Below are 70,114 nucleotides of genomic sequence, written 5' to 3' on the forward strand. Positions count from 1 at the left end.
GGGGAGGTGAAGGATGGGTTCCAGGAAGTTATACATAGCCTTAGGCCCTATGTGGAGAGAGCAGTGTATGTCGGTCAATATACGCACTGCCTGAGTCTGAGGGAGCGCTACTCGGCTGTCAATGAACACCCACTCATCCTTGCTGTGGGTAGCACTGGGATGGGCCGTCAGGGTTTGAAGCTCCTGGGGAGAGTAGTCGGGGGAATATGTGGGGGAAAGAAAGAGTAAAGGTGCTGGGGTACGGAAGGAAGTGAGGGCAGTGGCCCGTGTGGTGGAGTCAGCTAGATTGTTACCCTGCGACACAGGGTCCTTAGAATGCTGGTGGCTTTTACAGTGGATGATGGCTACCTCCTTGGGGGCCTGGAGAGCATCAAGCAGCCTCTTTATAAGTGGTCCATTGACTACTGGCGTCCCTTTGGTGGTAAGAAACCCACGCTCTTGCCAGAGAAGGGAGTGGGTGTGTGCAATAAGGTAGGCGTATTTGGAGTCTGTGTAGATATTAACCCTTTGCCCTTCGGAGAGAAGTAAGGCACGAGGAAGGGCAGTGAGTTCAGCCTCCTGGGAGGTGGTGCCTAAAGGCAAAGGCCTGGTTTTGACCGTCTGGGTTGCTGTTATGCCAGCGTATGCTGCCTGCCGGTGGCCATCGGGGGTTAAGACAGAACTCCCGTCCACGAACAGGGTACGATCTGGGTGTTCTAATGGCTGTTCGGAAAGACCGAGGTGGGCGGGCGGCAAGGTGGTGAGAACCTCCGGGCAGGAATGTGCGGGGGCGGAATCGCACCCTGGAGTGGGCAAGAGGGTAGCAGGGTTTAGAGGGGGTGAGGTGGTGAGGGTGATGTGAGGATTTTCAATGAATAGCAGGTGGAACTGTTGAAGCTGGGACAGGGTGAGGTGGCTGCGACACTTGTGTGTGATGAGATCTGACAGTCGGTGAGAAGAGTAGACAGTAAGAGAATGTCCTAGGGTGAGCTTGAGGGCCTCCTTGGCAAGTTCTGTGGCAGCCGCCAGGGCTTGCAGACAAGGTTGCCAGCCCTGGACCGTGGGGTCTAACTGCTTGGAGAGATAGGCCACAGCCTGGTATGTGGATCCAACCGGCTGGGCTAGGAGGCCAGTAGCTACCTTTTGGCGCTCCTTGGTGAATAGATGAAAAGGCCGAAGAGGGTTGGGGAGAGAGAGAGCTGGGGCAGAAAGAAGACAGTCCTGAAGCTTCTTCAAAGAGTTGGCAACCAATGAGGGGTCGGACAGCGGCCCAGTGGGCGCTTCCTTGGCAGCCTGGTAAAGGGGCTTGGCTAGGACCCTGAAGTTGGGAATCCAATGCCTGAAATACCCTACCAGTTCCAGGAAGGACAAGATCTCTTCTGCATCCTGAGGAGGCTGGAGAGTTTCAATGAAGCTTATTCTATCCGCCATGAGGCTTTTTGTAGTGGGTGTCAGGAGTATGTCTAGGTAGGTGACAGAAGGGGTGCAAAGCTGAGGCTTGGCCGGGGTAACCCGATAACCTCGGCTGGCAAGAAAATTTAAAAGTGTAGCAGTATCTGCAAGGGTGCTCTCCCAGGAGGGACTACATAGTCATAAGTCATCTACATATTGCAATAGTGTGCTGTGGGTAAGGGGACAGAGGCTAACACCCTGTGCCAGTGCCTGTCTGAAAAAATGGGGGCTATCTCGGAACCCTTGAGGCAAAACAGTCCAAGTCACCTGGGAAGAAATATGAGTGTCTGGATCTTCCCATGTAAAGGCAAACAGAAAGTGACAGTCAGGATGTAGGGGAATGGTGAAGAAGGCATCCTTTAGGTCAAGGACAGTAAAATGGGTGGTATCAGGGGGAATGCGTCAGAGAAGTATATATAGGTTAGGAACAACTGGAAAGGTGGGGACTACTGCCTCGTTGATGAGGCGTAGATCCTGCACGAGGCGGTAGGCCCTGGAGCTTTTCCGTACAGGCAGGATAGGAGTATTGCATGGTGAGTTGGCAGGGACTAGAATGTGCTGCTGGAGCAGGTGCATGATGATGGGTTTTAGTCCCTGTCAGTGCTCAAGGGAGACAGGGAACTGGGGTCTAGAGGGAAACTTGGAGGGGTCCTTCAGCCGTATGCGGACTGGAGTATGGTGCTGGGCAATGATCTGGATGGAGGTGTCCCACACCTTAGGGTTAATGGGGACCGGAAACGGGAGTAGGGTGTCAGCCTGGCGGGGTTTATCAGGCGAGAGGAGGGGAAAGAAGAACGTGAAGTGCGGGGAGGGGTTGGGCCGGAAGTGAACTGAGGTCCCTAGCTTGGAGAGGAGGTCTCGTCTTACACAAGGGGCCTGGGCACGAAGGAATGATAAGAAATGAGTGCGAGAAGAGGGAGCCATCCAGGTGGCAAAACAGAGGAGGAGTCTGGCGGTAGGTGGAGGGAGTGCCGTTAATTCCCATGACCGTGACAGTGGAGGGGTGGCTGGGGCCACTGAAGGAAGGCAAAACAGAGTAGGTAGCCCCCATGTCCGTAAGGAAGGATATGGACTTACCCGCTACCTGGAGCATAACCCTGGGCTCGGTGAGAGTAAGAGGGGTTCCCGAGTCTGGGCCTCTTCAATCTTCGTCGGTGTCGAGGAGCTGGAAGACGCCTCCAGTACCTGGAGGAGGGTCGTCACGTGGAGGGGTAGCGACTGTCTTCAGGTTGGGGCAGTCTGACTTCCAATGGCCTATCTGCCGACAGCTCAGACAGGGGCGAGTTGGCTCCTTAGGGTTGGGGCACCGCTTGGCCCAGTGGCCTTTGTTGCTGGACTTGAAGCAGGCACCAGGTGGCGCTCGGGGAGTACCTCCTCTCTGAGAGCTCCTGGAGCCAGCGGGCCTCAGGGCTGCTACCAAGGCCCGGGTTTGGAGTTGTACCTTCTGTTTTAGCCTGGCCTGTCGCTGGGCCTCAGCTGCTTCCTCCCTGGAGCTGTAGACCTTGAAGGCCAGTTTGACTAAATCCTGGATGGGAGTTTGAGGGCCGTCCTCCACCTTTTTAAATTTTTTCCGGATATCCGGAGCCAACTGAGAAATAAAGTACGTAGCCAAGACGTTCCTCCTGCGGGGAAGGCAGGGTCAAGGCGGGTTTACTGAATGAGTGCCTCAGTCACTCAGTTAAGAAAAACGGCCGGATTCTCATCTGAGCCTTGGACTACCTCCTTTAATTTGTCAAAGTTGACTGACTTAATGGAGGCTGCCTGCATGCCAGCAAGAAGGCACTGGACCATCATGTCTCGGCGGCGGCGGCCTGCCTGCCCAACCTGGTAGTCCCAGTCGGGCTTGGCTGAGGGCACCGCCTCGGTGCCGACTGGCATGGCGGGGTCAGTTAAGTGAACCTGGTCAGCATGCTGCCTGGCTGCCGCTAGGATACGCTCCCCTTTCTCAGAGGACAGGGTTGAGGTCATAAGGACATGAAGATCATGCCAGGTGAGGTCATACGCCCGGCATAGGTATCTGAACTCTTTGATATACAGAGTGGGGTTGGCTGAGAAAAAGCCTACACACTCTTCAATCTGAGACAGGTCTGCCTGCGAAAACAACACATGGACCCGGACCACTCCTTCGGCACCTGCCACTTCCCGCAAGGGGCACAGGAGGTGGGTCCTGGACCGGGTATGGGCTGAGACAGGCGAGGAGGAGGAGGAGGTAGGAGAGACAGGGTCCGTCAGGTTTGGTGGGGACACAGGAGGAGTGGAGGGAAGGGGTGGCGCCGACGAGGACGGAGAAGCTGAGGGGTCAGAGTAAGGGGGAGGTTGAGTGGGGGACCGAAGCGGGGTCAGGGAAAGAGTATCAGGGGGCTCAGAGAAAGAGGAGGAATCGTCCTTCTCCTTGCTTGAGGGAGTAGATTTCGCGAGCAAGACCTGGGCCAACGAATATCGGACACAGAGGTCCGGGCGGGAGCGCAAATCCCAAAAGGCCTGAAGGTAGGCTACCTCGGACCATTTGCCTAGTCTCTTGCAGAAGTTGGTCAGGTGTGTGAGGATGTTCAGGTCTAGAGTGCCTTCTGCAGGCCACTGAGACTGATTATCTAATTTATACTGCGGCCATGCCACTGTGCAGAAGAAAATAAGCTGCTTTCCTTTTAGGTCTTGGCTGAGACCTAAAGTCTGGAAATTAGCCAAGAGGCACCCCAGAGGGGATTTTGGGTCTGGTTTGGACTGGGCAGCCCCCATGATCCTGAGGCGGGCAGTCCGGAGGCAATGGGAGCGTCCTCCCACTGCCAGGAGGAGTGTGGGGTATGACGGCTTCCGGGGAGGTCGGATGTCTCCTAGTCCCTGGTGCCGAGGTCACAAGTGAAGGAGGAGGGAAGCCCTGACAGGGCGGCGTTTTCGGGCAGGGACTCCTGGAGCCTGCAGGCCGGGGGAAAACTTACCCAGGAGTGATGGAACTGAGTCTTGGATTTGGAGAAACCACTCTCAGCTCAGAGAGGAGGTCCTGGCTCCCGGAGAGGAGAGCCTGCCCCGACAGGCAGGGGTCCGGGGAGGGGTCTCCTCCCGGTTTGGGCACCAATGTAATGTAATGGGGAGCAGAGCAAGAGGACATGAGGCAGATGAGAACAGAGGTAGCCTTTATTGGGCTGGCGGTGGAGGTTCACCGGTCCCCTAGGGCGAGGGCTGAGGAAGTTGCGGGCGGGGCCGGTATCAGGGGCCTTTTATAGGGTGAGGTAGGCGGGGTCTGTAGGTTTCGGTTTCCTGAGTTAGGTTTGGATCTCTGAGGAATGAGGTGTCCAGGAGTTTGCGCAGAGTGGGGAGTTTTGGCGGGCTCAGGGTGCTTTTGGCGCTGAAAAGTCCTGGCAGGAAATCCCAGCCGGTAAAGTCCTCACAAGGGGTCTGCCATGTCAGGTGGTACCGCCATGTTGGGTCTAGGTCCCTGCCTAACATTACTCCTTCGCAGAGCACATCTCCCCATCTACACAAGCATTGTACCTAGGATGGGGGCTTTACTCCTGTTACTTTTGGGAACGTCCCACTCTATGGAGTAGCTGTACTTTAACCACTTTACTTTCTTTTCTTTTCTTTTTTTTTTTTGAGACGGAGTCTCGCTTTGTCGCCCAGGCTGGAGTGCAGTGGCCGGATCTCAGCTCACTGCAAGCTCCGCCTCCCGGGTTTACGCCATTCTCCTGCCTCAGCCTCCCGAGTAGCTGGGACTACAGGCGCCCACCACCTCGCCCGGCTAGTTTTTTGTATTTTTTAGTAGAGACGGGGTTTCACCATATTAGCCAGGATGGTCTCGATCTCCTGACCTCGTGATCCGCCCGTCTCGGCCTCCCAAAGTGCTGGGATTACAGGCTTGAGCCACCGCGCCCGGCCACCACTTTACTTTCTTAATAAACTTGCTTTTGTCCCCGGAGGAAAGCAGGAGCCAGGCAGCGCTGGGCTGCTGTGTGTGCTCAGGGCCCTGACCAGAGAACGCCCTGGCCAGGGCATGGTGTGACCTGGAATGAGATCCCCCATCTGAGGTGCTGTGGGAGAGGCATTGGGGATGAAGCCTGGAGGTGGGTGAGACTCAAATCTGATGTTGACCCTGGGAATGATCCTAGAGTAAGCGGAAGGCTGTGAGTCTGTAGGCAAGGGAGAGACGGACATGAGGGGAAGCCAGACTCATGTCATTTTCCACCTTGAGGGACTTCGATCTGGCCCTTGTTCTGTTGGGGTTCTGGAGGACATCCTGTGCCCTGGCCTCTCTGACCTTACTCCATATGGTGCTGATGCAGCAACAGCAGTGACCCTCGCGGGTCCTGGGTGGAATGAAAGGTGCCCAGATAGTTCCTCATTTTCTCTCCACCTTTTCTTTCTTTTTACTATTATTATGTCTCCCCTTCCTTTTTTCATCTTCCCTCTCTTTCTCATCATTATGTATTTGTCTTCTCCTTTGCTCTCTCCTCCTCCTCCTCATTCTTCTTACTCAGATCTGGATGTTAGCATTGGAGTGTGAAGCTGGGTGGGGTACCTAAACCAGCAGTTGGCAGTGACCAAATCCACGATGGTCTCTAAAAGCTGGGGTGCTGCCCTGAGTTTATCAGGATGACATTTGGCAGGTTGAAGATAAATTCACTTGGATCAAGACCTCATGTGGTTGTTGTGAAAATTAAATAAAATAAGCTGTAGGAGCATCTGTCATGTAGACACTTACGTAGTCAATAAATGATAAGTCTTAATCTTATACCATGAAGCATCCTGACAGCAAATGTTCTGTCCTGCTGTGACACCTTGTGTCCCCATTTTTAGTGCTGAGAAGAGGGTTGTCACATCCTAACTCAGGGCATGCTGGACAGTTCTCCTGTTCAGGGCGGCATGGCTGTGGTTGGCAAACTTTGTCTCAGCCATGAAGACAGCCCAGCGGGGCGCCTGCGGAGGTGGTGCCGGGTGCAGCAGAACCAGAAGGATGACACAGGCAGGCTGCTGTACCTAGGAACAATACTAGCTATACTGGGGAGATGTGTGTGCGTGTGTGTGTCTGTGTGTGTGTGTGAAAAAGAGTAAGCATGAGTTTGCAAGCCCGTGTAAGGGAGTGCATGTGTGTATTTGAGTATGTGTGATTGCATGTGTGTGTGAATGTATATGCATGTGTGTAAATTTGTGTGTGTGCAGGTGAGTTTATGTGTCTCTGAGTATATGTATACATGTGTGTATGTGTGAGTGCATGTGTGTCACTGTGTGTGTGTCTGTATATGTGACGGTATGTGTGAGTGTATGTGTGTGAGTGTGTATGTCTCTCTGTGGGAGCTCATGGAAGCTCAGCAATGGGGCTTCAAGCAGACCAGTTTTTCTTGGAGAAAGGGGGAGAACTGGCTTCATCCAACTAGTCGTACATGTGTAGGTCTGGGATGGACTGGAGAGACAACTTAGCCCGAACCCATTTTACAGATGGAAAGCTGAGGCTCAGAGAGGTTGAGCGCTTTGCTCAGGGTCATTGAGAGGAGTGACGTTTCTGTATCTGCCTCTTTGGGAGACAGTGGCTGAAATTCATCTCTGATGTGAGGCACCCCCTCTGAGGAATCTGCTCAGAAAGGGCATGGGAGCTGCAGCACGTGGTTTGCATCCTCTCCATGCAACAAAGGGCCTGGACTTCCAGCAGTCACAGGGTAGTCTGCAGGGCAGGGTAGAGATGTTCCACAGAAGCTGGTCAAAAGCTGGAATATCATTAAAGATCACAATATACCACCACATCAGTTTCCATTATTTCTAAGGAGGCAAAGCAACTACATATTTTAGAAATTTACTGTTTATTTCTCATTTCCAGTCAGTCTCACCCAAAGGTTTCAAGTGCAAAGCCCTGGCCTTCCACCGTCTTCCCATAACCCAGGTCTGTATCCTGTCCCTTCCCTCCCCTGCACCTGGCATTGCACAGAAGGTGTGGGTGGCAATGTCCCCTAAAAGCTTCTGCAAGGCTTAGCTTCCTGCTGTGCTGTCTGTACCTCTGTGAGTAAAGGCAAAATGTCAAGAAAAGGATTCAATTGTCTTGTATCTAAAACCAGGTATTTTCTTTCAGGTGACCCTGAAAATTCAGAGATTCATAATTTGATCATCTATGTATTTTTTCCCAGGAAAGGCACTGAACGGGTTACATGTGCAGATCTTTGGATATAATCTATTGGAGAAAGGATCTGGGCTGACGACGCCAGCACCTAGCACAAGCCCTGGATGAGAATAATGAGGCCCTACAAGATGAACAGAGAGAGGGATTGGCGGTGGGTGGAGGGAAGGGATGCAAACAATTATGGCCAAGAAGTCACCTTAGGGGAAAAACCTAAGAAGAATTTTGGCTTGTAAAAGAGAAGGAAGCCTATAGAGAGAGTGGAAGAGGGCGTGAGGGGAGAGGCTGAAAGAGAGATAGAGGGAAAAAGGACAAAGGAGGACAGGAAAATAGCCAATAAGGCAGACACGAGAAAAAGGGAGAGATGAGAGAGAAACAGGAGAGGACAAGGAGACAAGAAACAGAGAGGCAAGGGACAGGGACAGCAATGGAACTCAGAGAGGACATGGGAGCGAGCTGGAGGAAGCTGACAGAGGGAAGGGAAGAACACGCCCCGCCGCCGTCAAAGGCAGGACTCAAGAACGCTGCCCTTCGTGGAAGTGAGATGGGCCCCGCTGCCTGCGCCCGCTTGCTCTCAGTCTTGGCCGACCTGAGCGCGCGTCTCTCCCGGGCTCTCAGGCGGCGCACAGGGAGGAGGTGCAGACGCGGCTGCCACCGCCCAGCCCAGAGCGCGGCTCTGAACTTGGCGCCAGCGCCCTGAGGACACCAAGCCCCGCCTTCCTGGCTGCACCCGCCTTCGGGGCGGGGCTTGCAGTTGGGCGGCCCCGGCGGGGAGGGCGCCGCGGGCCAGAGAAACCGCAATCCTGTAGAAGGCTCCCTGCTGATCCGCCGGGCGGCCCGGCTCTCCCCCGGCTCGGCTCCCCGGAGCCGCCCCCAGCTGGCTCGGACCAGGACCGGCCCTGCAGGAGGGCGAGGGCGTCCTTTGGCGGTGCCGGCTCTCGCTGCCGCCCTCTGACCCTGGGCGCCCGGACCTCTGGCTTCTGGGCCTGCAGTACCTCAGCGATAGGCGAGGGCTGCGCCCGGTGCCTGCGGCTCCCTCAGCGCCGTGGACCCCCGCGGCCTGCCGGCCCTCCTTACCTCACTGAGGCGGGAGAATCGCTTGAACCCGGGAGGCAGAGGTTGCGGTGAGCCGAGACGCGCCCTTGCACTCCAGCCTGGGCAACAAGAGCGGCCTGGCGGCCCCGCTAGCGGCACCTCCCCCGCATCCGAAACGCTCAGCTCCTCCCGGGAACGCCCGCGGCCTTCACTTCCCAGGCCCCAGCTGTGACCCGCAAGAAGGCGGGCTCGGCGACCCCAGAACGTAGAGGTGTCTGGGAAGTTAGCTGTTCCCGTAGTACGGTGGGAGGGGGCCAGGGTAGAAAATGACAGTTCAAGTGCCTTAAAATTAAGAACTTAGGCATTGTTTAAAAAACAATAAATGGAGTGAAAAAATCAAGCCACACCGTAAAAGAAGATATTTGCAGCAAGTGATAAAGAATTAATATCCAGAATATATAAAGACTGTTATTGAATCAATGTGAAAGAGAAAAACACCTAAAGCAAAGAATGGTGAACACCTAAAGCGAAGACATCTAAAGCCAAGACATCTAAAGCCGTCACTAGGCACTTCAAAGAGGAACCATGAACGACCAAAATGAAGTGAGTAGGTGACCAGTTCCCATTAGTAATTAGGAAGTCGCAAAGTAAGACCACAAAGAGGGTTGTGAGGGTGGCTCACACCTCTCATCTCAGCGTTTGGGAGTCCAAGGCCAGAGGATCACTTGAGGCCAGGAGTTGGAGACTAGTCTGGGAAATATAGCAAGACCCTGTGTCTACAAAAAATAAAAATAAATAAAAAAGTAAATCACAAGGAGATGACTAACCACCAGGCAAAAATGTTAGAGTATGCTAATATCAACTGTTAAGAGGAATATGAAGCAAGATAGCTCAAATACGCTTTTGAAGGAAACATACCAGGCTTCATTCATTCTGAAATACCCCTTATTTAAGATACTCCATTATATTAAATACAATTCCAAAACAAAAAAAATCAAATAACAACAAACCAGACTAACCCAATACTTTTTTTCACTTGTAATTTGTATGTTACACATATTGAAAGACATGTTTTAGACTTTAATTAGAGAAGGATTTTTAATCGTATATCACTCTTGTGCATACAAAATAAAATTGATTAAGATGTTTCTTATTTTATTTTATTTATTCATTTATTTTTTGAGACGGAGTTTCGCTCTGTCGCCCAGGCTGGAGTGCAGCAGCGCGATCTTGGCTCACCGCAAGCGCCGCCTCCCGGGGGGCCATTCTCCTGCTGCAGCCTCCTCAGTAGCTGGGACTACAGGCTCCGGCCACCACACTCGCTAATTTTTTTGTATTTTTAGTAGAGACAGGGTTTCCCCATGTTGGCCAGGCTGGTCTCGAATGCCCGACCTCAGGTGATCCGCCTGCCTTGGCCTCCCAAAGTGCTGGGATTACAGGTGTGAGGCACCACGCCCAGCCCCTACTGCAGTTTTGACACTGGGATGTGAACTCGTCCACACTCCTGCCCTAGAGAGGGGGCCTGTGTTCCTCCCATTGACTCTAGGCAGCTGTGACTGCTTAGACCAATAGAGTACAGTGGAAGTGACACTGTGTGACTTCCAAAGTGATGTCATAACAAGTTCTACAATTTCTGCCGTGCTCACTGAAAACACTCTTGGAACTCTGGGCCACCTGTAAAAGCCCAAGCACCCTGAAGCTACCATGCTGGGAGGAAGCCCAGGTCACACCGGGAGGTTACATGCAGGGTCTCCATTCACAGTTCCAGCTGAGCCCAGCTTTTGAGCCCTCCTGCCCAGGAGCCACACTTGTGAGTGGAGCAGCCTCCAGATAATTCCAGTGCCCAATCCTTCAAGTCATGTGGGCTGCTCAAGCCTTCCCATCTGGGGCCCCAGACATGAGGAAGCCCTCCCTACTCTGCCCTGAGTGCCTGATCCTCAGAACCTGTGAGCGTAATAAAATGCGCCTGTTGTGTGTCTCTAAATGTAGGTGGTCTGGTACACAGCAGTAGAGAACTGGAATGTCCCTCACTCACAAGGACTCTGGCAACACCGCAGTTTCCATCTTCTTCCAGATCTGCCATCTCCTGGGGGACTTAAGTGTCATACAAATAACCTCCCATTGCCAACACTCTGGCCTCCCAGTCCTTGACCTCCTCACCCACAGCAATGTCCTCACCTGTCACCTGGGCTAACTCTTCCAGTGAACAAATGGCAGGGTCTAGTGGTTTTAAGGGACACTATGAGGGCTGTTATAAGGGAAATGGAGGCTTCCTCTTATAGCTCTTCCAAAGGTCCTGTGCCTCCCCTCTGGTGTTGTCAATATGCAGGATATTGGGAAGAGCTGCAGGTCACAAAGTCACCATGTCAACCTTCCTGTCAACCATAAAGGAATTCTGTCCCCAGGGTGGGGGAAGGGCCAGGCAGGTAGCTGGAGGCAAGTCTCCCAGAGCCAGCTGCTGACCCTAGTCCCTGCGATCTGGGGAGGTACCTGGTGAAGGGCCACAGTGTGCACGGGTGGAAGGGCAGGAGGAGGGGTGTGGCCCTTGGGCATAAGGGGAGGCGCCAGAGAAGGTGGCCAGAGGTGGCCTGTGCTCAGCCTATCTGGGCCCTGGCACAGGCACCCAAGAGTGAGGTGGGGTCACAGGGACGGCCAGATAATGAGGAGCCATGGCCGCTGGGGGCCCTGCTTCCTGCTCTTCCTGCTGCTGCTTCCTCCACCGCTTTTTAGAGCAGGAAGCCTTCGGTACCATGGACCTGGCTGGAGAATGTTTCAACGCCTGGCCCTGGGCTCCAGGAGGGCCCACCACCATCATGGCCCAGGATGGAGGCAGCAGTTGCGCCAGGGGCAAGCAGGTCACAGATGCCAGGGCTCATTTGACCTCTACTTCATCTTGGACAAGTGAGTGTCCCTTCCAGCTCTGGCCCTGGGTCACCCTCTGGAGCCACCACCTCTTTTTCACTAGGGACAGGACGCCACTCAAAGAGATGCAAGCTTCTGTCACAGAAGCAGGGCCAGCCCTTTGGTCAGACCAGACCTAGGCCTCCTGATCTTCTGAGGCACAAAGAATGCCATGGCTGTCTTTTCCCTGGTGCTTCATCTCCTGGATGAGGAAAAAAGCCACCAAAGGGGTTCTGGACGATCCCCTATCCCCCCATTAGCTGGGTCAGCATCCTCATCCTCAGGCTGCTGCAACAGCTGATTGCTCAGACCTGCTTCTCAGCAGTTCTCAGAAGCGCACTGTGGATGTTTGGAGTTTTTGTGTTGTTTTGCTCATTTGTTTTTCACGCAAATAACTTCTATTTTACTGGGCCCCAGAGAGATTGCTTTGTTGCCTGTGTTGGTCATTCTAATGTCACTGCTTAGAGAAGGCCTTTGGTTGGCTGCTTCTAAGTGCTGCTTCTACAACTTGGAGAGCCACGTGATAGTTCCTGCACTTTCAGGAACAGTTGGGTCTGTTTCAGGGTGGCCCTGGGGAAAGTGGGCTGTGTATTAGGCACCTTCTGGCTCACCAGGAAGGAAAGAGGCAATGTTCAGCTTTGGAGAGATTGCCTTGGTTCCCTTTCCCACTCCTCCTGCTAGGTGGGAATACTCTCTGTGCTTATTCAGTAGCAGCAGTGGTGCAGTCTTCAGGAGAGCAAGCGCTTTCTGGCTTTCTGGTCTCCAAAGCCCTTTCCCTGCACTCCTGGCACCTCACCACAATCCTGGGCTGTGAGTAGTGCAGGTATTTTTCTATCTGGTTCCTGGACAAGGGCGGCTCCTGGAGGTTGGGGAAGCATCCAGAGACAGCTGGTGTGACAAGACTCCGGCTTCCTGTGCCGCACTCTTTCCAGCATCGCAGGTTGAAGTTCCTCTGAATTTTCTCATTCCCCCAGATACTGATGCTTAGGGGACGTACACCCCAGCCCACCAATTCCTATGGTTTGTAACTGCTCTGCTACTCTTGGGGAAGGAGCAACTCCGTTTTGGAGACAGGCAGACTCCACTCACTAGCCACATAGTCTTGGGCGAGTTGCTTCATCATTCTGTGCCTTCGTGTCTCCCATCTGTAAAAAGGGTATCTTCATTTTCACCTTGCCAAGTGTGATGAGGATGAAGGGAGAATTTGCAGGTCAGAGGCAATGACAGAGGATGGGGATGAAGGGACCTGCCAGGAAAGGCAGAGTCACAGGCTGGAAACTCGTAGGAAATGCAGAGGCCCTGATGCAATCCCAGACAGACTGGATGAGGGGGAATGCAGAGGGAGTGCCTAGAATGGATGTAAAGGGAGCAGACAAAAGCAACCTTAATGATTCTTCCTAACAAGGCTAGGGGTAAAGGGTATTGCCCCATTGTAAGGAGGAGGCAATGAGGCAGGCCATGGCCAGGAAATGACCCACCATAGCCTCCAGATAGGCATCCACGGCGCTGAATTGAAACTCTGGATTGTGTGACTCCAAAGCCCATCCAAAGACCATGCAGCTGGGCGGGACCCTGAGAGTCTTGCAGTAGTCCTCCTGGCAGAACAACATCTACTGCCTGCAGGGAGGCTCTTTGGTCATTCATGTCCAGCTTATTCATGAGACTCCTTATTCATTGGTTCATTCATTGAATTGAGCTGGAAGAAAATGAATCAGCCTCCCATGTGCTTCTATTCTTGGCCAGGTGACCTTTTTAGGCCTCTAAGTGGGAGTGACCCATTGTATTTTTTTTGAGTAATTTTTTAATTGTGGGAAAACATACATAACAAAAATTTGCCATTTTTAAGTGTGCAATTCAGTGGCATTAAGTACATTCACAGCATTGTGCAGCCACCACCATCCATCTCCAGAAATGTTTCATCATTGCTTATTGAAACTCTATTCTCAGCCGGGAGCAGTAGCTCACTCCTGTAATCCCAGCAATTTGGGAGTCAAGGTGAGAGGATTGCTTGAGTCTAGGAGTTCAAGATCAGGCTGGGAAACATGCAAAATCCTGTCTATACAAAACATATAAAAATTAGCCAGGCATGGTGATGTGTGCCTCTACTCCCAGCTACTCAGGCTAAGCTGAGGCAGGAGGATTGCTTGAGCCTGGGAGGTCAAGACTGCAGTGTGTCAAGATCACACCACTGCACTCCAACCTGGGTGACAGAGTGAGACCCTGTCTTAAACCCCATCCACACCAAAACCCAAAACACCTCTATTCCCATTGAACAATAACTCCCCATTCCTCCCTTTCCCCAAGCCCTAGTGACCTTTAGTGTATTTTCTCTATCTATGACTTTGCCTATTGTAGGTACCTCATGTAAGTGGAGTCACACAATATAATCATACAAACATATAATATTTGGCCTTTTCTGTCTGACCTTTTTCACTTAACATAATGTTTTCAAGGTTATTCCACGTTGTAGCATCCATCAGAATTTCATCCCTTTTATGGCTGAATAATATTTATCTGTATGTATATGTACCACATTTTATCTTTTTTTTTTTTTTTTTTGAGTTGTAGTCTCATTCTGCTGCCAGACTGGAGTTCAGTGGCGTGATCTTGTCTCACTGCAACCTCTGCCTCCTGGTTTCAAGCGATTCTCCCTGCCTCAGCCTCCTGAGTAGCTGGGACTACAGAGGCATGCCACCAGGCCAGGCTAATTTTTGTAGTTTTTAGTAGAGACAGGATTTCACCATATTGGACAGGCTGGTCTTGAACTCCTGACCTCGTGATCCCCCCGCCTCGGCCTTCCAAAGCACTGGGATTACAAGCGTGAGCCACCACGCTCGGCTCGTTTATCTTTTCATCTGTTGATGGACACTTGGGTTGCTTCTGCCATTTGGCTATTGTGAATAATGCTGCTATGAACACCAGTGTACCCATATCTCTTTGAGTCCCCGCTCTCACTTCTTTTTGGTATATACCTGGGCGTGGAATTGATGGATCCTATGGTGATCCTATGTTTAGCTTTCTGAGGAAATGCCAAGCTATTTCCCACAGGGATTGCACCATTTTTCTTTCCCACCAACAAAAGTCTAACGTTTGTTATTTTTTAGTTTTTGATAATAGCCACCCAATGGGTGTGAAGTTGTATCTCCTCGCCGCTTTCACTGGCATTTCCCTAGTGACTAGTGGTGTGGAGCATCTTTTCATGGGCTTATTGGACATCTGCATATCTTCTTTGAGGAAATGTCTGTTCAAATTCTTTGCCCATTTTTTTGTTGTTGCATTTTTTTATTGTTTCTTTTTCGTTGTTGTTGTAGGAGTTCTTTGTATATTCTGGATATTAATCCCTTATCAGGTATATGAGTTGCAAATATTTCCTTCCATTCTGCAGGTTATCTTTTCACTCCCTTGGTAGCGTCTTTGATGCACAAAATTTTTAATCTGGACACAGTCTCAACTTTTCTATTTTTAAATTAGTTGCCTGTGTTTTTGGTGCCATATCCAAAAAAATCCCCAAATCTAATGTCATAAAAGTTATGTTTTCTACTAAGAGTTTAAAAGTTTTAGCCTTTACATTTAGGTCTTTGACCCATTTTGAATTAATTTCTGTAATGGTTTATAGAAGGGTCCAACTTCATTCTTTTGCATGTAGACATCCAATTTTCCCTGCACCATTTTTTGAAACTACTGTTCTTTCTCACATTGAGTGTTCTTAGCACACTGGTTGGAAATCATTTGACCACAGACATGACAGGTTATTTCTGAGCTCTCTATTCTGTTCATTGCTCTACATGTCAGTCCTTATGTCAGTGCCATAACAGTTTGATTACTGTAGCTTTGTAATAAATTCTGAAATCAGGAAATGTGTATCCTCAATTTTGTTCTTCTTTTTCAGATTTTTTTTTGTTATATGACTTATGTCCCTTGAAATTCCATATGTAATTTAGTGCAAATTTTTTATTTCTGCAAAAAAATGCTATACAGATTTTGATACAGATTACATTGTTATCTTAACAATATTATTATTGTGCCTTCTGATTCATAAGCATGCAATATCTATCCATTTATTGTGTCTTTAAATTCTTTCAGCAATGTTTTACAGTTTTCAGTATACATTTCTTTTGCTTCCTTGTTTAAATTTATTCTTAAGTATTTTGTTCTGTTTGATGCTATCATACATGAAACTTTTTTGGTTGATTTTCCATATTTGGATTGTTCATTGGGGGCTTTTCCAACCAATACATTCTCTCCCATTTCCACTCTACACAGTGCCCCACCTAACCTGATCAGCCACCTGGATGGCCAGCAAAAGCGCCACATCCCAGGAAGCTTCTCAGTCCCAGGCAGATGGGGCTGGGTGGTCACCTTATGCTGACCACTCAACTGGTGAAACTCATGACCTCGGATGATCCAGTGGCCACTGGGGGGTGCACCCCAGCCTCAGCTATGCTGGGGTCAGGCGAGCTTGTTAAGAGCCTGCTGGGAGGCTGGGGGCGGGGCAGACACTTGCCCACCTGACAGATGCACTCATCTCCCTGACCCACGTCTCCTGTCTCCTTTTGTTTTAGGTCTGGCAGCGTGAACAACAACTGGATTGACCTTTATATGTGGGTGGAGGAAACAGTGGCGAGGTTCCAAAGGTACAGATCTCCCACATGGCAGCCTCCCCTGAGCTGCAGAGAGCTTTTCCTCTGGAAGGCAGGCAGAGGGCACATCCCATCAGATGGGGTGGGCGTGGGAGTCCCTCAGTGGGGGACACAGAGCACAAGGTGGCATTCTGAAGCAGGAATGAGGCCAGCGCTCACTGGTTCCATCGGGTCTCAGCAGACTTGGCTGGCTCCTGCCTGTGAGCCTGGGCATATTGCAGGAGAGGCAGTTTGCCCTTGGGGACATCACACGCTGGGAAGGGACAATAGACAGGGAAACCAGTGACTCAGTCCTGGAACCTCGGGTTACACAGTGCTGAGGGCTCAAGTAGGGGACAAAGAACTCACCTGGAAGGTTGAAGGAAAAAGCAGGAACTCCTAAAGACAAAGTCAGCAGTGGCTTCCAAGGATGTGCGTGTTTGAACTGGGTCTTGTAGGATGGAAAAGACAGGGACCTGTGGTGGAGTGAGTGGTCTTGCTTGGCTGGGAATGAGGTTAGCTCACGGAGGGCTGGGAGAGGACTGGGCAGGTCAGCTTGAGGCCAAAGCCACAGGGGCTCATTGTGCCAGGTCAAGGAGCTGAGATTTCCTGCTGTGAGCCATGGAGAGCCAGAGAAGGCTCTTGAGCAGAGGAGTGGCATGATCAAGATGGCACTTAAGGAAGAAAAGTCTGACGACTGTGGGTAAAATGAATGAGCAATAGGGCAGGAGCCGTTAGGAGCTCTGCTGGGGACATATGACAGCACTGTCACTGAGGGCTACTGAGGGTCAGCTGGCAGGAAGGAGGGTCAGGGAGAGGAAAGGGAGGCCGTGTGCATGGCTGCCAATAAGGAGTCGCTCCTCTGAGGTAAAGGAGAAATGAGGGAGAGGAGGGGGAGGAGGGAATGGGGTGAAGAGGCAAAGAATTTTCCAGTAGAAGGGAGGCCAGCTGGGAGGGCTGTGTGTGCATCTCCCTGCCTGTTCATTATAAGGTATATGTGTCCGTGTGTGTGTGCATGTGCCTGTGTGTGGGTGCCTTCTGTGTGTGTGTGTTCATGTGAGTGTGTGCATGTGTGGGTGCGTGTGTGTGTGCATGTGTGTGTATACGTGTGTGTATGGGTGTGTGTGTGGTGTGTGTGGTGTGTGTGCCTGTGCATGTGTGTGCCTGTATGTGCATGTGTGTGCATGTGTGTGTGCCTGTGTGTGCATATGTGTGTGTGCTTGTGTGTGCATGTGTGTGCGCAAGTGTCTTTGGGGTGTTGGGAGTGTGGGGATGCAGTGATGGGGATGCAGTGAGTTGCCATCCTGACTCTCTCTTCTATGGAGCCCTTGTCTCCACAGGCCTCAGAGTCCTTCACTACATTTATCTCACCTCCTTGTGTCCAGCAAGGGACTCCAAAGCGGAAGAGTTGGGGTGGGAAGTGCGGAATTGGCCTCACCACCCTGGCTTCTGAGCTGGTGCCTCTGGCTTCTCACCAGCACATGATTCTTTCACAGCTCAGATATTCGGATGTGCTTCATCACCTACTCCACAGACGGCCAGACTGTCTTGCCACTCACCTCAGACAAGTGAGTGCTGCTTGGATCCCCCAAGGGGTCTGGTGAGCTTGGCCAGAGGGAGCTCCAGGGAGCTGAGGGGCTCCCGGAGACCTTGGTTGGGAGCCTGACAGCACCCAGGGCAGGCCGGTCAGGGCAACTCACAGTACCCACCTGACCTTAGCCCCGCTCCCTTGCACCCTCCTACCTATGGCTGCAAGGTTACCTGCAGGCCCCTGTGCTCCAGTTCTCAGCCTCCCCCACTTCACGCTCCCCTGCCCTCTCTCTGCCCTGCCTCCTTCCCTGAAAGGTGGCTGTGAGGATTCCCGGGGTGCAGGGGCTGGCAGAGGGGTGGGGGTGTCCTGTGAACACACACCTGTGCGGGCAGCTGCTCTGCGCCTGTTCCCCCTGCCCTGGCCAGTGCGGGAGGGAGACAGGGTCAGAGCTGGTGGTGGGAGTCGTGGGGCTTTTGTGCAAGGATGCTGGCAGGCCCAGACTGGGGAGTCCCTGGGTGGGGTTCTGAGATCCAGGGCAGGCTGGGAAAATGGAGGGAGGCAGGAGGAACAAGCTCAGACAGCTGGAGCCCAGGCCCAGCAGGGGGCACTGCAGAGTTCCTGTTTGGTGGGAGGTGAGGGCCCTTCCAATGCACATGCCCGGAACTGGGCCCAGAGGAGGTGAAGCACAGAGAGAGGTGAGGACACTGAGGACTGGATGGGGGACTGGCCCCACTTGCAGCTTCGAGGGAATACAGGGTAGGGGAGCTTGAGTTTGTGTGTCCTGCGCTGTGGGTTTGTCAGAGACACTGGAGTGGGTGTGAGGTGGTAAAAAGCAAGTCTATGGGGGAGGACTGTGGTGGGTGACCCAGACAGGGAGCGGGGTTTGGGCATGGCCAGAGAAAGGCCAGGCCATGGACCCTTCTGGGTATGGATGGGCCTGGCCTCCTCCCCTCCTGGGCTGGGCAGGGCGGGGCTCTTAGAGCTCCGGCCATGGCAGGGATGCTCTGCCCACAGTGGGAAGCCATCCTTCAGGGTCCGTGCTCTGCCCAGCCTTGCTGTGCAGGCTCAGCCTGTCACATTGGATTAGCCTGATCCTAAGTCCCTGGCCCATCCCAGTCCTGCCACCAGAGCCAGTCCTGGCTGCCCCAGCCCATTCTGTCTGTTTTAACAGCAGCTGACAGGCCACATCCCCCAGCTAGCCTGCAGATAGTGTTTGGCCCCTGCATGCACAGCTGTCGGGGCTGCCTCTCCAGCCTTTGGTCTTTTTATTTCAGGGGCACAGAAAGTCAAGGAGGCCAGGCAGTCTAACTAAGCAGATTTGGTACTTCCTGTGTCAGGGTAAAGAGAGAGGAGGAAACTGAGTCAGGGTCAGGGGTCTGGGGCCGTCGGGGCTGGGTGTAGGGCTGGGGGTTTGGCAGGATGACTTTTCCCAAATGCAGCCCTACCTGTCAAAGGATGGAGCGCCCAACACAAGAGAGTCTTTGTTAGGGTTACGGATTGGATTAGAGTTAGAGTTAGGAATGTCAACCCCATTGTCAGTGGCTGACTCTCAGTTGCCCATCCCTGGTTCAGGACTAGGGCTAGGGCTAGGGCTAGGGCTAGGGCTAGGGCTAGGGCTAGAGTTAGTTAGAGTTAGAGTTAGAGGAGTTAGGAATGTCAACCCCATTGTCAGTGGCTGACTCTCAGTTGCCCATCCCCAGTTCAGGGTTAGGGTTAGGGTGAAGATTAGAGTTAGAGTTAGAGTTAGAGTTAGAGTTAGGAATGTCAATCCCATTGTCAGTGGCTGACTCTCAGTTGCCCATTCCCGGTTCAGGGTTAGGGTTAGGATTAGGAATGTCCACCCCTGTGCAGTTCCTGACTCACAGTTGCTCATCCATGGGAAGTTCCCACTGTCACCAGAGATGGCCAAGCAGGGCCCTGGTGAAGTTCCCCAGGCCTGCATTCTCTGTAACTGCGATGAGCTCAGAAGGGCTTGAAATCTCTGGTCAAAATCACGATGAGGAATGAGCAGGACAAAGCCCTTGCCTGGCCCCCTCCTTCATCCGGGAGGCCTTGCACAAAGAACAGTGGCTCCCGGAGAGCTTGGGAGCTGATTTTTAACAGTCAATGTCTTTCCAGGTCAACCACCTTTTTAAATTTTTTTCAGGAATAGAATAAAAAATGGTCTTGACCAGCTTCGGAAAATTGTACCTGATGGACACACATTCATGCAGGCAGGATTTAGAAAGGTATAGACCCCTTGATCTCCTAACTCTAACTCTAACCCTAACTCTAACCCTAACCCTAACCTACAAAATCTTAGAGCATCAGTGGGATCATCTCACTGTCCAGGCTCAATATTTCTTCATTTTCTTGCAGGCAATTCAACAGATTGAAACGTTCAACTCCGGAAGTAAGCACCTGCCGTCCACATGGTGGTCCCATAGGGGGAACAGAGCTGGGCGAGAGCCTCAGAGAGCTCTGTGTGCAGATTCTGCAAGGCCACCCCTGCCCTGCATCTTGGAGCAAGTTGCTCACCCTCTCTGAGCTCCAGGTCCCTCCCTGGTGCAGTGAGCATAGTAAGCCCCCGCCCCATGGAGTTCTGAGAACTGTGTGAGATCCTGTGTGTGCACCCCTGGTGCTCATAACCCTGAGGTGCTTGCCCTCCAGCTGGGCTGTGTGAAAAGGAAAAGAGAAGAGCCAAGGGGTTTGCCCCCTTGCACGCACCTTAGTCTTCCTCCTCCCTTCTATGTCTCCCCTCCGAGTGACTTGCATTCCCTGACCTGTCTCATGTGGTACAGAAGGCTGTCCGGGGCCCCCAACTCCCCTCCCCACCGTGTCGCTGCAGCTCTTGTCAGGAAAAGGCAGGGCTGGTGAGGAAAGGCATTGAGGTGGCTGTGGGGTCACCTGCCCAGGTGCCACTGACCTGGAGTCCTGAACTCCTGGGCCCAGAGATGCTGGCAGGACTGCCTGCAGGCTCTGCTCACAGCAAGACCCAGCCCCCTGGGAGCCTCCCTGAGCCTGTCTGTTACAGGAGGGCCCAGCAGCTCCTCCTGCTGCCCGTGGGACAGGCCTGTGGTTGTTGAGTCCTGGCTGGAGCTGCCCTCAGGCAGAGGTGGTGCAGGCTGCTAGTGGGTGAGGATTCAGGCAGCCTGGTGGGAAAGACTGTGCCCCTTTCAGCCCCTCCTCTGTAAAATGGGTGCTGGGCTGAGACCTCCCTTACTCTATGGGGTCTCTGGGTGGCAGGTGCTTCGGTCTTGGCAGCCTCTCCTCTGGAGGATGAGGTGGGGGCACCTGGCCATGCCCTGGAGTGGGCAGTGCTGTGGGCCCAGCCACCTGCAGGGGCTCCGGAGCTTCTGGAGGTCACTCCTGGTGCCTTTGCTGAGCAGGCCACTCTTTGCTTCTTCTGCAGACAAAGTTCCCAGCATGATTATTGCTATGACTGATGGAGAGCTGGTGGCACATGCATTTCAGGACACTCTCAGAGAAGTGAGTCCAGTTCATACTTACCAGCATTTTGCTCCATGAATTTTGATGACTAATACTCAATGCCTTCTTTCCCTTAGGCTCAAAAAGCTCGGAAACTGGGGGCCAACGTTTACACCGTGGGTGTGGCTGATTATAAGCTGGACCAGGTAATTCCAAACAGGTGACCAGGCGCCACTTTCGAGCCTAGTGGGGAAAGGCGTCCCAGGTGGCTTTCCCAGGTGGCTTTCCCAGGGCCACCCCGAGGATGGTTGTCTAAGCTGCCCCAAGTGAGATGGGCCAATCCATGGCCACTGCAGAAGTGATTGACAGTGTGTTGTACAAATCCCACGACGCCAGAGGGGAGGGTGGAAGAGCTCCCTGCTCCCCAAGAGTGGGCTGCTGGCTGGAGAAGCCTGCAACATTCAGAGCCTGACATTCTGCTGCCCCCAAAGCATGGGGGCAAGACACTGTCCCCTGGGCCTGGAGTCTGCTGCATCCTCACCTCCTGGCGGGGATCCAAGCCAGCTCTGCTCTCCGTAGATAACAGCAATTGCAGACAGCCCGGAGCACGTGTTTGCAGTGGAGAATGGCTTCAAGGCCATGAGAGACACCGTTGATGCTGTGAGTGGGCGGAGGTGAGGGGCTGGGGGCCTGGCTCCTGTGGCCGGAAGCTCACTCTCCCTGCCCCGCCCCTCCCCTCCTGTGTTCCAGCTCACGTCAAAGGTCTGTCTTGACGTGACATCGGTGGAGCCTCCCACTGTGTGTGTAGGAGGTGAGAGCTGCAGAGGTCCCGCGGTAGCCACAGGGTGGTGTGCATGGGTACAATCGTGTATGGAGTGTGTGCATTTGCTTGGTATGTGTGGGGGAGGATGTGTGTGGGGGAGGATGTGTGTGGGGGAGGATGTGTGTGGGGGAGGATGTGTGTGGGGGAGGATGTGTGTGGGGGAGGATGTGTGTGGGGGAGGATGTGTGTGGGGAGTGTGAGTGTGGTGTGTGTATGTGGTGTGTGTGTGTTTGGTGTGTGTGGTGTGTGTGTGTAGTTTGTGTGGGTGCAGTGTGTGTAGTATGTGTGGGAAGGTGTGCTGTGGGAGGCTTGATGTGTGTGAAGTCTGTGGGAGAGGGTAAAACGTGGTCTGTGTGCTGTGGAAATGTGTGTGATTGTGCGGGGTGTGTAGATGTGCTGTGAGTGTGGTGTGTGGGGTATGCATGAGTGATGCATCTGTGTGTGTTGTATTGTGGGGTGTATGTTGTGTGGGAGCTGAGGTGCTGTGTAATATGTATGTGGGGGTGTGAGTGTATGTAGGGGGCATATATGCATGTGTGTGTGGTGTATGTGCAGTGTGTGTGTGTGGCATGAGTGGGGGTCTTGTGGGAGTGTGTGGGAAGGTTGCCTGGTGTGTGGAAGGCTGCTGGTGTATGAGAAGGCTGTCTGGTATGCAGGTATGTGGAGTCCAGTGTGTGTCTGTGTCATATGGGGAGTTGGGAGTGTGTTGCTGATGTGTGTGGTGTGTGTATGGGATGTGTGATGTGTCTTCGGTATTTTTGGTGTGTGTGTGTTTGCTATTTATGTGTGTGGTGTGTGGGTGCGTGTGCTTTGAGTGTGTGGTGTGATGTGTGTGGTATGGGGTGGGTTGAGTGTGTTTGTGATGCAGTGTGGATGGGTGGGTGGGTGTGGATGTGTGGCCCACATGGGTGTGAATGTGAGTGTCTGTTGGTGTGGAGGGAATATGCGGGGGTGGGAGTGTCAGTACCTGTGTACAATTAGTGTGCTGTTACCTCACAACAATAAGTTTAAAGCAAGAAAAGACATGTGTGAGAAGCTCTCAGGGAAACACCAGCAAATGGCATGGAGCCGCAGGTAACCCAGACCACAGGCCAGGAGCAGCCAGGGCTCCTCCCAGGAAGGCCAGGCAGGTGCAGGAGCTGAAATATCTGTGTAATTTACCACATCAGCAAAACGGGAAACAGGAACCAAGCGGTTATCTCAGGGGATGAAGAACAAGAAGGGGGGCGGTCAACATCCCAATGCACCCTGTAAGCAGAAGGAAACCTCCATAGCCCGACAAAGGCGTCCACACAAACACCCTCGGCTCACCTCAATCCCACAGGATCAATCCCAGTGCCTGTCCATGCTGTCTGGGACATAGCGAGGATGCCCTGTTGCCAGCTGGGGTCCCAGCCTGGTGGTGACAGCCCTGTGAGGGCCTCTGTGATGCCTCTGTCTGTGCTGAGATCTTTCTGTGCAGGCTGGGGCTCTGCATGGCCGGCAGTTGCACAACTGCGGCTGCTGGAGATGAAGGGAGCCCTGGGTGTCCTCCCTCCATGGGGACAGCACGAGGCCCTTCACAAGACCACCAGGCCCTCCAGCAGCTGGGCTCTGGCTTCCCTGTTCCTCACTGCAGGGTGCCCCGGCAGTAGGCTGTGGGGCACACTGTCCTTGTCTGAGCTCTGCTTTCCATGGGCACACAACAAGGAGTAAATTGTCCAATTCCAGCGAGTTCCAGCGGTGCCTCTCATGAACAGAAAGGACACTGTCAGGCCTGTCGTGAGTCCTAAGGCACTGGGCTGTGTGGGGACTGGCACAGGGCTGGGAGCTGGTAGGTCCCACAAACGGGAGCTGTGCTGACATTTCCATGATTGGTCCTGGGCTCTGTCCCTGACCCCACCTCTCCCTGATGCAGAGCTGAGGGTGGGGGTGGAGTAGAGAGAGCTCCCCTCCCCCTCGGGGTCTCTTTCTGCTGCTTCTGATTTAAAGCCGCTCGCTCAGCGGTGCAGCAGTGGTGACAGCTGTGCTCCTCTGATGATGTCCCCTGGACATGCACAGGCTGTGGCGTGTGAGCAGCCCTGTCAACCCCAGGTGAGGATGTGAGTCGTCACTCCTCCCTGGAGGCAGCTGAGTTGAGATAACAGGTGCGTTCTGCCCACCAGCTCGGCCCTCTGCCTCTGCCCATGTGGCCTGGAAGTCACAGCCCTGAACTGTCAGCTGTTGGCTAACTTGGGCAAAGCTGCCCCACATGGAGGGTGACAGTCACAGCAGGGAAAGGCCAAGGCAGGAGCCTGAAACCCAAATGCAACAGAATGAGCCCTGTCAGCAGGCTGCCACCAAGAAGCCAGGAGGGCTCCAGGGAGCCCAGGAAGGAGGCCAGGGAGGAAGGCATGCAGCCCAGACTCCCTTGTTTAGCCCTGGGCCTTATATCCAGCCTGGGAGAGGCCTCTGGTGGCCTCACTGCTCCAGGCCCATCCTGAAGCCATCCACCACACATAGCTGGAGGATTTTGACAGGGACCTCCCTCTCTAGCCTGGCAGGTGTCTGAGGCTCTTAGCAGGAACCCCAGGCCCTCCAGGGGCTACTCCCTGCTCTGGGAGCCCTGTGCAGAGGTGGGACCAGGTGGGGCATAGGCACTCTGCAAGCCCTGCCTCACCTTGAAGGGCCGAGTCCACCTGTCCCTCACAGCCCTGTTCAAAGGGCACCTCATCCTGGAAGCCTTCCCTGATGACCAGCCCTCTGACTCCCTGAAGCCCAAGGGTTTGGTCTGTGCCTCTCATCAGTCACTTGTCACCCAGGATGTATCATGACTTCTGGTTGTCTATGTCTAAGCATAATTTTCTTATTTAGTTCTTTGGTTTTCTTCCACCCTTTTATTGTTGAAATTTTCAAACCTATAGGTGAGTGGAAAGGATTGTGCAATGAACACAAACACACCTACATCCACCACTGGGATTTTACAATGAATGTTTGGCCACGTTCCTTTCTCTCTCTCTCTCTCTCTCTCTCTCTCTCTCTCTCTCTCTCTCTCCTTTTATCCATCCACCTTGGGAAAAAAATGCTTGCTTGCAATACATAGAATACATAGTCCTAACGCAGCCCAGGATGTAATTTGCAATTACCCCGTCCATGGAGCTTTGGGGCAGCCCTCAGTCCTGCTTAGAGTGGCCAAGTTGTGCTGACCAAGGGGCGCAGGCCACAGGCCCAGTTGCTCCCTCCCGGGCACACACTAAGCCCAGTGTCTGGCTGGTCAGGGCTTTTTGGAAGCCCGAGTCGGGAAGACGTTGAGAGTATCTGGCAACATCAGATTTGGAAGCAGCTGCTGTCAGCCTTAGCGGTGGGAGAGACCCCCATGCTTGCCCTGTGGGGGCCCACGTCTAGTTTCTCAGAACAGGGCACCAAGTTGGCATTTCCTGCTGTCTCTCACAGCCTCAGTGCCCCCACTAGGCCCAGGCTCTTCTGAGGGCAGTGTAGTATCCATCAAATGGGTGCCTACAAGGGCCGGGCTGGCACCTTGAGCAGGAAGAGTAGGCCAGGCTCAGCCAGCTGATGTCAGCAGTCAGCGTTGAGGGCCTTGAAGTGAGGTGGGCCTCAGAGCTCCTCATCTGAGGAGCATGGTTCCCTAGGTCCCAGCCGGGAGCTGACATGGAGAAACAAACCCACTGAGGCCTGCATTTCCCATTTTCCAAGAAAGCTAGAAATCTAGATATTTCTGGGAAATGTTCAGGCTTTCAACTGCAGGCTCCCATTCTGAAAGCCTCAGAAAGCATGTCAGCAGGCCAGCTTCACCCACAGCCTGCCTTGAAGGTGTGATGCTGCAGGAAGGCAGGAAGCAGGGTTCACAGGAAGCTTTCCTTGGGTGCATGAATCAGGGGCACCCCAGGCATCAGCAGGGATTGGTATGCGCGGGGCCTGGGCCAGGAGGCAGGGGTGGAGGCCAATGCCCTTGGCAGCTTCAGACCTGCGGGAACCTTGGCTGGCTCCTGGGGCCAGCCCTCACCTGCCCTGTGCCCCCTGTGGTCTTTGGCTCATGGCAGGAGTTGTCCTTCCACAATGGTGGAAGGACACACTCCCTGAGCCTCAGGGTGGGTGCCCTGTGGTCCTTACTGGTTCAGGAAGAGCAGGAGATGAGGAATCACCTGTAGGTCTCTGGAATCACAGTTAAAACAGGGCTTCTGTGATGGATTCCCCTGAGCAGGGTCCTTGGTGACTCGCCTGCCGCACCCGAGTCCTGGCCCTGTCACTGTGGGTGTCCTGCCTGCCACAGGCACACAGAAAGACAGGGAGGAGGGACCCCAAGTGTTCAGCAGCCCTGAAGGAGGCATCCAGGCCTGGGTGCCCAGCTGGGTGCATGAGACATGGTGTCTTCAGGCAGCATTATGGCTCCGCTTACACCTTACATCAGGGAGGGCCTGGCTGAGTGCACGGCCTGCACACCTGGGGCCCGAGGGAACACCACAAATTTCAGGGCAGGAATAGCACTCTGAGCTTACCTGTGCCCGGACCAAGGCCTTTCCTTAGCGTTTTGGTTCAGGAATGGTAGGGAGAGGGCCCTTGAGTGTTTGAGGCCCAGACGCCTCTTCCTGGACCCTCAGTGACACCAGATGAAGATTTGACCCAGTGGGCACATAGATGTTGGTTCAGACGCAGCTCTTTCCTTACAGGAGCCTCTGTGAATTCGGTTTTGGGGCTGGATCTCCAGGAACAGGGAGGTCAGAGGGGAGGCAGCCCTCCACTCTTCCTCACTCAGACTTTTGAACGTTGTCCTTGCAGAACCCTACCATGTGGTTGTTCATGGAAATGGCTTTCAGAATCTAAAGAAACAGGATGAAGTTATTTGCAGATTTATCTTCAATGAAACCACTATCGTTGGTGAGTTGTCTCCTCGGTGCCTCTGAGTCACGTATTTCCCACACAATGCTGCCTTTCCCCACAGCCAGCCAAGCCTCCCAGCCCTTGCCAACCATTCCCTTGGACCCGGTGGGGTTAGAGGCCATGAGGACAAGTGGAAGGAGGCACTGGGAAGCCTGGCCACCCCTCCCTTCATCTGCCAAGTGGGGAAGTAACAAATCCCAAGAGAGCATCTCAGATCAGGGCTTCCCCCTCAGTGAGGCTGGAAGGACCCGAAGCCCACAAGGCTACTCCTGGGAAATGGTGGCAGCCCCGGAGGTCTGAGCCTGGCTGGCCAGGTGCACCAGTAGCTTGCCCAGAGGGGTGTGTTTACCTTGCATTGAGGGAGGATGCCAGCCTGTAGGCCTGGGCCCTGGAATCCTGGCTCAGGCACACATTGCCTGTGTCACCTTGACCAGATGAGTATTCTACTCTGAGCCTCTATTTTCTCAATTTAACATGGAGCCAATATGGTGCTGGCTGTGTATCCTTTAACTGAAATGGTTGGGACCACAAATGTTTTAGTTTCTCAATTTTTTGAGGTTTTGGAATGTGTGCATTATGCTTATGTTTCAGCATCCCAAACCGCAAATTTGAAATCTGAAATTCTCTGTTGAGCATTTCTTTTGAACATCATGTTGGTGCTCAAGAAATGTCAGATTTTGAAGCATTTTGGGTGTGGATTTTCATATTACAGATGGTCAGCCACAGTTGCACCTAACTATGCAAAATTACATGTGTAGAGCAGTTGGTTCGTGGAAGGGCTATAGCATTTTAAAAAATCTCCTGTTATTTGACTATAGTTAGGCATCAGAGGACCTCTGTGATGGTGGAGTGGCCTGAGGAAGCGCACAGTCCAGGCAGACACTGTGCCCTGGGTGCTGGGGAGGGGCGTGTGCTCTTCCCCACTGAGTGCCTGGGGTGCAGTTGGATTTTTGCATCCTCCTTGATCTTCCCAGGTGGCCCTTTGATACATTCATTTGATCTGATGATAATATGTTCACTGACATCTAATTCCAGGGCCATGTGGTAATCCCAGGATGACTTTTCTTCCCCCAAGAGGCTTCTTGGCCATTTTCCTCTTTTCCATGAATACATAGGAAGGGCTGGGCCTGTCATCCCCACATTCCCACTCATTAGAATTGTGTGGATGGTCTCAGGGAATTCGGTTTTCACTGGGTTATACTTTCTCAGGAGTGTCTTAGGGACTGAGCATCCCCTTTCTAAGGAAAGGTAATGCTTATTGAGCACTTACATCAGATATTGTGCCAAGTGCCTTACACACAGTATCTCCCTGAATCCTCAAAGCAGCCTCACAGAAATTCCTTTGAATGTGTCAACCTAAATAACAGACAGACAAGGGCTCTTTACAAGAAAATGATGTTCATCTGAGAATGGGCATCACAGTGGGAATGCGCATCCATAGGAAACTACATGCATATTCAGGAAGGTTCGATTTGACAAGAGATGTGAGGAGGATTACATAATTGTTCAGTTAATTCTTCTTGGCTACTAAGGTCAATAATAATAGAGGTGACCCCAGTGTGAGGTTGCATGGGCAGTAGCTGGGCAGATGTCCTTGCAAAAGTTGCAATGGTCTTTGTACAAGGTTGTAGTTTTGCAGAGACTTGTGATGGTTTTTGTTATCAGGTATACAAGCTCGTGAATCCTCTCTTCGTAGACTTCCCCATCTCAACTTGCCAGGATTTTTTTTTTAAACATATTAACTCCATTTTGATTTTGACAATGTTCGCAGTTTCTTCTTTTTGATGAAAATCTTTTGGCTGCTCATGGTGGCTCACGCGTGTAATCCCAGCACTTTGGGAGGCTGAGGCAGACAGATCATGAGGTCAGGAGATGGAGACCATCTTGGCTAACATGGCGAAACCCCATCTCTACTAAAAATACAAAAGAAAAAAAAAATTAGCCGGGCGTGGTGGCAGATGCCTGTAGTCCCAGCTACTCAGGAAGCTGAGGCAGGAGAATTACCATATATTTTACATGAGCACTCATTTATTTAAGTCATTCTAAACAGAATTCCTTAAGGGATTTCTGGATGACTATGTCAGATTTTACCAAGTAGACACAACATAAAACTTGTACGTATGTGTAAACACACCTAAACATATATATACACACACAAAGATTTTATAGCTTACATTTTAGAATGTTAGTCATAAGACAATGGAACATACAAACTCACTAGTTAATAAAAAACCTGTTGTGGCAAGGTGAGGTGGTTCATGCCTATAATCCTAGCTCTCTGGGAGGCCAATGTAGGCAGATCGCTTGAGTTCAGGAGTTTGAGACCACCCTGGTCAATATGGCGAAACCCTAGCTCTACCAAAAACACAAAAAGCTAGCTGGGTGTCATGGTGCAGGCCTATATCTCCAGCTACTTGAGAGGCTGAGATGGGAGGATCACTTGAACTTAGGAGGCAGAGGTTGCAGGGAGCCAAGATCGTGCCACTCCACTCCAGCCTGGGTGACAAAAAATTTTAAAAACATAAAAAATAAAAGTCTGTTGAATACAAATTATATGTCTGACAAAGTTGGTTACTGTTCACATGGCTAAACTTTATTTGCCCTTATCAGTAATCCAGTGAAGGCTACTGATAAAAATTTTGAGTAAAACAGTTTTTATAACAGTTTGGTTTTTAACAAGCTGCTTTTTTTTTTTTTCTTTTTTCAGCTTCAAATGAATTTAGAGTTAAATTTTCAATGTTTACATTTAGCTATGACTGGTTGAATTAGATGATAAAAGCAAAATCTCCAAGTAGCCTTGAATGTATCTTTTGTTTGCTAGTCCAGTTTGTTTGACTGGGAAGGAAAGCATCTTAGCAGTTTTGGTTAGTACAGTGTTGGGTTAGTACAGTATTGGGTTAGTGTAGTATTGGGTTTTCCTTTTTTTTTTTTGGTCCCTGCATGTCACACAAAGCAAAATTTTTATGCCAGACTGAGACATATTACTGCTCTGAGTTTAAGATTTTGACCTGTTTAATCCAAGAGCCTAACTTTTATAAACATTTATCTAGTCCTTTTTTCAAACTATTCATGTTTTAATTAACTGCTTCATCACTCTAATTGTTAGTTAGACAAACCTAAATTTATATTTCTAAAAAATGTCTAGGTTGTTGGTTACCATGGAGCTTTTGTAATTTGTAAAGTGATTGATTTGAATGCCCCTTTTGGCGTTTTTAAGAAAATCTTGGCTGGAATGCCATAAGCAGTGAGCTTATCGCAATACCAGTAGACAAGTCTGCAGATTTGAAGCATATAGACAGAAATAGAGATAGAAAGAGAATTTAGAGTATTCTACATGTTAACTCTATATTGGCAGAGTTTTTTAGAGAGTTCGAATAATGACTATTTGACTCTGAATTTTCCTTGATGGAATTTGCCCATCCGTTTTAAAATGTGCAAAAAATGGGCCATAGTATGTAATTGGCTGGAATCCCAGAAAATCTGGCATGCCTTAATGCTTGAGAATCCCATTCCATTTCTTTTTGATCTCTCCAGTGCAAAGAAAATCCTGAAAATCTCCTGTCAGGAAAGGTCAGGAGTTTGGACTGGTGCTTTGGACAGAGGCAACTGCCCTAGTGGCTTTTAGTTAGCCATCCTGCCTCCATTATTCAGAAACTTATTTTTACCAGGAGAATATTTTCAGAAACAAGCAAGAGAAAAAAGCCAAATCAATTACAGACACACAAAATCATTGTTCACAGAGAACCAAATGATTCACAGAGAACCAAATGAGCTCAATGAACCAAAATCATTGTTCACAGAGATTTTAACCCAGGTGTGCAGCTCAAACAAAATATTTAATTAGGAATGCAGAACTAAAAGTGAATTTGCCAGAAAAGACATGCCTCACAAACAAATGTAAATTATGTAGAAACAAGGGTGCTCAAATCAGAAGAACACTTGTCATTATACCAGAAAGAATTTACCAGAAAAGACAAAACATTGTTATCATTTCAGGAGGGATATAAGGTCTTTGGTTACAGTGGCCTTATCTAAATCAGATGCTGAATGATGTCAAGAGCTTCTACCCAAAAGTAGGAGGCTCAGCCTGAAAGAAGACTCAGGGCAGAAAAAGCAAGTCACAGAAACAGAGAGCTCAAAGGGCTCAAGTGAGGACTGCACACCAGTTCCAAGAATGGCTGATTTCTTCCAATAGTGGTCCTACTCCAGGTCTACTTCTGGACACCATTTATGTCAACCTGAACAACAGAGTTTCTCTCTAAAAGAAAACAGTACTTATTCAGGAACAGTGCCCGGCACTGGGAATATGTGTGCCATAGTAATGTGCATAATCAGGGAGGTAACAAAAGACAAAGGCTTTTAAAGGAGAAATGAAGATTACATAATTGGTTTGAGACCATTATTCTTGCCCAAACAGATCAATAGCAAGGGTGACACTAGTTCAAGGCTGGACAGGCAGTTCTTGGGCACATGTTCCTGTGGACGTATTTTTTTGTGTTAAGTTTGCAATGGCTTTTGTGCAAGGTTGTGGTTTTTGCAGTCTTTTGTGATATTTTTATTACCAGGCATATAGGCATAAAACCCTCTCTTTGTAGCCTTTCTTAGCCCTATTTTTCATGGATTTTATTTTATTTTTTAACACAAATGACTTCATTTTAGTTCTGACAACTTTCCCGTATGGATGGAGAACTAGAGAGAAGCATGATAGAAGAGCCTGCCCAGGGCCATACAGTCCATGTTGCAGGGCAGGAAAGCAGACCCAGGAGATCTGCCTGCCCTACCAGGGCCTTCTGCCTCCCTGTGATGGCAGCTGCTGGGAAAGGGGGTACCCAGCCTACCTCCATGAAGGGCATTCAGCTGCCTCCTCTGTGGGCCTGTGGGTGCACTGGCTTCCCACCCTGGAGGTTACCGTCTACCTCTCCATACACAGGCCAGCACTGACGTCTCGCAGCGGGGAGCCCCTGCCACAGCTCTGGGCACCTGCATAGATGGCCATTCTGCTCCTGGTTGATGGCTTGTCCAGGAGTAAAAAGAAGCTTATTTTTAAAAATAATTGAGAACAACCTTTAAACCTATTTTCACTATTAGGAAGATATCCCCTGAAAATGTCCCTGGAGTGTTGGCCACCACTGAACACGCCTCCCCTGCACCCCCCACTAGACGGCAGCGTGCCTTCCCTGGCCACTGATGCCAGCCTGGAGGTGCAGGTCAGGGAGAGACTTCCCTCTGTCCTGCATCTGTCCCTGTGGGGAAGCAGGGGCAGAGCCTGGTTCTGGCTTCTGGAAGCGCCTGGATGCAATTTTTGACAACCTAAATAACAAACAGTGTCTCTAAACAGAAATGCTATTTATTCAGGACCAGGGCATTGCAATGGAAAACACATGCCAGAGTAAACTATGTGCATATTGAGGGAGGTGAAAAAAAAACCCAAAAAAACAGAAGAGTTTTTACGGGAAAATGAGGAGGATGCCATAATTGTTTTGAAATCATCCTTGGCAAAAATGTCGATACCATGGGTTCTACCAGTCCTAGGTTGGCCAGGTAGTTGCTGGACCCTGGGAAGCCGGGGTCCTGGCAGCCAAGCCCAGTAGGTAGAGAGCTAGATCAAGGCCAGCAGGCAGATGCCCACGCCCTCCCCCACAGTTCAGGAAGTGTGAAGAGGGCGTGGGCTCAGGAGTGAGAAGGTTCCATGTCTACACGTTACTGAACTCTCCTGAGCCCACCACGCTCCCACAAAAATGAGTAAATAAATACATAAATAAATAAAAATGGGAAAACAAAATTGCAGACTTAAAAAACAAACCCAGTGCCCTCCTCAGGCTTCCCCATCTTGGTAAATTGTGTTGCTGTCCACCTGGTTGTTCTGGTCAAACTCTCAAATGTCATCTTTGACTCCTCCAAGCTTCCTCTTCACATCCATCCCACCAGCAAGTCCTGTTGCCTCCATGTTCAAAATATATCCTGGATCTGCCCAACCTGGACAGATTCACTGCACAATAAATAAAACCCCAACCCCTTTCCAGGGCCCAGGAGGCCCTGCCCCCTATTCTGGGTCACCTCTTTCCCTCCTTGACAAGGTCAGCGAGTCACTGCCCAGAGCATTGGCACAGGCCACTCTCTCAGCCCCAAGCACCCTTGCCTGGGATCTTTGCCTGGCTGGCTCCTCATCTTTTAAATCTCAGCTGGATTGTCACCTCTTCAGAGAGAATTTATTTTTCATGGAAGTTTACAACACTATACAAAGTAGCAAGAATTGTACCATGAACTTGAAGAAGCCATCACCTACTTTCAATCATTCTTAACCTGCCCCCACCTGCTTTCCTTGGTACCCTTACCACAGAGTATTTTGAAGCAAATCCCTGGCCTTGCATCATTTCATGCTCTTCTAGACCAGAAATTGTGGCTCTACAAGAGAGGAAAAGTGACGCGTAACGAAGCGACTGTCCCTTTCCTCTGGTCCCCTCACCTCCTCTGGTCATGGACATCACAGCATGTTGCACTCTCTGTCATCTGTTTTGTCCTGTTTTTTATTTTGTTTTCTGTGTCCCGTGCAATCCCTAAAGGTGAGTCCTTGAGAGCAGGGACTCTGCCTGCCTGTTCCTGTTACACAGCAGAGTGCTGCACAGGGCCTGGGTGTGGCGGGTGCTTGCAGGGATCTATGCAATAGGAAGGCAGAGCCCACATGCCGGTCCTGGGCCACAGGGTCAGCTCTGCATGCTGAGGACACACATGGGGAGGAACAGTGGACAGACAGGTGCATTGACATTCTTCTCATGTCATTTTCTTTTAGATGAAAAGCCAACCAGTATCGACAATAATTCCATGAATTGCCCTGGGCCAAAACTAGAAAAACCTGGAGAGTAAGTGCCCCTGGCAGGAGGCCCCAGAGGGCAAGAGATCAGGGAGTCAGGGTTGGTCACCGTGAGTTGTACAGAATGTGGATGCCACCCCCTGCTGGGGCAGCCCATGTCTGTGGCTGGGCAAAGAGCAGCCTCCTCCCCACATCCCTTGTTGGTGGCCCCAGAGGTATTCAGGGATCTGCAGTGTTCTAGGGTCTATGAGGAGGGCAGGATGCAGGAGATAATTGCCCAAGGAATGGTACCTTTGCTTCAGGTTGCCTCTCAGAGTTAAGCCAACAGACTCTGTAAATACAGAAGAGCCAGAATGGTGACACCAAGCAGTGGTCCCTGGTCATTTAGGACATGGTCACAATGGCATGAGACCCCATGCAGGGCCCCTCACTGCCTGACCCGCTTACCCTTTGGTCATCATTGCTGAGTTGACCTGCAAGTGTTTGGAGAATGACCTCTCATGACCCATGCTGTCCACTGGCCAAGGGCAAGAACTGCATCTCTCCGGGCTGGGTCTCACCATCTGCGTTTTCTGTGCTTTAGGGAGTACTTTATTGAAGTCAGCTTGAACAATGGCAAAACATTCTTCAAGAGCAATGTCAGCGTCACCAGCAGCACATGTGTGAGTACCAGGATGGGGCTGCAAACACGTATGAGGACTGTCCAGAGCCTCTGCACTAGAAGGAGATATACCCTGGGGAGGACAGAAAGGGCAGGCAGTTCCCAGGCAGTCCCAGAAAGTAGTGTGTGCAGCAGGCACCTGAGGCTGCTCCAACCAGGCTTCCAGATGGTGCAGGTGGGTGAGGCTGGGAGGCTGTCTGCCAGGAGCCAGAGTCCAGCACCTGTAGGCCAGGACCTCAGACCCAGGAGCACTGGAGGATTCCACACACTGCCGTCAGGGTGTGTGTGTGCCACTGAACTGGTGCCCCAGCTGCTGATCTGGTCCTGAACCTGCTCATGACCCTGGCCCCCAAGCCTGCCTGGTGGTCGCTTGCTGTCATTTCCCAGATGCCTTCAGCCCCTTTTCTGCCTCTCCTCCTTGCTCAGGCCTCTGAGATGTCCCTCTCTGCTCCCTCGCCAAGCCCTGCAGTATGTCCCTTCCTACTGCTGAAGGGAAGGCTCTCAGGCACTGGGACCTGGGCTCAGCTCCAAGAAGCCCCTGGGAATGGAGGTGCTGTGCCCCAGGTGCCTGCTCCTCAGAGCTCCGTGTCTTTGGGCAGCTTGGCCCAGGGCCGCATAGGCAGGAGGATGTGCTGGAGGGACGGGCGGAAGGCCAGAGCCCACTCCACCGCCTTGTACCCAGTCTTACTTGTGAGGACACACCAGTGTTGAGAGCCCTCCCTCTGGGTCTCCCCTTGCCTGTCCCTGCACATCCACACGTGGATCTGCAGGCTGAATGTATGCATTCCCCATCAGGAATCTACTCACTGATGGCCCGACTGTGACAGGCACATCAGGAGCAGCCCTGGGGCTCCCACCTTGCCAGCGGCCTTCATGCTCAGCTTCAGTGGTTCCTCTCCTTCAGCCAGCCGGGTGCCTGGCACAGTCATCTTCCCTCGCCTCCTCTCCTCTCCTCTCCCCTCCCCTCCCCTCTCCAGCCTTCTTTCTAAGTAGAGCTCTGGATCTGGGGAAGGCCTGAGCAGCCTGCATTCCCACGGATGCAGCCCGAGGTTCCTTTATTGTGAAGAACACCCAGAGAAGTGTTCCCGTTGCTTACACCCCATGTGGCCCTGGTTCTGAGCCAGGACTTTGTCTGAGCTCTCTAAACCTCACAAGTGCCCCCAGGGAGGGCGGCTCATTCCCTCTGCACAGGTGTGGAGGCTGAGGCACAGAGCGGTGCGTGGATGTGCCCACGGTGCAGAGCCTGAAAGTGGGGAGAGAGGCTGTGGGGGATGGACCCGGGTCTCCTGCCCCTGCTCCTGCACCTGCACCTCTCTTGGCCACAGTACCCCCACCCTCACCCGTCTTTGTACCTGTAGATTTTGTGGTTCTCACAGAAGCCCTGTGCTGCTGGCAAAGTGTGCAGTGAGGGTTTATCAGACCATGGAAGCTTCCGGGACTTTCTTCTCAGGGCTCTGGGGCAAAGACTTTCAGCAGGGCCAGAGAGAGGGTCTGTAGCTCTCTGGGGCCCAGCCCTGGCCGCTGGCCCTACTGTGGTACCCGGATGCGGGGCCAGCTAGGGAGAGTGAGGAGTGGGCAGATGGCTGCCAAGTGGTGGGGACCGGGAAGAGGCCACCCAGGCCCTCCCAGGCCTGGCATTCCTCTATCCCTTAGGTGTGGTTCATGGTGCTCTCTTTCTCCACCAGGGCATTTTCAGCAACTGGCTCTATTTTTTGCTCCCTCTGCTGCTTCTGCCACTACTGCTGTGTTGTCTCTGGCGGCTGTGCCGCAAGAAGGCAAGTGCTCCCTGCCTGCCCAGCCTTGGGGCCCAAGCACAGGCCCGCCCTCTGAGGGACTCTAACATGTGACTGCCCCGTGATCCCACCTGTGGGAAGTTTCCCTCAGCTCCCAGCTCATCACGTGAGCCCAGGGAGTGGCAGACCTGTCTACACGTTCCCAGAGCCTAGCAAGTCTGGGCTTCTGCAGGGCCTCCTGCCTGGGCTGGTCACATAGAGCTGGCCTGGGATGCCTTGGACATGGGGCTGAGGCCTGCCCTGGCTCCTAGAGAGAAGTGACCCCAGAACCCCTGAAACCAAGGCTACCTCAACAATCTGGACTTCTGGAAGCCTCAGATGGACAGGGCCAGGAGGTGGCCTCTGTGTGGAGGGAGGAAGAGAGGGTCCCCCATGAAGTCCTGATGGCCCAAATGGAGGACGGTGCTGTAACCCCCAGCTGTCTGTGCCTTGAGGAACCGGCATGGATCTTGGCACATGTCTGGTGCCTTCCCCATTCCTTCATCTGTCTTTACTGAGCTGCAGCTTCCCCTGGGCCCCATGCTGGGCTGGGGAGGGACAGAAATGAAGTGGCCACCATTGCCCATAGGCGGCTCACAGTCCTGTCCTGTCAGGGCTGAAGGTGAAATGTCCACCCCACAGGAGTGGGAAGGGCTCCCTGTAAGGCAGAGCAGGACCCAGAAGCAGAGATGGAGCCTGGGGCAGGGAGGATGGAAGGGGTGCTGGGAGCTGGGGTGGACGGACCCAGCTCCGAGAGCTGCAGAGGACAGAGCAAAGGGAGGAGAGGACAGAGCTCAGCCCAGGGAACACGCAGGGCTCATGTCTGCATAGGGAGCCACGAGGAGAGGAAGCCGGGAACTCAGCCATGAGGCTGGGAGGTCAGGGAGGGCTCCTGGGGACAGACAGGCTCTCCCTGAGGAAGGGAAGTAGGGCGGACGCTCTCTTCTCCATGTGGCTGTGGGCAGAGAAGGACACTTGTAGGGGCTGGGCCTCTCTAGGGATCTGGTTCCCGGCCCGGCTAACCCCTAGGAACCCCACAGTGGCGGTACAGGGGTTCCCCTTGGGTAAGGTTGGAGGCTGAGGCCCGGGAAGAGGAGCCTGCCGGGTACAACTTCACAGGCTCAGTGTGGCCAGAGTGACACCCCAAAGGCAGTGCTCTCTCCTGGTGCTCCAGACCAGGGTCCCAGCTATGTGCAGGGCCAAGGCAGAGCCCGCCCACCCCCATCCAGCTTGGGTTTGTCTCTTTTGAACATTCTAGACTGTCAAGGAGCCACCACCTGTGCAGAAGCCAGAAAAGGTAAGTCACAGTTTTGGTCTCAATATTGTCACATCCCAAGGAGCCCACCGACCTTCACCAAGAGTGCCATGAAGCATGCGCCCCATGACCTCCACCTGCCTGGGCAGAGAAGAAGGTGACAGAGGGGCAGAATGGAGCCTGAGAAGATGGGGAACTCACAGTGATGTCCCCAGCACACCCTTCCCGCTCCCTGCACCCCTTAACATGAGCCTTGTCACTAATTCACAGCCTGGGCCAGTTTCAGCAACTGTGATGATCTGTCCTGAATGAATGGGGCTTTTCTGTCAATGCCCCAAGGACCTTTTGTAAGATGCTAAGGATGGAGGCGCTCTGGAAAAGGAGCCCCGCGTTTCAGGGACCTGGCCCTGTCCCCAGGCTCTAGAGGCGGCTGTGGCTCCATTTGGCCTCTCTGGATCTGTGTCTCCTGGCAGGGACAAGGGGCTGCCTGGAGTTAGCCTCTCAGGACTGCAGGGCTGAGGGATGGGGGAGTCCTGGCGGGCACCAAGCTGGGAGGGACACCAGCCCAGTGAGCATAGGGGCCAGGAGTCCGGAAGCAGGTTGTGGCTCACCTGGGTCGGGGACCCACCCCAGGGCCCATGGGCAATGGTGAGTAACTGAGGCAGGAGGCCCTGGGCCTGGGATGGGGTGGAAACAGACTCCCTGGCCAAGGGTGGCCTCTGCGGTGCTGCAGAGTGGGCTCGGGGAGGCTGCATCTGCAGCCAGATGGATGCGGACAGTCACCTGCAAATGCTGGGACCATTCCACAGCCCCCAGAGCAGACCTCTTTCAACAAGGGCGGCCACAGGAGAACCAAGGGGACAGAGTCGAAGTTGTTGGCATTTATGAGAAGAGCATTGTCTGCCAACTAGGAGGAGTTTGCATGTTTCTCATGTGAAGGACCCTCCCCTGTGGTGTGGGTTTCTCTCTGGTCCTTTCATTCCCCAGACACACATCTGGGAATGGCCAGCACTGTGCCCCACCAGCACTGTCAGCAGATAGTTGTTTTTCCTTTTTTAGGAGCCAGAGCAGGAGAAACCACCACCTCCACCACCACCATCACCACCACCGCCTCTGCCTCCACCACCTCCGCCCCCACCTCCTGTAAACACCTGCCCCACCGTGATTGTTTGTTGCTGTGCATGCCAAGGAGTGTGCGGGATAAGAGGGATAGAGGTGAGAAGGGCACAATGGAGAGGGGCTGTGACCCAGGCTGGGACTGCAGGAGGAGGGGGCAGCTGGGTCCCACTGCAGAAGCCTGGGCCCTGGAGGAAGGCAGGCTCTTTGGGGGCCGGACTTTGGTCACTTGATGCCGGGAGAAACCAGATGCCCACCTCACCTTCACGCCCCAGTGGCAGGCATATATGAGGGCTCCTGTCCCCTGCACCACCAGGTCTGTCCCCGCACATTGAACTCCCTCTCTAGAAGGATCCGTGTTTCTGTACAGTGGCAACTTTTGATGTCTGACCAGTCCCTGGTTCCCACAGGGGTGCCTCAGCTCTGGCAGTGGCCTTGGCTTTAAACCACCTGTCTGCAGGTGCATGGGTCAAGCAACCTGAGTCACAAAAGGTCATGTAGATCAGAAAAAAAAAATAGAATTGACCAGTCCTGACACGCATTCTCACCACCACGAACACTGCAAGGATGCCAGGGGCACCTGTCAGCTCGGGCAGCAGGATCTTCAGGCAGTGAGGAAAAGCTGTCCCTGAGTGGGCTTGTCGCCTGCTGAGATGGGCTGACAGGCGCTGCAGGGAGGGGAGGAGGTGGAGACCCGAAAGCACCCTCACAAGACACCTGTGCAGGAGCTAGAGCCCCGGAGCCAACACGACAACCACTCTCCCTGAGGAAACCTCCTTCCCGGGCAGGTACAGGCCCATCTTGCTGAGGGGAACCCAGCCAGGCAGCAGCAGGGGCCCTGCACAGGGGTAGAGAGGGCACCTGGGTGGCTGGTGTTGAGGGCGAAGGACCCCAGAGTTCCTGCCTGGTCTGCCCCTCTCCCCCTTGGTCCTGGCTCTGTCTGTGGTCAGATCTCTTGCTTCCTCCTGGGAGTGTCAGGCTCCTCTGCAGCCTCAGTGGGCATCTGGGGAAGCCAGACCTGTCTCTCCCCGGAGTGTGGGGCACAGGGAAGCCGAAACACAGCCTCCGGGGAGAGGAAGTCACCTGCCAGCGGCCTGCAGTGCCTTGCAACACACGGCCCTCATCCCATCCCCACCAGGGCCCAGAAAGGCCTGACTGCAGCACCAAGGGCTGCCCATTATGGGTCCTGGGCTGTTTTCTGGCCTGTTTTTTCTCTGTCTTCCTCTTCCTCTCTTTTCTGGTGTCAGGTACCTACTCCCTGAGCAGGGCATGGTCCTCTCACCTGCCTTCCCCTGTGTGCCCCCAGCAGCAAGACTCCTCCCTTCCATGAGCTCCTGCCCAGGCCCCATACCGAACTCATGCTCCCCTTCAGGACCTCTGCTCGGAACCACAGGCTCCTCCTGCCTTTGGACTTTTTGTCTGAATCTGCCCCTGTCGTTTTCTCTTCCTTCAGCAAAATACTGTTTTGTTCTAGATTCCAAAACTCTCTGTGGCCACAGTGACCATGTCCCCAACACACAAGGCTGCCAGGCCCCTCCCTGAGGGGGAGATGGAAGCTTTGTCTGGGTGTGTTCCAGGGGACAGAGCCGTGGGTGGCTGGGGAGTCCTGATGCCTTCTGGAGGTAGTGTCCAGCCTGCATGGCTTCCTCATGGCCACGTTGCTTTTCAGGGCAATCTGGATACCTTTTGTGACCTCTCTCACCCAAGCTGCTGCCAGGTGCCATGGATGTGGTGTCAGCGCAGGGACCAGGTGAGCAGGGGTGCAGGGACACACTTGATGGACAGAAGGCCACTGCTTTTCCCCTGACCGCTGTCCTCTGCGATTGTGGCTCAGAGAGCCATGTCAGGCATCTGGCAAGGAGGACGGCACAAGACACACAGAAACGGTGCCCGTGGGCATCCCAGCCAGTTTCTGGACATGGGACCCGAGCACTTCGTTTATTCATCACCTGGGGCCAGGAGTGCTGGCTAGGATGGCTAACGGGGTTGTTGGGCAACACTGACTGGTTCTAATAGGCAATAAGGATTCCTTCCTTGGGTCATTGCCTTGGGACCATGGGGAGGACCAAATTGTTAAGATTTTCTCTTCGTAACTTATTATGAATGAGGACTAAAAATTTTTTATGAGGCCTCAGTAATGTATGGAGTCCTCCCGTGGGCCAGTTGCTACCCTAGGCCACGCTTTCACTGTTTTCATCCTCCTAGCAACTGTACCAGTAGGTGTTATTAGTATCCACTTTACTGAAGGGGACGGAAGTGCTGAGAGATTAAGTGGCACGTCCCTGCTCCTAAAGTCCGTGAGTGATAGGGCTGGATGTGCACTGGGCCTGGCTCCTGCCCTTACTCTGCACTGCTCTCCTTTTGGATCAGCACTAAGGGGCTTCTCCGCTCAGGCCCCGGGGTCCTGGAGAGGCCTGCTCCTGGCTCGGCCTGGGGCTCATCTGCCTGTGCCTCCACAGTCCAGCCCTTTGCACCTGGAAGATGATCTCATCCCCAGGGTTTATAGAGGGACCTGCACTGGCCAGGCCTCCTGCATCAGGCCAGCACAGGCTCTCAGTGGCCAGGTGGCTGCGCACTGAGAAGGCCTTGCAGGCTGCAAGCCTCTGGACGCTGCTGATGAGAAACGGGCCAGGAGCCCCCGGGAGGTGTGCTGACACCTGGCAGGGCATTGCCGGTGTCAGAGGCATGCAGGGCTCCTCCAGCCGCTGGGCTCCTGGCTCTGTGCCTCTGCACAGGGCTCTCAATCTCAGCCACGCTTGCACAGAAGCTCATTTCTGTCTGAGGTCCCACGAGGCCTCTCCACATTGACACAGCCCAGTTCCAGTCACACAGCACTAGTCCAGCCTAATGCCCGGAACAGGTGAGACACTTAGGTGGGAGGGATAGAGCTTGATGGCTGAGTGTGAAAACAGGCGCCTCAAGCAGAGGGAAGGCAAGAGATGGGAGGGTGGGCATGGGAAAGGGCCAGAAATGGCCTTACTGTCCAGTGTGGTGACACAGGGGATGGAGCAAGTCTCTGGAATTGTCTCATTCCCGAGGGCAGCTCTTTGAAGCTAAGGTTTAGGGGTGGGGTGGTGGGGGGCAGAGTAATTGCATCACAGAGGGCACTTACCACTGCTCAGGGCTCTGCCAGGCTGCCACTGTCATCGTGTGAAGTCCACCTTGCAATTCTTGGAAAAGGAGAGACAATCCCTGTTTTACTAATGGCAAAATAGAGGCCCAGAAAGTTGCCTAAGGCCACCCAGATAGTAAGTGGCTGCCTCCAGCGCTATCAGAAATCAACCCCATATCTGTCCCTAACCCAGGGAAGCCCATAGCTATGCCTTGTGGACCTGGGCTCCTTCTAGCTTCTCTGCCACAGCCTAATTCGACCTTGTCCTTCCCAACTGTAGTCCTGAACACCCAACTGAGTGTCTTGTAAGATTTCTGTTGGGTACCCAAGAATTCAGACAATCTGGCAGGAGTTCCCGGTTCTCCTCTTTAAGCCTTCCGTGTGCTGGCCCCAGGGTCTAACGTGAGTCATGCACTAAAGAGGATGCGTCCCCCTGAGACCTGCAGCCCGTTTCAGAGCCACAGGGTCGGCCTGTAAGCCTAGTCCTGAGTGTACAAAGCCAGACACCAGCCAGGCTGCTGGCGAGCTCAGCAGCTTCCTGCTTGGAGACACTGGGAATGTGACCTTCCTGCCTGAGCCAGGGGGTCCCTGAGTGAGAAGGAGCCCTGAGGCTGGAGGAGAGAGAGTGCATCTCAGGGAGAAACCGCTGGAGACCAGACTTGGGTGGGTGGCTTGGCCCCAGCCAGGCAGCCCAACTGCAACTGCAGGGCTGTGGAGGCATCAGTGAGACGTCCTGCCCAGGACAGGCGTAGGCTGTCTGTCTCTTCACGGCAGAGTGAAGAGGCCACCTGTGTGCTCCACACCCTTCTTCCAGGATCTCCCCTCAGACAGAGACTCACTCAGGCCCTCAGCAGTGTGGCGGATCCTGAGAGAACCAGTGCATGCCTCTTTCTCCATCCATGCCCCAGCCTTGTGGGGAGGCTGTTTCCAAACTCCTCTTCCTGACTTGGCATTGTGGGCTGACCTGGGGGTGTGATGAGTTCGGGACATTGATGAGCATCCACAGGATAAAGTGAAGGAGAATCGTCAGCATGGATGGGAGGCAGAGTTTGATTCAAGAGCCTCGGAGTCTTGCTGCTGCATTTTGTATGAGTGTGCTGTTGAATTTAGAGGAGATGCTGCCCTTTAAAACCTTGTTTAGTTGCTGGTTTCGGCAAACCCAAACATCTTTGCATTTCGGCACATAATAATGCAGGAAATTCTCAAAGGCTCAGTTTACCAAAAACCTCAGCATTTTTTTTTTTTTTTTTTTTTTTGTGTGGCAAAAGCAGTCAGTCTTGTTTGCTTTCAATTTTTTTTGTTGTTTTTAAATTGAGTGTGTCTCTCTGGTTTATCACCTTCAGTTCCTTGAATAAATTTTTTGATAGTGTCCTCTTCCAGGCCATCCCCACTACACACTCATACAAAATGCAGCAGCAAGACTCTGAGGCTCTTGAATCAAACTCTACCTCCCATCCATGCTGATGATCCTCCTTCACCTTATCCTGTGGATGCTCATTATGTTAATGGGAAACAGTATTGCTAGATCCATCAGGAAAGTCAAGCTAATAACGTGAAACCTTACCCTCTGTCACCAAATGTAGTGCCCACAATGATATAACAGCCTCTCCAGTGAGTTTAATTCGTGTGCGCACCACAGCAGGAAGCCCTTTAGAAACTGGATCTCATTTCATTTTCACAACACCCAGAGGACTCATAGCTGCCATTCATACCCAGTCTTAAGGTGGGCCAGACACTGTTGCAAGTATATTCCACAAACTAACATATGCCATAACTCTATTGCGGGGAGGAAGCTAGAGGCCCTACAAAGTTAGGTAACCTACCCAGGGTCACACAACCAGGAAGCAATAGGACAAGCATCCAACAGCCTGGCTCCAGGTCCTTACTGTGTGCATGGCCACCTCTCTGTCCTGCAAGGCAGTCACTACTGTCTGCATTTCACAGCTGTGGACACCGAGGCTCTGATGTTTAGTGATAGGCTCAACATGGCAGGATCATTGAGTGGTAGAGCTGGGCTATGAACTGACCCAAGGGGAGGCTCATGTCTGAGTTGGGTTCCACCCCATGTCCTGCTGACAGAGTGATCTATGGAAACACCTGCAAGTGCATCTCTCTCTTCAGTGCAAAATGTCACATAGAAGGTCCTCAGATAACATTTCATTCAACGTCATATGAACACTGAGTGAGAAATGATGATGCTGATCAGAAAAAAAATCCATTCCCGGCTGAGGTCAATGTCTGTGTGGAGTTTGCATGTGGTTCCCATGGCTGCAGGGAATTTTTCTGGGTACTTCAGTTTCCGCTTACATCCCACAGATGTGCACATCAGGTGGATTGACATGTCTCTATGGGCTCAGTGTGAGTGTGTGGGTGTGTGAGTGCACGTGCAAGGACATGACATCCTGTCCAGGGTTAGTTCCCACCTTGCACCCTGAGCTGATGGGATAGGCTCCAGCCTCCTGCGACCCTAAGCTGGAATAACTGAGTAAATAATTATGTTATTTGCTTTTATTAACTTTTCTTAAAGGTATGTATAGCTCACATTTATGTCAATGTTTAATATTAGAAGCATTTTGGTTTTTATTTAGAAGTTTGATGATGTCTTAATGACTAGATATATGCCACAGGATCTTAAATTTCTAGTATCAATTAATCTATGATCCAGTTGGTTTTCTTGTACCCTGTTTCACTGGAAGTCATGATTTCTAAGAAACTATCGACAGCTTCTGATGAGGATTTACTGAAATTTACACATGATACATTTGTGAATATTAATATCTTGATTTCACACTGTCACTTGCAGACCTCCTTCTAAATTCGTGCTCACGTTTGCTGGGAGAGTTGTTCTGGGTAACAATTGGAGCTTAATGCAGACGGGCCTTAGGATGCATTCATGACCACGGAGCTCCTGAGTTCTCCTCCTGATCATGTGCCCATGGAGGGTGCTAGACCAAGGGACAGGCGTGGCAAAGCCTGGCTGGCTGTGGCCTCCAACTGTCCAGGAATCCCAGCTTGCAGCCGTTCTTGAAGCCAGTACTTTTTGGGAAAGTTTCAGATCATAACTTTGGTATTGCAATTACAGCAAGCTTTCCTTCAACTCCTCAGCACCACCCCCTACCCCAACACACACACACACATCCACACACACAGACACACACACACACACTTCTGTAACATAATCAGGAAATCCAAAGATTGAGCCAAAACTCCAAAGCACTGGCAATTAAGGTTTCTGATTGTTTGCCAATCACTTCAGGAAATGTCCCTTCACCTTAGAGTGGTTGAGCTGATGTGAGAAGTGATCAGTTGCTGGCTTAGATATCTGCAATCAGTAGAGAGGCAGTGAGGAAGGAGACCCTCTCAAACTCCAGGAACCTCCTCATCACCTTACACTTACCCCACGGATTCAAGGGGCAGCTACCTGGAGGTCTCCTCTACTGTGAGGCACCCAACCCTGCTCCTCTCCATCAGTACAAGTGCAGACCCATACCTTAGCGCTCCCTGTATCTCCTGGGATAGGCTGGGGCAGAGAAGAGGAGGTGGCCTCAGTGTTAGTGCCCTGGGTCCTGCTCCGGAGGAAATCAAGGGGATCCCTCAGCAGTGGGTAAACACTAGGTCTGGAATTATTGTGGTTAAGTTTTTACTGGAATGTTTTGCAATAAATAAGTAGAAACAAAGGAGGTGGAAATAAACATGAAAGATTCCTTTCTCTTTACAATAGCCACAAAAAACGTAATACCTATGTGTAAGTGTAACACAAATGTACTGACCATGATGAAAAGAAACCATAAAACCTTACTTATTGGTACAAGACAAATTTGAAAATATAAAAATCTAGAGCACAATGTCAACTTTCCCCAGAGGAATTCATGAGCTTAATATGTTATTTTAGTGAAAATTGTAATGAAATATTTTTAGGGAATTTGATCAAAATGACAAGTTCACTTGGAAAAAAAAGACAGTTAAGAATCATTAAGGAATTTTTAATACAGAAAAGCAGTGAGAGAAGATTTGCCTTATCCAATGTTAAACATTAAGCTCCAAAATTTAAAATAATGAAAAACGAGAAGCTGATAAAATAATGGACCCGAATCGCGCAAACACTCCCTGGAATAAATAGAGTGTGTGGCTGTGGTGGTAGCCCCTGGTACTGACAGTGTGTATGCAGGTGAGCTCAAGTGCACTTATGGATGTTTAAGGATTGTTTGACATATGTCAAAAGAAAAACGTCAGACAAATTAAATGTAACAGAGTTTAGTTGAGCCCAAAAAAACAAAACATGATTCCAAATAGGGCAGCCCCCAGGGTCAGGACAGACTCAGAGAGGTTTCAGGGCTACCACAGGGTCAAATAAGATTTCTGAACAGAGAAGGCAAAACGGCGTAGAGAAAAGGGAACTGAGGTACGGAAACAGCAGAATTGGCGACAGCTCTGTGTGTTCTCATTTGAACAGTTGGCTGCTGTGAGTGGCTGAAGTGTGGCTGCTGTGAATGGCCGAGGCTTAGCTCCTGTTATAGAAGCACACTCCACAGTTGGGTTTTCAGTTTTTAGGTACTGAGTTAGGTTGTGTTCATATGTGAGAACTCAAATATGTGAGTATGGAGGCTTTCTCAGGCCAAATTTTAGTTTTATTTAACAATTTCACTCTTTTGAGAGGCCTCTCAATTTGGAGAGGTTGACCAAAACTTTGGGCATTGATGCCACTTTCTGTCACCATCATAAATGAGTTATTTGATCTCAGCATGGAATTCACAAGTCACAACATCATGCCAGTTCAATACTTTTGTCTGCTGTTGCTGACTTAGTGGAAGTGAGACCACTTATGCTCAATGGATGGTTGCATACAAAACATCGAAGGTTTCAGAGGGTGCAGTGGACCACAGGTACTATTAGGATGACTACAAAAAGGATGATATCCAAAGACCAAAGTGAACTCCTTAACAATATTTCTTATGAAGCAAACTGTCCCAAATCAATCAAGTCACGGTTCAGGCAGTACAGGCATCTCAACAGTATTTCAGTCGATTGGTCATAGTCTTTGTTCAGGGTGTACAGGCCATAATTCACTGTAAAATGGCCTGATTTATAGAGGCATTCAACTTTGTTGTTAGCCTGGTAACAGAAGCATGGTAGCCTGGAAAGTCACTAGAATAAATATAAAGATTAGAAAACCCAAGTTTGTCATCCACCATTTAGGATGCCTGCAAATCAACTGTCAGTTGCTCCCATGAACACATTATGTGCTCATTTCTCTTGAGAGATTTTCTTAATGTATTTGGTGGCAGAGTCCAAGAAAACAGTAATACCAGCCACCTTGTAAATTAAACTTTCTGTAGTAACAAGATCAGAGGAGAGATAGGTACAACATTCACTTGTGTTCAGTACCAAACACAAGCCCTCAACTGTAGCAAAGAGGAGATCTGAAGCTGCATGATGTTCCATGTGAATACATGTGTCATCATCTCTCTTTTGGAGTATGACTTTTACCCATGGTTACATCTGGCTATTTGATATGGCTAACTCCTGCCTTTCAAATACTTTCCCACGGAAGTTCCCATGATAGCTCCTGTGATCAGAAGCAAAAACAGTCAATAACTGAAGTTAGCACCAACTTCGAAACAGACAAAGAGGAAACAGTTTCTACTGAGGAAAGATTTCAGTTGGTTTCCTGGGGCCTCACTCTTTCTGGTAGTGGGGAACCCACTGCATGAAATTTAGAGCTAATCATTAAATTGGGAAAATTCTTAAATTTTATAGCCAGGCAGACCTCCCAGGGGTTCAGCAGAATGGAATAAGCAGATTCTCTGCTGACTCCGTATAGGCCCTGAGGGGTTGGAAAAGTGGGCTATTTAGTTGTATTTGAGCAAGGGTTTGTTAAATTTGTTCACCCATGGCCCGGCATGGTGGCTCACTCCTATAATCCTAGCACTTTGGAAGGCCGAGGTGGGCAGATTGCTTGAGGCCAGGAGTTTGAGACCAGCCTGGCTGACATGTCAAAATCCCATCTCTACCAAAAATACAAAAATTAGCTGGGTGTGGTGGCACATGCCTGTAATTCCAGGTTCTTGGGAGACTGAGGCATGAGAATTGCTTGAACCCAGAAGGCACAGGTTGTAGTGAACCAAGATCATGCCACTGCACTCCAGCATGGGGTACAGAGGGAGACTTTGTCTCAAAAAAAAATTGTTTGCCCGTTAGTCTGCATAAAAAGAAGTTCTCTTTTTTTGTACTTCCTTTACAATATGCTGTAAAGGTATATAACCACATTTAGTTTTTAAAAAGTACCCTACTGAATTTAATCTGGTGACATTATACAAGCAATTACTTGTACCCATATAGGTAATTCTCAGGCCTTGAGAGACTAGTGCCTGAAAGCCAAATATACCTTTTGCAGGTATTACTTGAATAGGTTTTCTGTATTTGGTAACAATCAGGTTGTTAATTGGAAATGTTAGAGTGTTGTTTCTAGCAAGTGCAGAAAAGCGAGTAGCAGTGATGTTTAGTGTATCAAGGATAACTTTCCACTCTTCCTTTGGAGTTTCAGGGTGATTCTCTTTCGGAACATAGAGTGACACTGGTATTAATGGAATTGTTTCTTCATTTTTTTGGTTTTAGCCCACAAACCCAATTGCTCGGGTTTTATGCTGGAGCGGAAGCTTGAGCTAAAGCCATCCACTGATTATGGTTCCATGAATTTTCTTGTAGAGAAAAGGAAAGGATTAGGACAGCAGGAAATGAGGGGGAAAGACAAAAGCTTAAGGTTTCCATGATGTCAGAGAAATCTTAATTTATGATCTTTGAAAAGTTGTCCATTTCTAGGATGTTGTCTGCTTCTGGGGAGAAATTTCTCTCATCAGGTTTACCTTAAAGATATACAGTCCCAAGAGTCTAAAGGGGCCTTTCTGAGTTATGAAATGTGGACCCAAGGTCCAAGTCCCTGAAGCCTCACAGCAGTGTGGGTAGTGACAAGGACTTGGTATGGTCCCTTCCAGTGAGGTTCAAAGCAATTTTCCTCTGATGTCATTTCCAGAAGATCCAAGTTACAGATTCTTGACCATGAAGGGCTTCATTATCCTCAGTTAGTGCACCATAAAAAGCTTCCTTTACCTGGTGAGAATACACTTTGACATAATGCATTAAAGCCTTCCAGCTTTAGGCATATCAGAGTTTAGGAGAGTGGGAGAGGCATGCGGTTCTGTTACTAGGAGCATATGTCTTCCAGTGACTGTTTCATAAGGTATCAACTTATGTTTTCCAGTAGGAGCGAATCTGATTATCATCAAAGCCAATGATAGTACCTTTGGCCAAGGCAACCCAATTGACTCAGTTAACTTTGTCATTTTTAGTTTTAAGATGTCATTTGTTCTTTCAACTTTTCCAGAAGACAGAGGGCTAAGTGTCCATGATAGTGCCATCATGTCCATATATCTTATTGAAGTGCTTTATGACTTGCCCAGTAAAATGAGTTTCCTTATTGCTGGAGATTTCTCCAGCAAGTTGCCAGAAGGAAACACATTTTTTTTCTGATAATTTCTTGCCTATTGTCATTGCATCAGCTTTCCCACATGGGAAAGCCTTTACTCAGCCAGAAAACATACAAACTGCTACAAGGACATACTGATAGCCCGTTAAGGTTGGCAACTGAATGAAGTCCATCTGTAAGTGCTCAAAAGGTGGGTGGATCACGAGGTCAGGAGTTTGAGACCAGACTGGCCAATATGGTGAAACTCCGTCTCTACTAAAAATATAAAAAAATTAGCCAGGTGTGGTGGCGTGTGCCTGTAGTCCCAGCTACTCAGGAGGCTGAGGCAGGAGAATCACTTGAACCTGGGAAGCGGAGGTTGCAGTGAGCCGAGATCATGCCACTGCACTCCAGCCCGGGTGACAGAGTGAGACTCTGTCTCAAAAAAAAAAAAAAAAAAAGGCCCATCAAGTGGCAAAAATATACTACCTGAAGTTTTTATTGTTTTCGCAGGATTATGAGTTTGACAAACCAAACATTGATTATAAACCATTTTAGCAATTTTGAAACAGTCATCCCACCAATATTTTTTCATAACGTGGATTCTGTTTCAGAACAAGTTGTGGAATGCAGAGCTTTTAATAATAGAAACTTCAAAGACTCAGGAAGGGCCAGGCAGCCAGCTGAGCCCTCTGTGAGTCTATGCTTAACATTGAATTTACATCCTTTAGATACCAAATTTGTTTTTCCAAATCTGCAGTGTTTATTGAGTAGGTCATCATGAGGGAATTGACTTGGATCAATCTTACGGAGTTAATTAATTGTATATCCTAACAGTTTCAGCACTAGCTGATTTGGCATAAATATCTTCTAGAGCATTCCTTTTATGTTCAGGTTCAGTTTTACAGGCATGAGCTTTGATCTTAATAATGGCCATCTCTGATGGTAACCAGGTAGCAGAAAGGAGTTTATCAACTTGGAGTCTGTTTTTTTTAATGGGGATCCCACTAGAAGTAAGAAACTTTTGTTGTTTCCATAACATGCCAAAATCGTGTAATACTCTTCTATTTGGGTAAATATTTACTGACTTGTCCTTAGCTGTAGGACAGGCTTGGGTGAGAGCAAAAAGCCTGTGGGTTGAGCTGACTTCAGTTGAGGAAGAGTTCCCTCCTCTATTAGCTCATTTTGGGTGGTAATGGCATATCCTGCCTGATATTTTCTTTTGAGTTTTTGGCATAGGACCTATGAACAAAAAAAACAACAACTCAGGATTAGCTGATGTACTATCTCGTAAATCAACACAAGAGCACTGTTTCCAATACTGCACTTACACAATGTGGTCATCACCAGAGTCAGGTGGAGTTAATACAATAGCAGGCTTAAGTAGGTTGCAGCATTTTAGATGGAGATTAGAAGACAGGAGGAAGAATTTCATAAGATGCTAACTGGCTTGCTGAAAAATGTTGTGTTTGGTTGAAATTTAATAGACTTTTCACAGCATGTTGGACTTGTGAATTGAGTTCATTCCCTAAAACCAGCTCAGATGAAGCTTCCAACTTGGCTGCTGCTACTACTGCTTTTAAGTGATTCGAATATGCCCTAACTACTGGGTCTAACTGCAGGCTGGAATATGCAGTGGGCCTATGTTTCCCCCGTGTTCTTGAGTAGGAACTTCCAATACCTGATTGTTGTGTTCATGAACAACCAAGATAAAAGGTTTAGTGTAGTCTGGAAGTCCTGAAGCTGGAGGCTGTCATAAGGCCAATTTCATGGTTAAAAGCCTGGACTGTCTTTCCAAGGTAAAGATTCCCATACTGCATTTCTAGTGAGCTAAAACAATGGTGAGGCGATTCAGGGAAAATTTGGGACCCAGGATCCTCAATGTCCTGTGAGTCCAAGAAAACCTCTTAAATGTCTTTCGGTTCCAGGCCAAGGAAAACGTTGAATAGTTTTTAATTCTCCCAGGCGAGAGGGAAATCCCATCAGCAGTCAAGTCATGTCCCAAATAGTGAACTTTTTCTCTTGAAAATTGACGTTTTTCCATCAAGGCCTTGTGACCTTTATGTGTGAGTTGCTATAAAAGGTAAATTGAGTCAATTTCAGAGCGCTGTTGAGCGGGAGAGCATAACAGGTCATCTACATACTGAGTAACAGTAGAATGTCCAGAAGACTGTAGGGTTATTAAGTACTGAGGCAATGCCTGGGAAAAATAGAAAAGGCCGGGTGTACTGCTGATTTTTCCGAGTGAAAGCAAACAAATGTTGACTCTCTTTATGAACTGGAATGCTAAAGAAGGCTGAGCGGAGGTCTATTACCATGAACCACTTTAAATCAGTGGGTACATTAGATAATAAAGTATTTGAATTTGGGACTATGGGAAATCTTGGTATTATAATTTTATTAATTAGCTATAGATCTTGAACAAATCTTCAACCTCATTCATTTGGTTTTTTAACTGGTAGGATGGAAGTGTTAACAAGGACTGGTACGTGGAACTCTAAATCCTAGGTTAGTTAAGTCTCCTACAATTGTTGAGAGCCCTTTAATTTCATTAGGTTTTAGTGTATATTGCAGTAATTTAAGGAAAGACTTAGAATGACCAGTTTGGACTTTTATAGACTCCACACTTTTAATTCTTTCTCTGTCATTTGAGGTAGAGACCCATAAATATTCCGGGGTTTTAGAAAGGTGTTTCGTTATGGGCCTGAGTTTTGATCTTATCGATTTGTCTGTAGAGAGCACAACCGTTCTGGTTCAGGAGACTCAGGAATCTCTACGATTGCTTCTCCCTCTGAGGAGAATTGTATGTGCCCTTTCAACTTTGAAAGTCCTGCCCTGGCAAGTTTACTGGATCAGTATTACATAGTAGAAAGGTACATTTTCCTGCAAATAGCCCCAAGTTGATTAGACGGGTTCAGATACGGAAGCCTCTTGAACTTGATTTGAAACGCTCACCACAGAGATGATCTTTTCACTCCAAGAGATTCGTTGGCTTATTAAAGTAGGGTTTATGCTGGATAAGGCGACCATGGTATACACCAGCATTGCACAGGATTCCCAGCTTAAGTCTTGTTTTTCTATGTTTATTTAAAGGTATTTTGGGGAGCAGTTTACCAGAGAATCCCTGAGCCTTGTCTATTTTTATTATCCTGAGCGTTAAAATCTCTTGGGTCCCCTCTAGTGGTGAACCAGTTCAGCCTAAAGGCAGGAGGCTTGGTGGTGGACTGAGACAAAAGTCAACAATCTCCTTTCCCAGTGTCCTGGGTGTTTGCAATGAAGGCATCTACCCTGGGGTAAGGCATTCCTTATTCTGGAACTCCTGCTTGTGATTTAAAATAAAAATGAGAAGGTCTCTTTGGTCTTGGCCCCGGTAACTGTTATAATTGGAGAGGCATAAGATTGTTAGTCTTTTGGGTTTTTTCTTGCTCTAGAGTCTTCTCAAAATGTTCAGCTAAGGCCACCAATTCAGTCATGTCTGTAACTTTCCATCCTGGCTTATGTGTTTTAATTGAACTGCCAAGTTCCTAGGATGGAGTTCATTTGTAAATACAGCAGTTAATGCCATTCCAGTCCCTGAAGGAAATACTCTGTGCTATATTGAGCACAAAATGTTTCAGAAACAGTGTTTCTAACAAGTTCTGTAATCTGAAACTGGTTCCTCCTGCTTTGGTCTGCAGGGTTGGATGATGCACCAGTCAATTTTTTCTGGAATGATCTTAGGACCTGAATGTAAAATGTTTTCAGCATTTTTTCTAGCTCATTTTACCCCTTCTCATGCAGGGATTTTCGGGGTTCTTTAATATCCTCCTCAGGTCCACCCCATTCTGCTGCTGCCATCCATTTCTTAGTTTCTCCAGGCCCCAATATTATGTGAATAAATTGGCTAAGGTCAGGGAGCCATTCTAAATTCCTCAGTAAACCCTTGAGGCTTCATCCTTGGGTCAGGGAAGTCCTTTACAGTGGCTCGAAGCTCAGTTTTAGGCCATGGAGTAAAGGTGTTTATCGCAGGAAGACCTGGCTAATCAGAAGGTCTTTCTTTGTAAGCATCTGGGTGTTTTTTTTTTTTTTTTTCATCTTCATGGTAACTTATTAAAAATGTTAGTGGACTCACAATATGTGAGTAGAGATGGATAAAAAGAAGGAATAGCTGTGAGTAGAGATGAATAAAAGGAAGGAACAGGGGCTGGGCAGGGTGACTCACCCCTGCCCTCACCCAGCACTGGTGTCAGGGTTGATGGAAGGCAGGGAGAAACGAGTGGACAGCAGTTAGCAGGCCCCTGGAACCCCATAGCTGGCACTTCCCCCTCCCACAAAGATGAACAGAGGCAGCCCCTCACAACATCATCACAGGTCCCCCAGGCTGGGTGGGCAGTGCCAGGAGGAGGGGCCACCTCCTTCTGGGAGTGGCATTATCCTTTCTGGTTCCACCATGCCTTCTAACCATGCCAGAAGAGGGTGTGAGCACAATGGCCTTGGCTGCCCCCAGGGATTGCTCAGAGGAAATATGGTTGGGGGTGAGGCCTGAGTGGACAGAGGAGAGCACTGAGCAGATGCCAAGATCTTGCCTGGGCCGTATAGTGTGCGTGGTGCCCAGGAAGAGTGAGGTGGGGTTTTGAGCCCCCATGACAAAGCCACCTCTGTGAGGCCTGGACTATGGCCCAGCACTGATGAAGTGACCTATGCTCTGAGATCAGTCGGCTTGTGGTCAGGAGGGCAGTGGTGGGTGCAATACAGTGCTGAACCTTCCTGAGCCCCAAGGAAAGGTGGAGAAATCATCTGTGTGCCTCCAGGCGGAGGTCTGGGCCAAGCCCATAGACTCTCTGGTCGCTCTTGCTCTGGGTTCGGCCTTGAGCTTTGTGTGTGACCTGGGGCAGGCAGGGTGAGGGTGTTGTTATGTGAAGGGACCCCAACTCTGTGCTGCAAGGAGAGAGAGAGGCTGGAGAAAGAGAAAGAGACTCAGCTCTAGTGCTCTGGGGCTTTGGGACCAGGGTGCTCCCCTTCAAGGAAGGCAGCTTGTCAGAGGCAGCATCAGAGCTGAGGCTGAGGCTCAGGATGGCTGGGCTTAGATGTGCAACTTGGAGAGGTAAGGAGCAGAGCCCTCAAGGCAGAGGAGCGAGGGAGGGTGCCAGGGCACAGCCAGCTCTTCTAGTAGCTGGGATTTGATTGCCTGAAGGCAGGGTGTGGAGACCCCAAGAGCCTGGCAGGGGAAGGTCTGGTGTGCAGGCTGGGTGGAGGGACTGGATCTTGCCAGCAATGCAGAGCATTTCTGGAGGGTATGAGCTGGGAGGGAATACGGTGCCGGGAGGACCAGATTTGGGGATGGGTGGAGCCAGGGAGAGCAGGCTAACACACTTGGACTGTACTAAGAAGGAAGCCTGAATCCCTGAACAGGTGGCAGGAGCCCAGTCGGGCACGGAGGAGGGTGGACAGGCAGCTGCAGACACAGGTGGCTCAGGACAGGGTGTGAGGGGGCACAAGGGGAAAGTGAGCATCATCCTGGATGGGGACTAGAGGGCAGGGGCAGGAGAGGGCAGGTGCCAGGATGGGGCCTAGAGGGGAGAAGGGCCGCTGTCAGTGAGAGAGAGACCATCTCTTTAAGGGAATCCAGCATTTGAGGCACTTGTCACTCACATGCCCAAGGGGAGGCTTTATACATGAATGACAGGTTCAAGCAAGCTCAAAGTCTGCACACTCTGGGGAATACCTGTGAGGAATGGAGGGTTTCCTGGGGACCATCAGGCTGAGACTGGCCTGGCAGGGGACCCCTGGGATTCCAGGCAGCCTGGGAAGGGTGGCCTTGAGTGGAGAAGGAGCTGAGCAGGCCCCACGCCAGGGAAACCACAGGCGTTGATGGGCTGCTGCTCCTGCCGTGGTCTGTGGGTATCATCAGCACCACATCACAGATGGGGAGGTTGAGGCGAAGTGGCGTATGCCCACTGGAATCCTGGGAGCCTGCTGCAGCCCTCCAGCCACAGATGCGGAAGGGGATGCAGTTACAGTCCTCATGCATGCAGAGCAGGGACAGGCACATCTAGAGGGACAGGGCAATTCCCACAACGGGCTCAGCCTTCTGCCAGCACATGACCAGAAAGACCAAGAAGGGCAGTCACTTTAGCTGGGAGCAAGGATAAGGGGCTTCCTGGAGGAGGCCACTCGGGAACTGAGTCTGAAAAGGTGAGCAGCAGTTCACTGGGCAGACAACATTAGGAAGAACATACCAGAAATAGAGGACAGCCTATACAAATTGAGAAATGGGAGAGCTGAGGGGCTCTGAGAAAGACTGTTATCTGATTGCCTGCCTGCTAAGCCCCAAGAGAACAGCCTTGGGGAAACCTAACAATTCTCCTTGAAAAGGCCAGGCTTTCAATTTGCTTTCGTGCTTACAAGATAGCTTCTGGAGCTCCAGTCATCACACTCATACTCCAGGCAGGAAGAAGGAGGAAAAAGGGAAAGCAGCCTTCTTTAAAGCAATGCCCAACAATTCCTGTTTATACTCCATTGCCAGAATGCATTCACGTGGCCATGCTGCTCAGCAAGGGAGACTGGAAAAACGTCATTTTACAGCTGAGCACATTGCCTCTCTCTCTTTTTTTTTTAATTTTAAGTTCTGGGATACACGTGCAGATGTGCAGGTTTGTTACATAGGTGAATATGTGCCATGGTGGCTTGTTGAGCACATTACCTCTCTTAACAAAATCAGGTCTCGTTAGTAAGGAAGACAGGAAGAATGGACTTGGGGTGACCAATCCGTGTTTGGTATTGCTGGGCCCATTTGAGAGATGGGAAAGCCATTCCCAAGAGGTTGAGTGACTTGCCTGAGGTCAGAGGCTAGATTAAACCCCAGTCCCTTTGACCTTACTTAGAGTAACCCTGAGGGCTTTTTAGAAAGGCCCAGATCAAGTCTTCAGACAGGCTTGCCCCGATCGTTGGCCTAAGAAGCCAGCAGAGAGACAGGCATCGCAGACGAACCCAAAGACAATCTCTGTGTGGCTTGCAGCTGTGTGGGTGGTGGGTTGGCTGCACTGGTGTGTGCCCAGGATGAAAGCACAGCAGCTGCTTCTGCAAGACAGAATTAGCTGTTCCTACGGGTCTGGATCATCCTCTTCCCAAACCAAGGGAACCGTGGAGCTGCTGCCTTCTCAGCTCATCATGCACCCAAGGGTCCCTGGAGCCAGCCTTGAGGGCTGTGGTGAGCGCTCATCCCTTCCACATGCTCACTAGAGCCTTCCAGGCCATGCTGGGGCACAGAGGTAACTGGGACCTCCTCCTAGCTGCCAGGCGGAAGCAAACAATTTTAACTGAGGGCTGAGGGAGTCCAGAGTCAGAGACCCAGGGCTGCCCGGAGAGGCAGAGGGGACTTTTAACGCTAGAACCAAATCTGGAAGGAGGAGTCCAGACTGGAGACAGCACCCAGGGGAGAGAGGAGGAGCTCAGCAAGGCCACTCTGTTGGTCCTGATGGGTCCTGGCCCCACCCCTTGAGCCAGGCAGCTGCAGCCTTCTGAGCCCAATTCCAATGGCATCACAGTGACCTTCTCTCTCTTCTCTTCCCTACAGGGGAGGTACCTCAGCTTAGCTCTTGCACAGTCCCAATACGCACAGGCTCCCTGCTGCCCAAGGATCTGCTTTCCACACAGCCAGGAGTCCCTTTCCCTACCACAGGCTCCCTGCCGCCCAAGGATGTGCCTGAGACACAGCCAGGAGTGCCTCGCCCTCAAACAGGCTCCCTGCAGCCCAAGGATGTGCCTGAGACACAACCAACACACCCGGGAGTGCCTTGCCCTCAAACAGGCTCCCTGCAGCCCTAGGATCTGCCTGAGACACAGCCCGGAGTACTTTTCCCAAGCACAGACTCTGTGCAGCCCAAAGAGCTGCCTTCAACCTGGCCAGCAGTGCCTCCCCGTCACCTGCTCCTCCAGGTGCCACCTCCTCCCTGCTAGGTGCTCAAGGCCTCCCTCCAGGATCCTGCCGCTGTTGTCCCCACTGCTCAGGCACACTGCAGAACCCCCTCTGTCCCTCCCTCCCTCGGAGCCCAACTTCTAAGGCACCAAATACCCAAGATTAACAGGCTTTTGTTGCTGAACTGGACATATACATTGGAGTCTTTTCTTATGGTCAAAGGAGTTGAATTCTTGCTGATCAACGAAAGTGTTTGTCACCAGGGAGCTTGTCCTATGAGTGAGCTGGATTTATACTGCACCTGCCACGACACAGCGCCCTGGTGCCATGGGGATGCCAGGCATGAATGCATTCCACTCCCAACAGCCACGACTTTATCAAGGGCTGGGACACATGAGGTCTTAGGCCAAATTCTCCATTTAAAAAGCCCAAAAAGTCTTTGAAATAAGAATTCAATGCTGTGTCTCCCTCTCCAGATTTTTGTTTGTTTGTTTTCTTTGTTGTTTTTTGAGACAGAGTCTTGCTCTCTTGACCAGGCTGAGTGCAATGGTGTGATCTCAACTCATTGCAACCTCCACCTCCCAGGTTCAAGATATTCTCCTGCCTCAGTCTCCTGAGTAGCTGGGATTACAGGAGCCTGCCACCACGCCTGGCTAGTTTTTGTATTTTTAGTAGAAATGGGGTTTCACCATGTTGGTCAGGCTGGTCTCAAACTCCTGACCTCAGGTGATCCACCCACCTCGGCCTCCCAAAGTGTTGGAATTACAGGCGTGAGCCACCACACCTGGCCCCTCCCTAGCTTTTTGAAGGGAAAAATACTTGCATATCTCATTTCCTGTACTCCTCATCTTCTTGTCCCTGGTTTCCATTTTTTGGCTACTCAAATTCTGAATGTTTCCCAGAAGGCAGTGAGGCCCTTTTTGGAAATGCTAATTATCTTTCCAGATACCCCACACCGTCCCCAAGACCAGGCAAATTTCAGGTAATCCTCCTCATTTCACTAGAAAAGATAAACTTCCTTCCTTAATCATTTGTCCCCATAGAAGAAGCCACAGCCCCAACAGAGATGAGTGTCAACAGGCAGTGTCCTACCGCCCACCGTGTGCACATGGTGGCTGCATGACTGCCCAAGGTGCCACCCACACAGGCCATGGGCACCCCACATGGGGCTCCTGAGCACGTCAGGAGGGGACCACCTGGGGGGCTATTGCTGAGGTTGTCCAGTCATCCCGAATCTATCTTTGAGAGTAAATAAAAGGCTCTCCATCTCCCCCATCTACTGGAATGAAATATTTATGCTTTTCCATAGAAATTCTGAAAGACAAGTACAACTTAAAAATATACCAGGTTTGGATTTTAAACAGTATTGACTAATTTGACAGTGATAACCACACTGTCCCCCCTCCCTTTTTCTTTTAAGACTTTATGGCTTGCCTATGTGTGTAGGGCTTTGGGGGCTTTCTCTAGGTCGCATGACTTTGACCTTCAGTGCCATCATCCCGAGAAGTTACTCTTTCTTGTCCCCCTTCTCCGTCTTGCACCCTCCTGTCCTGCCACAGCCTGGAGTCTGCATCTGGGTCCTGCCAGCTGCCATGATGGGAAGCAAGTCTCTCCCACCCTTCCCCAGCCCCTCCCCTCTGTGTCTGCACATCTGTCTCCCAAGCTGCTTATGGGAGGCTTTTCCAGGCGCACAACGCCCTGCACAAGGCGTCCAGAGAAATAAGCCAGGTCAATGTTGAGGAAATGGAAGAGGGTGCTAGAGTCCTGGGGGTGGACGGGACCCAGTCATTTGGTTTTTCCCTGTTTGGAGGCTCGTTCCCGGAATAGCTGTGGGTACTCGAGAACATGCTGCCCCTCCACGCTTCACTTCTCAACATTCTTCCTGGAATAGGAGGACTGGCTACATCAATTTTTTGTCTTGCTTTGTTTTTGAGAGAGTTTTTGTTTCACAAAACAAAACACCTCTAGTCCTGTAAATACAGAGATTTTCACAAAGGATTGAGCGTTCCCACCTCATTGCTAAGATAGGTGGAGATATTTATGATAAGGGCACCTGGTACCTGGTGAGCAGGTGCATGGCCTGTGTGCAGCACAATGAGACAGGGTCCAGAGAGGTAGGATGCATGCCCTTGCAGGTGTGGGAAGGGACAGCCAGCTGGACAGTATACCCTCTGGCTCTAGACTGCCTGGCCCAGCTGCCTAATGCCTACAGCCATATACAAATGTGCCCAGAGCAGCCAAGGCAACTTTACAAGGTGTCTGGGACTGTGTATCTCTCAACACTAAGGGAGAAAATGTTCACTGTACTCATGACACCAGGAAAAGTGTGAGAAAGCTTTCATTAGGCAGAAAGGGAGTTTAAATAACATGAAAGTGTACAGAGACTTTATTTCTTCTGTGTTACCCATGTGGAAACATAAAGATGTTGCTTCCCATCCCTGCAACTCTGAGACCCCATAGGAAGAAATGTATGTGTAATTTCATGAAGAGCTTTATGTGATCCTGGTGAAATCAACATACCTGTTTGTTAATGGGGATTGAGAGCCTTTGGAGTTTAGCCAATGTGAACTCAAGCTAGGGCCTGTCATCCTTCCTCATCCCTCAAGGGAGGAAGTCATATATTAAGAAGGTGAGCTCAGAATACATCAGAGGGGAGGGCCCCTCCACTCTGGCCACACACAGGGACCCTCCCAGGCTTTCTGTGTTGAACAGTGATAGCAGGGGCAGGTAGAGGGAACTTTGCCAGCCATGCTTCCATGGGCCACTCCTGCCCTGCCTCCTCCTCACCAGCTGAGTTGATCGCCCAGGTTTGGCATCAGTCAGGGGCTCCTCACCCTAGTGAAGGGAGAAAAGGGACACAGCCCTTGATCATGCAGGTGGACTGAGTTGCAGGTGGGCTGCCTTTTTGAATTTTAGATTCAGGGGGTACATGTGCACGATCATTACATGGGTATATTGTGTACTGGTGGAGATTGGGCTTCTAGTGTACCCATCACCCAGATAACGAACGTTGTTTCCAATAGGTAGTCTTTCAACCCTCATCCCCCTCCCACCCTCTCCCCTTTTGGAGTCCACAGCGTCTCTTATTTCCATCCGTATGTCCATGTGTACCCATTGTTTAGTTCCCACTCACAAGTGAGAACGTGTGGTATTTGATTTTCTGTTTCTGAATTAGTTCACTTAGGATAACGGCCTCCCTCTCCATCACATTGCAGCAAAGAACATGATTTCATTTTTTATGGATGCATAGTATTTCATAGTGTATATATACCACATTTTATTTATCTGGTCAATCATTGGTTCCATGACTTTGCTATTGTGACTATTGCTGAGATAAACATACTAGTACAGGTGCCTTTTTCGTATAAGGATTTCTTTTCCTTTGGATAGATACCCAGTAGTTGGACTACTGAGTCATATGGTAGTTCTATTTTTAGTTCTTTCAGAAGTCTCCATGCTGATTTTCATAGATGTTGAACCAATTTACTTTTCCCCCATCAGTGTATGAACGTTTCCTTTTGTCTACATCTACAACAACATCTGTTGTTTTTTGACTTTTTAAAAATAGCCATTCTGACTGGTGTAAAATGATATCTCAGTGTGGTGCTAATTTGCATTTATCTGATAATTAGCAATGTTGAGAATTTTTTCATGTGTTTGCTGCTTATATTTCTTCTTTTGAGAAATGTCTTCATATCCTTTGCTCAATTTTTAATAAGGTTGCTTGTTTTTTCTGTTTAGTTGTTTGATTTCTTTATATATTCTGGATATTCTTTGTAGGAAGTGTAATTTGCAAATATTTTCTCCCATTCTGTAAATTGTCTGTTTACTCTGTTGATCATTTCTTTTGCTGTGCAGAAGCTTTCCAGTTTAATTAAGTTCCATTTGCCTATTTTTGTTTTTGTTGCATTTGCTTTTGGGGTCTTTGTCATGAATTATTTGCCTAGGCTGATATCCACATTTTTCCTAGTTTTTTTTTTTTTCTAGGATTTTTATAGTTTCAGGTCTTGTTTGGGTCTTTAATCCATCTTGAATTAATTTTTGTTTACAATGAGATAGGATCCAGTTTCACTCTTCTGCATGTGGCTAGCCAATTTTTCCAGCACCACTTATTGAATAGGGTGTCTGTCCTTTCCCCACTGTTTATTTTTGTTGACTTTGTCAAACATCTATTAATTGTAGGTATGTAGCTTTAATTTTGGGGCTCTCTATTCTGTTTCATTGATCTACATGTCCATTTTTTGTACTAGTACCATGCTTATACTACAGTGTTGTAGTATAGTTTGAAGTCAAGCAGTATGATGCCTCTGGATTTTTTTTTCTTACAATTACTTTGGCTACTTAGACTTTATTTTGTTTCATATAAACTTTAGAATTTTTTTTTCTAGTTCTGTGAATAATAATGTTGAAAATTTGACAGGAATTGTGTCATAACTATAGATTGCTTTAGGGAATATGGTCATTTTAACAATATCGATTATTCCAATCCATGAGCATGAGATGTTTTTCCATTTGCATCATCTATGGTTTCTTTCATCAGTGTTTCATAGTTACCCTTATAGAGATCTTTCACCTCCTTGGTTAAATGTATTCCTAGCTAGTTTTTTTTTTTTCTTTCTTTCCTTTTTTTTTTTTTTTTAGTGTGGCTATTGTAAATGAGATTGAGTTCTTGATTTGGTTCTCTGCTTCCATGTTATTGGTGTATACAAATGCTACTGATCTTTGTACATTGATTTTTTATCTCATGAAACTTTGTACCAAAGTTGTTTATCAAGTCTAGGAGTCTATTGGAAGAGTCTTTAGGGTTTTCTAGGTATACAATCATGTCATCAGCAAACAGAGATAATTTGACTTCCTCTTTTCCAAGTTGGATACCTTCTATTTCTTTCTCTTGCCTGATTGCTCCAGCTAGGACCTCCAGTACTATGTCAAATAGGAGTGGCGAGAGTGGGCATTCTTGTCTTGTTTCAGATCTTAAGGAGAATGCTTTTAACTTTTCCTCTTTCAGTATGATGCTGGCTATGGGTTTGTCTTATATGACTCTTAATTATTTTGAGGCATGTTCTTTCTTTCTTTTTTTTTTTTTTGAGACGAAGTCTCGCTCTGTCACCCGGGCTGGAGTGCAGTGGCCGGATCTCAGCTCACTGCAAGCTCCACCTCCCGGGTTTACGCCATTCTCCTGCCTCAGCCTCCCGAGTAGCTGGGACTACAGGTGCCCGCCACCTTGCCCGGCTAGTTTTTTGTATTTTTTTAGTAGAGACGGGGTTTCACCATGTTAGCCAGGATGGTCTCGATCTCCTGACCTCGTGATCCGCCCACCTCGGCCTCCCAAAGTGCTGGGATTACAGGCTTGAGCCACCACGCCCGGCCGGCATGTTCTTTCAATGTCTGGTTTATTGAGGGTTTTCATCTATTGATCATATGATTTCTGTTTTAGTTCTGTTTATGTGGTGAAGGATGTTTATTAATTTACTGTTTTTAACCATCTTTGCATCCCTGGAATAAAGCCCACTTGACTGTGATGAATTATCTTTTCGATGCGCTGCTGGATTTGTTTTACTAGTATTTTTTTGACTATTTTTGCATGTACGTTCATAAAAGATATTGGCCTGTGGTTTTATTTTTTATTATGTCCTTGCCTGATTTTGGTGTCAGAATGATACTGGATCTTCATCAATATTTTGGAATAGTTTCAGTAAGATTGATACTAGCTCTTGTTTCTACATCTGGTAGATGTACAAAGCTGTGAATTTATCTGGTCCTGGGAAATTTTTGTGTGTGTGTGGTTTTTTTTTGGAAAGTTTCTTATTACTAATTCAATTTTCTTACCCATTATTGGTCCATTCAGGATTTCTATTTCTACCTGGTTCAATCTTGGGAGATTTTGTGTTTCCAGGAATTTATCAATTTCCTCTGGGTTTTCTGGTTTGTGTGCATAGAGGTGTTCATAGTAGTCTCCAGTGATCTTTAGTATTTCTGGAGCATCATTTATAATGTCACCTTTGTCATTTCTGAGTGTGCTTATTTGAATCTTCTCTCATTTTTTCTTGGTTGATGTAGCTAGCAGTCTGTCAATTTTGTTTGTCCCCTCAATGAACCAACTTTTTGTTTTACTAGTCCTTTGTATCTTTTTATGGTCTCAATCCCATTTAGTTCTGCTGTTTGTTATTTCCTTTCTTCTCCTAGCTTTGAGTTTGGTTTGTTCTGTTTTTCTCTAGTTCCTTCAACTGTGATGTTAGGTTGTTAATTTGAGATCTTTCTGTCTTTTTGATGTAGACATTTAGTGCTATAAGCTTTCCTCTTAGTACTGCTTTTGCTGTTTCCCAGATGTCTTGGTATTTTATGTCTCTATTTTATTCATTTCAAAGAATTTTAAAATTTCTGCCTTAATTTCATTGTTTACCCAAGAGTCATTCAGGAGGAAGTTGTTTAGTTTCCATGTACTTGTGCAGTTTTGAGTGTTCCTCTTGGTATTGATTTCTGATTTCATTTCAGTGGTTTGGGAAGACACTTGATATTATTTCAGTTTTTATTTTATTTTATTGAGCCTTGCATTATGGTCAAGGATATGGTCAATTATGGAGAATGTTTCATGTGCAGGTGAAAAGAATGTATATTCTGTGGTTGTTGGTAGAATGTTCTATAAATGTTTTTAGGTCCATTTGGTCTGTGGCCCAGTTTAAGTCCAGAGTTTCTTTGCTATTTTCTACCTCGATGGTCTCTATAGTGATGTCACTGGGATATTGAAGTCCCCCACTATCATTATATTGCTATCAATCTGTTTTCTTAGGTCTAGTAGTATTTGTTTTATGAATCTGAATGCTCCATTGTTGGGTGCATATATATATTTAGTAAAATCTTCTTGTTGTATTGAATGCTTTATCATTATGTAATGATATTTTTGTCTTTTTAAAAATGTTGTTGGTTTAAAGTCTGTGTTATCCAATATGAGAATGGCTACTCCTGCTTACTTTTGTTTTCCATTTGCATAATATATGTTTTTCACCATTTTACTTTGAGTCTGAAATTGCCTTTAGCCAGTAGATTGGTCTCTTGTATGCAGCCAGTGGTTGGGTCTTTATATCCAACTTGCCTCTCTGATCTTCTAAGTAGATCATTTAGGCCAGCAGTCCCCAACCTTTTTGGCATCAGGGATAAGTTTCATGGAAGATGATTTTTTTTCACAAATGGTGGCAGGGAATGGTTTCAGGATGAAACTGATTGACCTCAGATCATCAGGCATTAGATTCTCATAAGGACCGTGCAACCTAGATCCTTTGCATGTGCAGTTCACAATAGGGTTCACACTCCTGGGATAATCTGATGTTGCCATTGATCTGACAGGAGACAGAGCTCAGGCAATAATGCTCACTTGCCCACCACTCAACTTCTGCTGTGTGGTCAGGTTCCTAACAGGCCAAGGACCAGTCTATGGCCTGTGGATTGGGAACCCCTGATTTAGGCCATTTACACTCAAGCTTAATATTGATATGTGAGGTGTTGTTCACATTATAATGTTATCAGCTAGTTCTTTTGGAGTTTCAAATTTGTAATTGCTTTGTAGGATCTGTGAGCTTTGTACTTATGTATCCTTCCATGATGGTGAGTAGTGCCCTTTAATTTCCACTTTTTGAATTCCTTTCAGCATTTCTGGTAGGAACAATCTGGTGGTGACAAATTCTCTTAGCACTTGTTTGTTTGGGAAACACTTTATTTCTCCTACATTTGTGAAGCTTAGTATGGTGAGATATGAAATTCTTGGCTGGCATTTTTTCCCTTGAGGAGGCTAAAAGTAGGCCCCCAGTCTCTTCCAGCTTGTAGGGTTTCTGCTGAGAAGTCTGCTGTTAGTCTAATGGGTTTTCTTTTATAGGTAATTTGATCATTTTCTCTAGCTGCATTTAAGATTTTTTTCTTATTGCGAATCTTGGATAGTCTGATAACTATATGTCTTCATGATGTTCATCTTCTATAATATGTTGTAGGTGTATTCTGAGTTTCTTATATCTTGAAGTCTACCTCTCTAGCAAGATTAAGTACATTTTCCTGAATTATTCCCCTAGATGTTTTCCAGTTTACTTACTTTTTCTTCTTCTCTCTCAGGAATGCCTATGAATTATAGGTTTGGTGATTTTACATAATAGCATATTTCTTCTTTTTTTAAATTCTTTATTTTTGTCTGACTGTGTTAATTCAAAAGACCAGTCTTCAAGATCTGAAATTTTTTTCTTCTACCTGGATTGTTGGAGCTTTTTACTGTATTTTGAAATTATTTAAGTGTATTTTTTATTTCCAGAAGTTCTGTTTTTTTTTTTTTTTTTTTTTTTTTTCTTTAAAGGTATTTATCTCTTCCTTAATTTCCTGGTTTGTTGTCATGATTTCTTTGTGTTAGTTTTCAACTTTCTCTTGGCTCTCATTGACCTTCCCTGCAATCCATACTTTTAATTCTTTATCTGTAATATTTGAGTTTTCATTTCGGTTGGAGCTTATCGCTAGAGAGCTAGTGTGAATATTTGATGTTATCACAACATTCAGATCTTTCATAGTGCCAGAATTTTTACACTGGTTCCTTCTCATCTGGAGGAGCTGACACTCCTGATTTTTAAATTTATTTCCATTTATGTGTGATATTTTCTCTGTTATCCCCCCTCCCCTTGAGGGTGTCACTGTAGAGTATGTTGATAGGGGTTTTGGCTTTTCTCCTGCAGCCCTGTGCACTTTTATCGGGCTGTGCAGTTCAACCTGCAGACCAGTAGGTGGCACTTACAAATAAGAGCTGGCTGTGGCATAAGCCCATGGATGTGTATTTGATCTTTGTTCACTAAGGTGCTCTCTATAGTTTCAGGTGACAGGCTGGATAGTGGAATGCCAGGTGCCCTGAGCTTCCTATTCAGAATGCGTTGGGGGAGTGGAAGAGAGGATGCAGCTGGGCAGAGGTGGACCCCCTGGCTTTCCCACAAACACCCCCAATGATAAGCACAGGCACCAGCCCTGATGGGGGTGTCTGGGGGAGCTCCTGATGAAATGCACAGAGGTCTCTGTGGTTGATGAGGGGGCTGCACTGGCTCCATGTCCTAGATAGGCAGGAACGCAATCAGCTTCCCTATCACACCCCTGTTCTGGGGCTGGTGTTTCTCAGTACAGATGCACACTGTGGTCTATCTCCTGGCCACAGTGTGGCTGAGAGACATGAAAAATGCCTGTCCTGTGTGCCTTTCTGGAGGAATGGCTTCAGGGTGTAAATTCTTCATTCAGCCCAATGCAGGCAGTTGTATGGCTCGCCAATGTGGTGATGTTCTCCATGTGGTAATGCCGCTGCCTCATGGGGAGACGGGGAACAGCTCTGCCTATCAGCCATGTGGTGGGAGTCATCATGGTGGTGTTGGCTGCTTGGGTGGGCCCAAACTCAGGCCCAAGGAGGAGTCAGGTGCCAACGATATTGGACTGGGCTAGGTAATTCCCAAACTCCCACACTTCTCAACGACCCACTAGATGGCATGTAGGAGTCCTGATGTGGCTGGACCAGGATCCAGCCAGCCCAGAGTTCAGGTGCTGGCTGTGATAGGGAGGGGTGGGCTGGTCCCCTGGAGCCTGAGAACAGATCACAGGACTCTGGGGGCTGGGCATTCCCAAGGGCTCCAGGCCACAGCTGCAATGCTCAGGCATAGCAGGGTGGCTGTGCTGTGCACTTTTCACTCAGGAAGGCAGGACCCTTCAGCTGGGGCAATGAGCGATGGCAGTTGTTGGGCTCATGGCCCACTCGCACTTCTCTCCCAAAGCTGGATTTTGCTGTTAGGAGCTCAGGAAGGTACCGGAACTTCCTGCTCCCTCCCTGGCCTGGGGCAGCAGAGGCAAGCCTGTGGTGGAAAGGGCTAATGGGCAGCCTCTGGGGGTTGGGATCTCAGAGGAACACTGAGCTGTGGCTGTCATGCTCAGGCAGGGGTGGGTGGTGGCACTGGCAGCCTGTCACCAAAGCAGGCAAGTCCCATTTGGCAGAGAGGAGCAGCAGAGGGAAGCCATGCAGAGCATCGTCTACCCACTCCTCCTTACCACAGCTGCAATATCTGTCTTTGGGGCACACAAAAGTGCCCAGTTCCCCTCTATGGTGGGCAGCAGCCATAGATCTGCACCAGGCAGATCAGGGATGAAAAGACTGTGGGATCCATGTAGGCTTGAACAGTGCCTCTGCACCATCTCCAGCAGGCTCCCTGTGTTCATCTGGAGGCCTGGGGGCTCCCTGTGGCTAGGATTGCAAAGGTCCATGGTGGAGGTGTGAAATTTCAGGGTTCTCTCGCTCACCTCTTCCCTGTGTTACGGAGCCCTTTGTGGCTCCTTGGGGGTCCCAGCTCGGCAGGCTTCCGTCTCCTCTGCTGTCTGTGATTCTCATCACCTCTCTGGTGAATTTCAGCGTGCTCTCTTAGAGGATCTCTTTGAAGTGTTAGTATTTACTATTTTGATGCCTGAGAGGCACCCACTAGCTGCTTCTAGCCTGGGCTGTCTTTATTCCACTGCCCCCTCCTCCGGAGGAGCAGGATACTTTTAGAAAACAAGTCTCACATCAGAGCTGCCCAAAACAGAATTGCACAAAAGGGAACACGGCGGGCAATTTTTATTCCTTATTTTGGACCGGAACTATAAGAACACACATTTCTGAGAGTCCAATGGATGTCACGTAAAGCACCCCTGTAGAGCTGGAAAGAGCCAGAGCAGGTGAGGCTATGAGTAGCCCCACATGGAACAACAAAGCTCACATGAAGCCAGGGCACTTCTCACCCCTGGGATGGCACAGAGAAGGTCCAGGTCTCCAGGGGCACTGCAGGCCTCCATTGGTCATTCAGGGACCTCAATATGCAGGGGAAGCTCTGCCAGGCAAGAGCATTCTTTTGAGATCAGTTTCTAATCAGCCAGACAGAAGGAACAGGGCTAGGCTGGGTGACAGGCATGTGCACCTGCCACTGCCATGAGCTCAGACACAGCCTGCTGAGCTGCAGGGGAGGCTGCAATTTAGTAGCTGTGCATCCAAGAAGGAGTTGGGGGTAGATTTGTGACCAGTGCCCAGTCCCTGCTAGGGTGCCAATCACTGAGGGCAAGGACCCTGGAGCTTTAGCTCTCCTACTGGTTTCCCCAACCTACTAGGGAAGTCTCCCTTGATGGCAAGACCCTGGTGGGACTTTTGGAGGCAAATGTGCACACCTGGTCTGCACACCTGTATTAGCTGAACCTCTTATAGAGGCTTGGAAACAGATTGGAGAGGAAAATGTACATGTAGAAGGTTTATTTTGTTAGGGAGTCCTCTGGGGAGCACCACGGTGAGGGAGAGAATAAAGGCAGGAACCAGACCCACATAGGATGTGCTACAGCGAACATCTCCAATCAATGGGAAAATAAATGGCTATTCATTTGCAGGAAAGTGTTATTTAAGGCACTTTTCTTGCAGTCCTGAAACTCCAACTGTCAACCCATAAGCCCCAGCAAAGAGGCATGGAGGTGATTGGGACAGGGACTGCCTAGCGACAAGGTGAGCCCTTAGATACCCCACCCCGCACCCACCACCAGGGGCTCGAGCCTCCGTGAGAGGAGGCATCAGGTGGGTTGAAGTGTAGGAAAGTGTAGGAGGGCTGGGCTGGGCTTTAGCAGCTGAGTCTTCTGACTGTAGCCCAGAGCCCTGTGCACTTCCCCAGGTTGCCCCCTTCCGCAGTCGGGAACTGAACCACCAGGCCCTCCCAGACGGCTGCTTCATGGTGAAGCTGCCTTAGTGCAGCACTCTAATCATTTATCATTAAAGTGGGCACAGCCAGAACTCCCAGAGCTCAATGGGGCCTTGATACATCCTAAGCGTCTACTCTGTGCTAGACCCTTGGTCCTAGGAGGTGGGGACGTCACATCAGAACACTGGGGAGTTTTGTCAACTTTGTTTTATCCTCCTTGGGGATGTGCTGCTGATCGCCACTGGTGAATTGTTTTAGACTCACTAACATTTTGTGAGCTTGGCTTGCTTTCTTCACATTGGATAGATTAGGAAACTACAGGTCTGAGAATGTAAAGCAACTTGCTTAAGATCCCACAACTTTTAAGTGGAAGAACCAGGAGTCAATGCAGAGCAGCTGTCTGCAGAGGTGTACTGGGCACTCTGCAGAGGTCTATGGTTCCTGTCCGTAAGTGTGGAACCTGCAGCCAGGAGTGGGGATATGGGGGAAGTATCCACCCACCTCTCACAGAGGCTCACAGCCTAGAGCATGTCCCCAGCCTCCTGCCAGGTCATCACTGGAGCCTGAAGGAACCCCTCCACCTGGCTGGCCAGTGGACCCAGCTCTGGGCTGGGGCGAGGCTCCCTCACCACTGCTGGTTGGGTGGACTGTCCTCCTGGCTGGCCTGGGCTATTCCTGAGCTTGCTGCTCAGCCCCTCCCTCCAATCCCTCAGCTCAGGTCTCCAAGCCTGGGCTAGTGGCTTGGGCTCTTTGAAGCCAGGAGCCTCCCCTAGACTCCCACCAGGCATGGCTGCAGGATTCCTCTGCATGCACACATACACAACCACACATCCATAAGCCTGTGTTGAAGCTTTTGAGCCTACACAAAGCTGTGGTCTTCATGCAGTTCCCCTGACCCCTTTTGTGAACACCAGAATTCCCTGAGTAGGCCCAGCATGTAGAGGGAGACAGCGTGGCAGAAGGGAACTCCATGTCTCACCAGAATTCCCTGAGTAGGCTCAGCATGTAGAGGGAGACAGAGGGGCAGAAGGGAACTCTGTGTCTCAAGCACTGCCTAGTGTTTCTGCCTGTGCTGTGCTGGGTTATTTGCATACCTGGTCAGGTAATCTATTGAAACATTCATTTTTATGTCCTCCCTCTGTTTCTTTCTTTTTTTTTAATGGCATTGAGATTTTTATTAACCTACCTTCCTGCTTTATTTTAACATTATAAACATTATAAGCCGAATTATTCTCTTTTTGACCCAGGGTTGTGATAGGAACTCTCTTGTTACAAAGTGGTAGCCGATCTGTGCCTGCTTTTTATGCTTTTCTGGCCCCTCTCAACCTCTGGCTGTCACTTCTCTGTTCTTTCTGTTTTCCTTAACAGTGTATTCTAATTCCTGTAAAACAGGGACTGAAAGTACCAACCTCTTTGTCATGAGGTTTAAGAGAAGGCCCAGCACTAAGCCAAGCTCTCAGGAAAATTGAAACAGTTCCTCCTTGCCCTTCAGTGCAGCTCCTTCTCGTCTATCAGGGGCTGAAGAATGACTGAACCTATAAACCAAGCACACGGTGTAAGTCCACAGACCAGGGGAAGGCCTAGATGGTAAAGTACGTGGGCTTTGTGACTCCACTGC

At 49.8% G+C, this 70,114-nt stretch overlaps 1 protein-coding gene, 1 long non-coding RNA gene and 1 pseudogene across 2 annotated transcripts; 1 reads left to right on the plus strand and 2 right to left on the minus strand.

Annotated features, from left to right (window-relative positions):
* Positions 1-5,780: 5,780 nt before the first annotated feature.
* LOC141407675 (uncharacterized) lies at positions 5,781-8,757 on the minus strand. The gene is made up of 2 exons (XR_012417733.1): positions 8,609-8,757; positions 5,781-7,127 (listed from the first exon to the last, which is right to left on the minus strand). It is a non-coding gene; the product is annotated as an uncharacterized lncRNA (long non-coding RNA).
* A 2,340-nt stretch (positions 8,758-11,097) lies between these two features.
* On the plus strand, positions 11,098-56,985 carry ANTXRL (ANTXR like). The gene is made up of 17 exons (XM_005565123.5): positions 11,098-11,467; positions 16,030-16,101; positions 17,583-17,654; positions 19,764-19,845; positions 19,976-20,009; positions 21,009-21,085; positions 21,163-21,231; positions 21,605-21,685; positions 21,776-21,836; positions 26,604-26,702; positions 33,496-33,565; positions 34,100-34,178; positions 35,863-35,952; positions 37,208-37,246; positions 38,264-38,419; positions 39,990-40,070; positions 56,450-56,985. Exons 1-17 carry the CDS (start codon positions 11,226-11,228, stop codon positions 56,933-56,935), a joined length of 1,890 nt encoding a protein of 629 aa, XP_005565180.3. The 5' UTR covers positions 11,098-11,225; the 3' UTR covers positions 56,936-56,985.
* Positions 56,986-69,529: 12,544 nt separating this feature from the next.
* The window catches only part of LOC135965093 (adenosylhomocysteinase pseudogene), a 4,346-nt pseudogene continuing 3,761 nt past the window's right edge, over positions 69,530-70,114 (minus strand).

This window comes from Macaca fascicularis, chromosome 9, assembly GCF_037993035.2.
Source record: "Macaca fascicularis isolate 582-1 chromosome 9, T2T-MFA8v1.1".
NCBI classification, from domain to species: Eukaryota; Metazoa; Chordata; class Mammalia; order Primates; family Cercopithecidae; genus Macaca; species Macaca fascicularis.

Bases quoted from the DNA above. Each gene is read 5' to 3' on its own strand.
- ANTXRL (XM_005565123.5), top strand. From the start codon at position 11,226: ATGAGGAGCCATGGCCGCTGGGGGCCCTGCTTCCTGCTCTTCCTGCTG. The intron at 19,846-19,975 runs GTATAGACCCCT...ATTTTCTTGCAG, and splicing joins TGCAGGCAGGATTTAGAAAG to GCAATTCAACAGATTGAAAC. The intron at 21,232-21,604 runs GTAATTCCAAAC...TGCTCTCCGTAG, and splicing joins CTGATTATAAGCTGGACCAG to ATAACAGCAATTGCAGACAG.